The sequence below is a fragment of the Myotis lucifugus genome, unplaced genomic scaffold (assembly GCF_000147115.1).
Source record: "Myotis lucifugus unplaced genomic scaffold, Myoluc2.0 scaffold_101, whole genome shotgun sequence".
In the NCBI taxonomy this organism is placed as follows: domain Eukaryota; kingdom Metazoa; phylum Chordata; class Mammalia; order Chiroptera; family Vespertilionidae; genus Myotis; species Myotis lucifugus.
In genome coordinates, this window is record NW_005871149.1 from 2378216 (window position 1) to 2437383 (window position 59168).

Sequence of the window (59168 nt, forward strand, 5' to 3'; positions counted from 1 at the left end):
CCCCCGCCCCCGGCATCAGTTAGCGGCTGGTGCTACCACCCCACCCCATCCATGGGGTCCAGGAAACCCCGTGTCAAACACAGTGATCTGAGTCACTCGATGTCATGAGCCCCGTTGTAGCACGTGTTGGACGAACTGGCCAGCCAGGGCCCCCGGTGGTTCTAGGTCCTGCGTGCAGGGTGGAGCAGTGATGGGACACGGGAGGAAAGGAGTGGGCTGATTCCGACTGTGAATGAGGTAACGCAGGAGACAGAGTGGTGATGGCGAGTGCCTAGGCGTGAGTGTGTGCGTGAGTGCGTGTGTGTGTGTGTGTGAGAGAGAGAGCGGGGGGAGGGGGTTTGGGGGAGGAGGGGACCATTTGAGAACCACAGAGATGAGAGAATGACACGGCCCGCTGCATGTCAACATGCTGAAACCACGAACCGTACTGCCCATGTCAGACCTTCTCTCCCAGGGTCCCTTTGACTAGACCCCAGCCCGTCACACGCACTGGTTTGAGGTTGAAGTCAGATACAAAAAGCTATTTTTGTCGAGGAAGCGGTCTTTCCAGATCCCTCCTGGTTCCTGCTGGCACGGAGAGAGGCACGGTCAGCACTCTGACAAGGTGAGGCGACAGGCTCTCAAAGAATACGTCGTACCTTCCGTGGGGACGCACCGCAGGTCTCCTCTGGGCCAGCTCCTGTTCCAGGCTCCTGGTGCTCTGGGGAGAAGGGGAGAAGGGGAGTGGGAGGGAGATGTGGAGACAAATAAAGCATATTTTCATGTGGAATTTACAGAAGCTGCTTATGAGTTCGAGGGAGTCGGCTAGCCAGTGGGAGAAGCAGTTGTGTAAATAAATAGCTACCAGATAGCGTACCGAGCGCTCACGTAGAGAAATGCGTACGCGGAGGTGGGCACACAGAGTGGGGAGCCATTAACTTGGCTGGTAGTAACGTCAATCCTCTGTGGAAGGAGGTGGGGTGTCCCCAAGTAGATAAGCCCCACCGGGGGGAGCGCGCCCGCATGCCCGGCTCAGCACATTCCCAAGTGGCTATGACTGGATGTGAATGATTCAGTTACTGCATTGAAAACTGGCCTCCCAGGGCTCACCTAACCCCGCAGGGCAGCTTCAGTTTCATCACTGGTGTTTTTCTTTTGCCCAAATCCGGGCGACGATTCTGGAACAATCAACCCGGGGACACGCCTTAGAAACAAACACGAATGCTCCTTCCCACGTCAGCCCCGTGTGCGTATCATTTATGCCGCCGGCCTCCAAAAAGGGTGGGAAGCCGCTCAGAGTAAAAGAACGGGGGTGGGGGTGGGAATCACTGGCCCAGAGGAGCCAGGGGCCGGCGTGGGGCAGGCAGGTGCCCTGGGAAACGAAGCCACGCACCACCCCTGAGGTAGACGCCAGCTCCCGGCCTCTCGGCTGCCCCCGCAGAATTAACCAAGCTCCCCCCACCCCCACGGAGCAGTTAGACAAAGCGGGCTCGTTGCCGAAGAGGAGCAACCTCTGTTGTAGCACTAAACCCTCCAGAGAAATTTATCTTCGGAAACCAGCTGTTCTCAACCTGTGGGTCGCGACCCCTTTGGAGGGTCGAACTACCCTTTCACAGGGGTCGCCTAAGACCATCGGAAAACACATATATAATTACATATTGTTTTTGTGATTCATCACTATGCTTTAATTATGTTCAATGTGTAACAATGAAATTGGGGGTCACCACAACACGAGGAACTGTATTAAAGGGTCGCGGCATTGGGAAGGTTGAGAACCACTGCTCGGAAACTTTCTGCCAGCGATGTAGCAGCAGAGTGTCTGCAGTGGTGACGGAATGCCGGGACACATGGCTTTCCACGGTGTCCTTTAACAAGGAGCAGAGAGAAGGTCCCAGCAGGGAATGGAAGTGTGTGGTTTTACGATGTCGTCGTCTGATCATTGACTCGATGTAGGAGCAGCAAGTAGAGAGGGTCCAGGCCGAGGCGGCTGGCCGCTCTCCACCGGCCCCGAATAACAATCCTCTTTGCGGATATTCGACAACTGCTGGAGAGCAGACAACAGGCACAATGACACACTGCCCCCTGTAGCTGGCCTGGCCTATGGCACAAGTCTTACCCATCAGCACACTGGAGAATTCCCGCCCCAGATGACAGCTCGGGCTTTGGCACAGCTGATATGCGACTGTTCTCGTGGGGTTCGTTGGAAAGAGCCGGGCCTTTGAGCCAAGTCAGACTTGGGTCCGGGCCCCAGCTCTGCCGTTTGCTGGCCGCGTTGCCTGGAGCCCGTCGCTCGGTTGTCGAGAAGCCTTAGTTTCTTCACCCGTGAAATGGATCTAATAGCACTACCCGCAGGGGTGCTGTGGAACTGTGGGCGCCGTGGGTAGAGCGCCTGGCAGGGTGGAGCGCCTGGCACGTGCCCGCTGGCCTTCTCCCCGTGACGGCTCTCGTGAGGGTAGCTATGGAAGGCGGTGGAGCAGGAGGGAAAGACAGATGTATCATGAGGACAGGAGAGGCCTTGATCCCCTGCCCCCATTCATTAAGGAGTGTCATCACATTTGTTGGGAAGAAGGTAAAAAGGAGGGGGCCAGGACATGGCCCTGTGTGTACATTTAGGGTCAGCAGTTTCTCTGCCCAGAATTCCTCCCTCCACCTCCGGGTGTGCAGATAAAGGGCGTGGGGGTGGGCAGCAAGGTTCACAGCCGGCCCACGTGACATCTGGCCTAGGATGACCACTGTGGGCAGGGGAGGGGGGAGACGCGGGCATGGGTGGTTAGGGGCCTGGGGCTGGGCCCGGCCAGCATGGCTCAGTGGTTAAGCGTCGATCTGTGAACCAGGAGGTCATGGTTCGATTCCCGGTCAGGGCACATGCCCAGGTTGTGGGCTCAATCCCCACTGTGGGTCATGCAGGAGGCAGCCGATCAATGATTCTCTCTCATCATTGATGTTTATATCTCTCTCTCCCTCTCTCTTCCTCTCTGAAATCAATAAAAATATATTTTCAAAAAAAAGAGGAAGCTGGGTTGTGAAGAGACCCAAGGTGCTTTGAGAAATTACAGGTTCCAAATGAGGAAAGGCCAGCCAATTTCCAGCAAAGTCCAGGGAAACTGGCCAGTGGGCCCTGTGTGCAGAGAAGGGAGAGGGCAGGGCAGAGGTTGGCAGGGGTGAGGGAGGGGCCAGTGACGTAGGTATGGCAGGTAGGTTGCTGAACAGCCCAGTGGAACCTCACACCAGCAAGCCCTCACCTGAAGTGAGGAGGCCAGAGATGGCAGGCCTCCTTCCAGTTATCCGATCTCGAGCAGAGATCCTGCAGCCACCTGCACCATCCTGTCTTGGCTGCCAGCTGCCTCCGTTTCTCCTGCTCTAAGATGAGATGGACAATGCCTGCGTTGTTGGGTTAATTTAGTGAGGAAAACACAAACATTGTTTTTATTGGAACACTCACAGGTTTGAATGGAGAAGCTGCCTCTGCTCAGCCTTCTTGAGTCAAAAGGATGGAGTGTATCTTTGTCTCCTTTGCCCTTGATTCTCACTTTTTTTTTCTTTTCCATTTTCTGCACGTCCTGAGGTGGCGGCTAAGGCGGGCTGGAAGGGGATGCCACTAAATTCTCATCGTTTTCAGCCTGCGTCCTGCGTGGCCGTGGGAAAGTGCTGCCACCTGGTGGTCACTGCTGAGCATAGCAGCCCAGCAGGGATACAGGAACAAGCCTTTCTAGCACCTGAAGCTGCTGCCTGCAAGCTTCTACCCCCTGAGACTCGTGTAGTTCGAATACCTCCTCACTTTCCGAGGGCCCAGAACCTGGAATAAAGGTTTAGCTGAACCCTTGTGTGGGCTCCGCTAGGGCCGGGGACCTGGCACACCCTGGGTGGGTGTGGTGCCTGGAGCGGTTCCCCTTTGCTGGCAGGATTTCCTGTTACTCAGAGTGAAGGAACCTTCACACACACACACACACACACACACACACACACACACACACACACACACGCCCCACCCCACACTGGCTCTAAGGGCGTCTCCTGAACTCTGCAGGTCTCAGGAGTCCCTGCCTCTTGGGCCACAGCTGGATTGGCTCAAGTCACTGGGCCCCAGTAAGAAGTCCCCTGGGGACAGTGGCTCCAGGCCAGGCCCCTGGAGGAAGCCCTCTGAAGGGCCCAGCCTCCCCCCTCTGGCCTGATGGAACAGCAAGGAGAGTGGGGTGCTGGGAGTGGGGAGTAAGGGCTGGCCACCTCCCTGGGCTGACTGTGGGCCCTCGTCCTTTCTAAGCCCCTGCCGTTGGCTAGCAAGACTAAAGCTCTGTGAGGCTTTGGGGAAGTCGCACGGAGCCAAGAGGAAGTGAGCAAACTGATTTTGTGCAACTCTGCAGGCAGCAGCGAGTCCGGGAGAGCCAGCCCCGCAGAAGCGGCCACCTGCCGCCTACCCGACATCCTGTCTTGGCTGCCACCTGCACCAGCCCGGGGGCCCGGCCTCCCTGCCTGGGCCCCGCTAACATTGCCTCTTGCTGCCTTTGCAGGCTGGCTGCTGGGGTTCCCCAGGATGCTCTGAGAAGCTGCAAAGTATCTGATGAGTCTCTGGCCAGCCTCTTGGGATGTTAAGCAGAACTCCAAGGTCAAGGCTGCAGGCTCATGGGTGAGCCCTTCCTTGGTCAGGAGGCTCCGCCCCAGGCTGGGGATAGGCGAGGCCTTTCCCCAGGACTCCAGTGGCCTTTCCTCCCACAGCCTTGCCTCCTCCACCAAGTTCAGGTTCTTTAGTAGAACTGAAACCAACATGACCCTCCTTTTATGGGAAAATCCCTGAGCCACATTTCACTTGTAGTTTATTATTTAGAACTAGAGGCCCAATGAACGAAATTAGTGCACTGGGGTGGGGGTGTACCCTCAGCCCAGCTTGCCCCCTCTCACAGATCAGAGCCCTCAGGGGATGTCCTACTGATGGCTTGCCTCTGTGGGAGGCAACTGGGCTGATCAGGGGAAGGCGCCACCCCCATCACCCCACTCCTGCTGCCACTGCCAGCCGCCGCAGCCGCCAAGGTGTTTTCATCAACACAGACTCCAGTCCCTTCACCACGAAAAAATGACAACTTTCTTTAGGCATTTTCAAGATGTCTCTTTCAAAGGATATGACATGTCTTTCTTTCTTTCTTTTTTTTTTTTTTTATCCTCACATGAGGATATTTTCCCATTGATTTTTAGAGAGCGTGGAAGAGAGAGGGAAATACAGAGAGAAACATCAATGTGAGAGGGACACTTCAATTGGTTGCCTCCTGCATGAGCCTTGACCTGGGCCCCAGCCAGGGAGGATCCTGCCTGCAACCTAGGTACATGCCCTTGATCAGAATCGAACCTGGCCATAGGGCTGGGGCTGGGGGGCCGGCCCTCCCGCGTGTTGTTCTCTTCAGCTCCGAGGCCAGGCCCAGGCCACCCTGTCTGTTGTTCTCTCAGGCTCTGGGCCCCCGCCAGGCCCCTCCTCCTGAGCTGGTTGTGACCGTTAGGGTGACCCAGCCTAATTTGCATATTACATCTTTTTAATTTATATATAATTCTTTTTGGCATCTTGGTCCAATGGAAGCTTTTCTTTCTGGCCCAGGGCTCCCTCGGGGCCCCAGCCCCAGTGACCGGGGTGTGTGTGTGTGTGTGTGTGTGCATGTACGTGTGTGTGTGTGGTGTCTGTCTGGTTCCTCCCTCTCTTCCTCACTCAGAGCTGGGGCCCGACCTGCTTTACACTTGCGCTTCACTCCCATGGTCTTGGCCGCTTCTTTCTTCCCCAGACGTGAGGTTAGAACCTCCTCCTGACAACACGGCACCGTCAGACCGGGGGGGGGGGGCTCCTTGTGCCAGCAGTTCATTTCCCGTTAAACTGAGCGCCCACCACCCGCCAGGCCCTGAAAGGGGCAGGCAGCAGGCAGGAAAGTAAAGGCACCGCCCTCCAAAACTCCCAGGAAAAACTCGGCACCTCGGGGCTCCAGCAGGGGCGGCGTCTGGGGCTTTCCCCCAAGGCCTGGTTTCAGGGCAGCCTGGAGGGAACAGGGCTTGTTTTCTAGGCTGAGGGGTGGAGGCCTCCCTAGCGGGCCCAGAGCGTGTGCACAGGGGCGGGAAGTGAAAGCTGCCTTCGGCCTTGGGGATCCGCCCGCCCGGTGGCCCGTGGTTTCTGGGAAATCAGGCGACAGGAGGCTGCAGGGCCGGGAGACCCCATTGCAGAGGGTCCCCTGGCCATTCCAAGGAGTGTGGACTTGACCCTGAGGGCCGCTGGAGGCTGTGGGGGAACCCGGCCTCTGGGGTGGGTTAGGAGGGTGAGGAGGTCCCCGCACGAGGTGATGGGGCAGCTACTTAACCAGGACCGGCGGCGGCCTCCTGTCCTCTGTCCCCTGCACCTGTTGGCGGAAAGGACACTCAGGCCCCGTCCTGGGCCCGGAAGGGAAGCGACCCTGAAAGCTCTCTGCTCAGAACACGTAGAGCAGCGGTTCTCAACCTGTGGGTCGCGACCCCTTTGGGGGTCGAACGACCCTTTCACAGGGGTCACCTAAGACCATCAGAAAACACATATATAATTACATATTGCTTTTGTGATGAATCACTATGCTTTAATTATGTTCAATTTGTAACAATGAAAATACATCCTGCATATCAGATATTTACATTACGATTCATAACAGTAGCAACATTACAGTGATGAAGTAGCAACGAAAATAATTTTATGGTTGGGGGTCACCACAACATGGGGAACTGGTTTAAAGGGTCGGGGCGTTAGGAAGGTTGAGAACCACTGGTATAGAGGAAGGCGTCCCCGCCCAGGAGGGGAAGTCCCAGGTCGGCACAGGGAATTCTGGAGACGGAATCCCAGGGGTGAAGAGGTGGCTTGGTCGGTGGCCCCAAGCGTGTCCCCTCCTCTCCTGTATCCCATGGGTTAACGTCTCACAGGCCATCCTGTCCCCACCACGCTGCTCCTGTGACTGGTGCTGGGACAAAACCCCCGTCCGTGGCTTCTCTCACTCAGCTGAGATGGGCAGGTCTCCGCTGAGCAGGGCTCCCCTGGGCACAAAGGGGAAGGGAGGGGCAAGGATGAGAACACGCGCCGGTCAGGGGCTGGCTCCGAGGCTCGGACACTCTCCCCGGCCGGCACCACCTCTCCATAGGCACCTCAGGCTTCCTTCTAGGAGCTGTGTCACCCGCCAGCTCCCCAACACAGAGCCCCCGCCGCCCTCGGCAGCCAGGCTGGGTGCGAGCAGACCCTGGATGCCAAGGCCCCAGGAAAGCTGGGCTGTCCCAGCCCCACAACCAGGCAGCGTACCTCGCCTCACCCTCCTGCAGGCTCGTTGGTGCCCCTGGGGGGGAGGGGCTGGGGGGAGAGTGTGTTTTTTAGAGTGACTCAAAGGTCACCACAGCGTGAGAACAACCCCCCACCCCCTATCCGCACGGCTTCCTAGACATGGCTCCTGTGACTTTCTTCTCCGAGGAGAGATAAGAGAGCGGTTTCAGAGGAAACGTTGACAAGTGGCCACGTAGAAGCCGGTAAGGGATGCAGTCAGAGGCCCCTTCGTGTCTGGGGAGTTGGCTCAGGGAGACAGGGCAGGGGAGGCACTCAGATAGATGTGGACCCGCCAGCCTGGGGCGCAGTGGGCATCAGTGGGTGGCGAGGGGACCCTGGCAGGCCCCAGCGGAGGCATCTCGCCAGCACCCAAGGCCAGGGGCCAGTTAGCAAGCCCCAGAGCCGCAGTTGATCATGGAATGCATTTGGGGCTGTACATAGGTTTGTGCTTTAAGGTAAATATTCCAAACCCTTTAACCCACTGTGTGGGCTGAGGCTCAGCTGTTTTTGTAAATGACCCTTTTGGGCGGCACAGAGAAACACCTGAACTAGGTGGCCCTCAAATAGCAATCGCCCCGAGTGTCTGGTTCCCAGGAGCGGAGACCAGGTGAGCAACTTCAGGGATAGGGCCCGATTCCCAGACAGACACCTGTTCCTCGGGCTGGGGGTGGGCTTCGGGGCACGCGAGGGGCAGGGGATGCCCTGTGATCACATGAACACGTTGCTCTTTCCCTCCTTTCTGCGTGGCCGGCCATCCTGTCGTCCTGCTATCCCTCAAATAGGTTTGACACAGGTGGTTGTCCGGCGGGGTGCTGGCTGGGAAGGGGTGATGGAGCAGACATGATGCTATGGGACGTGCTGCATCTTCTGAGCAGGGAACCTTAGCTTGTCCCCGTGACAAAAGATCTTTGATATGAAGGCCGGGTTGCCCCTGTGCCCAGCAGAGTGGATGGTTTATAAACAAGAGGCTGGGAAGTTCAAGATGAAGGCTCAGGCAGACTCCGTGTCTGATGGGGACCCACTTCCTGGTTCATGGATGTGGGAGGAGCTCTGTGGGGTCTCTTATAAGGACCCTGATCCTATTCATGCGGGCTCCACCCTCATGACCTAATAATCTCCCAATGACCCTACCTCCATATACCATCGTCTTGAGAGGTGGATTTCAATGTGTGAATTTTGGAGGGACACACAGTCAGTCTCTATGCTCTATGTACAGTAGGAAGAGTAAATTCTGGTTAAGGTGAGGGGCCTGCCACCAAAGACCACTTCTTGTTCCTCTGTGTGTCCGTTTGCCTCATTGTCACGGGATGTTTTGCTAAACCAGCAGAAAGCCAGAATAGTTCACTGTCAGTGCTCCCACCCCCGCTCCCACCCTGCGCTACGCTAGCGATCCAGCATCCGGTCCTGAGTGAAGAATGCTGAGCCTTCTCCAAGCCACTCACACGCCCTCCTCCGTCCTCTCCATCTTCTTGCTGAGGGTCCCTGGCTCTGTGCTTCCTCTTGGCCCATCTCACTTCCTGAAACACACTGAAGAGGGCTGCTTATCTTGATGGAGCTTCGTGAGCCCTACGGGACAGGGGAAGGCGGAGTCCTTGAGCGCATCTGTCTGGGGAACTAAGAGCGATAGCTCTTTCAGATTCAGCCCACGAAGCTTTTGGGAGCCCAGGGATGTGTGGCCGGCAGAGGGGCTGGAAGTGAGCCCTGTGATGGGCTCTCTCTAAGGAGCGGAGGTCCTCCAGGGGCGCGCCCCACCAGAGACCAGCAGAAGGCATGGGTGAGTTGTAGGCTGTGGCTGCTGCACCTGGACCTCCAGCAAGAGCTGAGCTCCCTGGCCCGCCCGGAGCCTGTTTGTGCACCTGTCACCCGGGAGGCTCCTCTGGGAAACCAAGATGCCTGTCAACAGCACCACCCTGACGTGGGCCAGCATATTCTACATCATCATGGAGATTGTCATTGGGCTCTGCGCCATACTGGGCAACGTGCTGGTCATCTGGGTGGTCAAGCTGAACCGCAGCCTGCATACCACCACCTTCTATTTCATTGTCTCCCTAGCCCTGGCTGACATTGCTGTTGGGGTGCTGGTCATGCCCCTGGCTGTTGTCGTCAGCCTGGGCCTCACGGTCCACTTCTACAGCTGCCTTCTCATGACCTGCTTGCTGCTGGTCTTCACTCACGCCTCCATCATGTTCTTGCTAGCCATTGCTGTGGACCGATACCTGCGGGTCAAGCTCACGGTCAGGTAACGGGCTTGAAGAGGGGTGGGGTGGGGCGGTGATAGAGGTGTCTGGGAAACGGGACTGCAAGGTTCAGGTCCCAGACTTTTTGAAAAAAAGCAAATCCAAATTGGCCCGAGCCCGAAAGAGGCTCGTTTCACCACTTGGTGTGTGAGGGCTTCGGCAGTGACGAGCTGAGACTCAGGAGCGAGAAAGAGGAATCCCTGTCCAGGGACTCGGGGCGTGTGCGCTCGATCAGCCAGGGGAGCCAGCGACGATCAAAGCTTGATGCATATTTCATTAGTAAACAACGCCCTTGACTTTTAGAAGCGGTAGAAACCTGCTAGATAAGATAAGGAACAGACAGCTAAGATAAGCTCACGCTTCTCTTCCTTGCAAATAACTGTAGGTTATTTTAAAGTTGCTTCCACTTTGCTTCCTCCTCCTCCATGTCAAGAAGGGGACCAAAAAAGTTCCCCATTGCACGGAATAGTGACAATCTCTCATGTGACCAAGTGAATGGAACAGACCACCAAATGGAGGAATCCGGTTCCCCCGACTGCATGCGTCTCGTGTTCCTCCTCTCTCCTCTCGGGGAAGGAGCATGTGAGGGAGCTGTAGACAAGCTTTTGACACAAACAAGCCTGGGTTCAAATCCCAGACCCTGAAATCTGATCTTGGGCGTAGGATAGAACTTTCTCTCCTTTGGTTCCTCATCTTACCACATAATGGTTACGATGCTCTGCGCCTTACCTCTTTTCAGTGTGAGCTTCTCCACTTCTGATCTGTAGAAGTTACTTAATTTTTCTCACCTATAAAAGGGGGACAGCGATTGCACCTTCCTCATAAGATGAAGTGGATTGACACACGCAGAGCTCTTAGAACAGTGCCTGGCCCACAGTCTAGGCTCAATAAATGGTAACCCTACTATTTATTTTCACTGTTATTAATGAAATGGAGATTCTCATACAAATTGTGAGATTTCATTAAGAGAAAGTCTACTAAGTGCACAGTACTTACCAACGTCAGTGCCCTTCTTGCAGTCTGTGCAGAACGTTGTCAGGAAGGACGGGTTAAGGAGAAATGGCGACTCTCAATGGATGAGCATTTATGGTCCTGGAAGCATTTCAACATGACCTTCCCAACTCCACGGAGTCATTGAACTCAAACACCAAGTGTGGTGTCAGTGTAAGAAGAAAAGCAGGGTATTCAAAGAAAGAGGGGGTGTGGGGGAGGCAGAGTATAATTAAAGGACACCAGAACAAAAAAGTAACCCAACGAGCAAACAATGCAGGCAAACATGCTTGGAGATCATTTCTCACCAGGTAGGCGATCCCAGGAGACTTAGATGACTGACTCTTACCTCCCAGGAACTGAAGAATTCTTGGGCTGGAAATGGACTTGTGAGTGCAGCCTGTGAGCCCTGAGTCCAGGTAGCATAATCCTGATCCACTACAGATCATACTTCCTTTTAAGTATGTTGTTATTATTATTTATTTCAGAGAGAGGAAGGGAGAGAGAGAGAAACATCAATGATGAGAAAGAATCACTGATCGGCTGCCTCCTGCGCACCTCTTACTAGGGATTGAGCCCGAAAACCGGGCATGTGCCCTGACCGGGAATCAAACCGGTGACCTCTTGGTTCAGAGATCGGCACTCAACCACTGAGCCACACAGAGAGGACCAGATCATGCTTCTTTAGAAAGCTCCCCCAGAGAGGTTTTGGGATTTTTTTCTAATTGTTGTCTGTTCATCTTGTCTTCATATCCAGTAGCATTTAGCCAAAATCATCATAGAATACCAACACTCTCCATTCCTCTCTCCTGGACCAGCTCCACCTCCCCCCCGCCCCCGGCCGCCCACCCCGCCCTTTAGCAAATGCTGTGAACTCACCCACTCTCTCCCATCCAAACAGATACAGGAGTGTCACCACTCAGAGGAGAATATGGTGCGCCCTGGGCCTTTGCTGGCTGCTGTCAATCCTGGTGGGGTTGACCCCCATGTTCGGCTGGAACATGAAACTGTCCCCAGGGCCCCCCAGAAATGTGACCTTCTTTCCTTGCAAGTTCCGTTCGGTCATGAGGATGGACTACATGGTGTACTTCAGCTTCTTCACTTGGATTTTCATCCCCCTGGTTGCCATGTGCGCCATCTATATGGACATCTTCTGTATCATCCGGAACAAACTCAGTCTGAACTTTTCCAGCTCCAGGGAGACAGGTTCATTTTATGGACGGGAGTTCAAGACGGCCAAGTCCTTGTTCCTGGTTCTCTTTCTGTTTGCCTTGTCCTGGCTGCCTTTATCCATCATCAACTGCATCATCTACTTTAATGGTGAGGTGCCCCAGGTGGTGCTGAACTTGGGCATCCTGCTGTCTCACGCGAACTCCATGATGAACCCTATCGTCTATGCCTTTAAAATAAAAAAGTTCAAGGAGACCTATTTCTTTATCTTCAAAACCTGTATGAACTGCCAGCCCTCTGATTCCTTGGACCCACATATTGAACAGATTTCTTAGTAGTTATCCATGAAAGATGATTGTCTGACCTTCAGATTCAACATCAACACACAATTCAGGTCCTAGCCACCTGGGCCGAGGTCTTTCACGTCCGTGATTCCTCCCACTGATGTGAGAAGCATTTGGCCGGCTGTCTCCGATTGTACCTCTTCTACTACCCTCTGCCTCTAATTTGATTTTTTTCCCCCTTTGTCATTCCTCCCTAATTCAATTCTCTGGATGCCTGACTTGAGTACAATGTTCTATTGTTAATATTGCCCGTGTTCCTCCTTCCCCCCCAAAAGAAGTCACAGAATCTGAAGGATGCCTCATTGATTTACTGATAAAAGGTCCCATTCAGGCTGGACATGCCTGTGGTGGCGACTCCGTTCCACTCCATGGACCCTGCTCTCAGCAGATGCCCGGGAGACGGTGGGGACAGGAATGAGCTGAGTTTAAGGGGATACTTACACTGCCAAACCCATCTGTAAATGTATCTGAGTCAATAAAAGATGATGACCAGTGATTGTGGAGCTCTTTGCTGAGGGCCAGGGTCACTCGGGGCTTGAAGATCCAGCTCTTGGCATTCAGCCTACCTGCTACCTGGAGCCACGCGGCATGCTCACCTGTATGAATTCTGGGCCCCTCACTCCTTACCCCAAGACACTCTGCTCCCTTTTCCTGGGCTGATCAGAGCACTTGTCAACTTTATGATCCATTCTCGGATTGATAAGGAAGGAACGAATCTCCTTAGAGCTGAGTCCTAACATTTCCTCTGGTGTTTCATTGTAATGGGAGTAGTGGGGGCGGGGCAAAAAGAGACAAGGGCATAGTTAGTATCTGTTGGGTACTTTCGATGCACTGAGCACTGCGCATGCATTGTCTTTTTAGATCTTGAGCATCTTTGAGGTAGGTACCACCAGTATCATCATCTCCATTTTGCAGACGAAAGAACTGAGAGGTTAGGCAACCTGTCTATAGTCACGCAATTAACAAGCAGGAGAACCAGGATATAAACTGACTCCTGCCTTATGGGAGGACCCCGGCTTCTCACCACCTATTCTCAGACATGAAGAGGAACTTGGAACTACTCCAAAGCCCAAACTCTCAAGTTCACCTAATGGACAGTAGCAGATGCATGGACACAAGCTACAATTTGTGTACTCGAGGGCTGCTGGCTTTTGTTTGTTTGTTTGTTCCTTAGTTATATCTTTTTAAAGATATGTATATTTTATTGATTTTTTTTACAGAGAGGAAGGGAGAGGGATAGAGAGTTAGAAACACTGATGAGAGAAACATCAATCAGCTGCCTCCAGCACACCCACTTCTGGGGATGTGCCCGCAACCAAGGTACATGCCCTTGACCGGAATCAAACCTGGGACCCTTCAGTCCGCAGGCCGACACTCTATCCACTGAGCCAAACCGGTCAGGGCCTTAATTATCTCTTAAAAATCAGGACGCCACACAGGGACAGAGTTTAAGTCACATCCTTCAAGCACTGAGTGTGGCTTTGGAGAGTCAAGTTGACATCTCTGGTTTGTCCACCCAAATTCACATCTGTGGACGCTCACTCCCAAGACAGTAAGTACATTGGCTTGATGAGAGCCGCCAGATGGGGATTTTAATGGAACCATGTCCCAGAGGATAAGAGGCTGAAATGGTTTTTATTAATTCTTAGCCAGTCCTGAAAGTTTCTCCGAACCGCCGTCTTAGACTGGAGCCTGATGATCATGTTTATCTGGTTAACATTTCAGGGAAGGGTTCTTGTTTCTCCTCCGGTCACCCCAGGAAGAATCAACACTGGGAAGTTCAACTTGGTCACCCCACCCGCCCACTTCCTGGCGTCACTCACAATCATATCTTGCAGGCAGAAGACTGGAACATCCCCCCCGCCCCCCGCCCCGTCCCTGTCGGTCCCTGGGAGTGGCATATGGCTTTATTCCTGACAATCTCTCCCTTTCAACATTTTGGGGGATATTTTTCCTTAAGAATTGCACCCACTGCCCAGGCTTTTTTCTTAGTGGTATCCACTTATTCGAGTCAAGGCTTCCCCTGCTGAATTAAATGTCTGCGTGTAGTTAGAATGCCCCTCCGGGACAAGGCCCTGGGCTTCCTCTGGGGCTGCTGGTGACCCCCGCACACTGTTCTGCCCAGGAACCACCTTTCCCAGTTGGCAACTTGAGGGAGGTACTGGTTCCTTCTCAGTCCCCACTGGTCTTCACACGAGCTTCTTAATTTGCAGTCTCGAACTTCATTGCTGTAGCAACACTCAGCATCAGCCCTTTTTGGAAACTTGATATAAAGTGATCATTTCCTGCCAAACAAAACAGCCGTCTGTCCAGGGTCATCTGATGTCATCCTAGGGGCTGTAGCTCCTGAGAGTCAGGAAAACACTCTTTTCTTTTATCCCTTTCTCCTCCTCCTCCTCTCCCAATGGAGCTGACTTTTTATTTATTTTTTGGTTATGTGGATGTCTCCTGAGCTAAGGTGTTCCACCAGCCCAGAAGTAGCCCTTAAAGTGAAAATGTCCCTTGGAGTGAATTCAAAAAAGTTGAACCTAGAATCACAGGTGAGGAGCTTGGGTAGAAGTGGTGAGTTCCACGCTGGCTTCAGGTTTAGAGGTAACGTCACAGGGTCTCCCCGACTCTACCTCCCGGCTAGTTCCCTTCAGGCTGCACAGCAGAGGGGAGCTGTTGGGCTTTTATTCTAAAGCAATAAAGTGGGAAGACCACCCTGACAAAACGAAGTTGCTTCCTCCTCCTCTGTATGATTTCCCTGGAACAAAGACAGATATTGAGTAGCTGGGTCAGTTTGCCCAATGTTTTATCAAGTCAGCTATGGAAATAAGCTAAGACCAGATGAGAAAAGCAAAGGCCATTTCTTCTGAATCTACGGTAACAAGGGAGTCAGCCACCACCGAGCGTCTTGGCAGAGACTAGAGGGGGCGGAGCGGTGGGGAAGCTCTATTTTGGGAGAAAAGGAGGCTTCAGGGCCTGGCTGGAGGCTGTTGTCCTGGGGAGCTGCAGGCGGGCTGACTACAGGGCGCCTCCTGTGCGCTTGGTTAGGGGAGCATATTGGCCTTTCTCTGGCTGGCCCCAAGTTGGAAGCAGGAGAAAAATGTCGGGGAGCTGTCAGTTATTATCAAGTCCTGGCCCCTTGGGGCTGATGGTTGATGGGTTATTGTTGGGCGGTCTGGGCTAGTACTAGCTTCCTGCTCGTCTGACTGCTAGCAGGCTGGTCCCTGGGCCTCTTACTGTAGATAAGGGGCTGGTTTCCTGGGCTGGTTGTGGGCCTGCTCACATATTGCAGATGCCACCGGGCACATCTGCTACTGACAGCTTCATGTTCCACCCCTGACTCCACGCCCCAGTGAGGCTTCTGTGACCACGTGGGAGTCAGGGGAGCTAGGAATCTCCTTGCTAGTCTTCCTCTGCGCTAAAGAGGACTTGGGCCTCCATGAGTGGGGGATGGACCCGAGGAGAGGCCTCTGGGATACTCAGAGCCTTGCCAGGGCGAGGCACAGCTGCACACACGAGCACGTGCCAGCCACCGTGTGCCCATGTGCTCCTCTGATTGTGTCCGGGTGGGTTCATCCAGGATGGGGATCTCCATTCCTGCTTGGGGCTCTGCCTGGAAGCTCAGAATTTTCTCAGTTGCCCCACTTTATTCTTTACATTCACGTCCATGAATGGCATTCCTCCGATGAGGTACCCTCGTGCCATGCACAACCTGGACACCTGAACATGGCAGCAGTGCCTGGATTAGCCAGTCGTTCCCGCTCCCCTGGTTTCTCCAAACAGGATAAAACCACCTTGAGCAATAGATACCTGTTTCTCTTAAACAGATCCAGGATTGCTGAGATCCCTCATTTCCGTCCAGCCATGGGGCTCTTCGTCCTGCTCTCCCTGACTGTCCTTTCAGGTAAGACATGGGAAGAAATGTCACCAGCTTCCCCAACTTCCCAGGGACCTTCCAGTACCATCTCCTCTCCTACTTACTAGCGCCAACTGCCGAAGGAGTGGGGTGGGGAAATAGGAGGTGAAAATAGATCTTGTCCAAAATAGTTCTTGTTCTTAGCTCTGATTAGAGGGCTGTGGGGGGTTTGAAACACTCGGCTAAAATGAGGGCCCTGCATTCTCTCTCTCAGTTTAAGTTCCCCTTCCCTTCCCCCGTCTCCCCTTCAAAAATGTTTGTGCAGACAGATGATGGTAAGACTTTCCCCTTTCTGCCCATTCTTGACGCCAAAGACAAGACTCCGAGGACTGGGCTGGCCCTGGCTCTGTTGCTCCAGCCATGTGACCTTGGAGAGTTGCTGGGGTCTCTCTGGGTCAGCGCCCCTGCCTGTAAACTGAGCATCACATGATCTTCCTTGTGAGGTTGATATGAGAACAAAATACCAAATGATACCCATTGGTACCAAGGACATGAGCCTGCTTTGCAGGGTGGTCCCGCTCACCGTGAGCCACACTGGAGGTGGCATTTGAGGGGAGCCCAGCACATATCTGGAGGCTGACATGGACAGGTTGCTGCCCCCATTTCTTCTGCTTGGTTGGACACTTCCCCAGCCACGGTCAAGCTGGACGTGGTGTGCACAACTTCCTCATTATGCAATATCGAGGTCTTGTAGGGAGGAAATAAGTTGTTCTTGGTCTCTAAGAACAGCTCCATACAGTCAACTTAAACCCCCAAACCTTCTCTCTTTTTTTTTTTTGAGAGTCCGAGGTGGTCTGTGGGGGAGTGTGGCTGGGGGCAGAGGATCTATGAACAGTAAGCCTCAGGCTCTTCAAGCCTTCCGTCAAGCAATGTTGATCGGCCTCCTCAGTTCTTGCAGACGGGGGTCCATATTTTACCAGCCCAGAAGCGTGGGAGGAAGGCTTCTCCAGGGCTGCTGTGTTCATTTGCTAGGCATTTGCTAGGCCTGCTGTAACAGGCATCACAGACCGGGTGGCTTTGACAAGAGATTTATTCCCATGTAGTCATGGAGGCTAGAAGCGCAAGGTCAAGGTGTTGGCAGGCTTGGCTTCTCCTGAGGCCTCTCTCCTTGGTTTGCAGAGGGCCGCCTTCTCGCTGTGTCCTCACATGGTCATTCCCTCTGCCACCTGTCCTAATCTCCTTTTTTAAGGACAACAGTTATGTTGGACTAGGGCCCATTCTAACAACCCCATTTCAATGTAATTGCCTACTTAAAGGTCCTATCTCCAAATACAGTCACATTCTGAGGGACAGGGGTAGCACTTCAATGTATGAGTTTTAGGGATCACAACTCAGCCCATAACAGTTGCCAACCCAATCAGGCAAAAATCAGCCTCCAATGTTTTCATTAATTTTCCTCAATGAGGGCAGGAGCTGCAACCCGTTAAAAGAACACTGGTGTTTCCGTACATGTGTGTGTAGTGTTTTTTATTTTTATTGCACTTATTGGGGTGACATTAGTTAATAAAATTATGTAGGTTTCAGGGGTACAGCTCTATAATACATCATCACTGTAGTGTGTGTCCACCACTCTGAGCCAAGTCTCCCCATCACTGTTGGTCCCCCCTTTCCTCTCCTGCCTCCCTGTGTGTTTTTTTTTTTTTGACAGAAGCCATGGTCATGGACAAAAAGGTCAAGGAGAGCTTTGTGCTGGACACAGTGTCTGCTGTCTGCAGCTACGGCGCCCACTACAAGGACCATCTCAAGTACTGGTGCCGAGGCTACTACCGGGACTACTGCAACATCATCGCCTTCACACCCAACAGCACGGGCCGCGTGGCCCTGAGGGACACGGGGGAGCAGCTCATCGTCACTGTGTCCTGCCTGACCAAAGAGGACGCGGGCTGGTACTGGTGCGGCATCCAGCGGGACTTTGCCCGGGATGACATGGACTTCACCGAGCTGGTCGTGACTGACTACAGAGGAGCCCACACCAGTGACTTTTGGTCTGTGAAGGGTAAGGGGCATGCCAGGGGTCTATGTGGGGGTGCCCTACAGGGGTGGCTCAGCGAGCAGAGTGCAGTGTCTTGTTCCCTCGACCTCACTCCTTGCAGGGTACCTTTCATGCCGCTGCGCGTGGTGCCTCTGCGTGACCCAGCCATCATTCACGCTGTGGAGATTGAAGGGGTGCCAGAGAGAGATGTAGAGGCAAAGGGTGGGCTTGGGAATGGGCCTTGCTTGGCTCTTAGCAAATCCTTTCTGATGCAGATGCGTCAGGGAACATGAACAGAAGCTGCAGGGCTTCCAAACCTGTGTACAAGGCAGATCACTACAGGTGAGCAGACATGACCATTGACTCACACCTGCCACTTTCAGCTTCATATTGTTTCTCCACCTCAACGAGGTCTCTCCAATGGGACCATATGGTTCCTTCCAAAAGGATATAGTTTAGGGCTCTTGGTCACAGGATGCCCTGTTGCTGTTTTCATTTAAAAGGAGGAGAGAGCGGTGTCTGCTAAATGCAAGGGCAGGATGTGGCCGCCCTCAGTCAGCGGGACTTCATCTCCGTCTCCCATTGGCTGCTCTTGTGTGTGTTTGCCTCCCCCGTCCCGCCCTCTAGTCTTCATTTTGCCCTGGGAGAAGATAGATACCCATGTCTAGCTCCTGAGTTCTTGTCTCCCCTTCAGAGGCCTAGCTAGTCTTGGACTGGATTCTTCTTCTCCAAGGTCCCAGGTTAGTTTCTGAGGAAGGGACTCAGCCCAGCGCAGACACCTACCCATCCTGGGTGCAATCAAGTGGGGTCTGGAGGGTGGGGGCCACTCGGAAGGCATACGCTTGGCAGGAGCTGCTGGAACTGGCCAGGGCAGGAACAGGGCCGAGGGGACTGTTTTCAGACAAGGGGATCCTGAGCAGAGAGTCGAAAGGTGGTCTCTTCCGAGGGACATAAAACTGTCTGTGGTTCCTTCCAGGATGTCCATTCTCATCCCCTGCGTACTGATCACAGGGGTAGGGATCATTTCTCTAATGACTCACTTGTTCAAAAGGAGGAGGATTCAAAGAAACAGAAGAAGTAAGCAGTGGTTGGTGGCCGGGGGGGGGGGGGGGCAGTGTAGGGAAAATAAAAGGGATCAAGAAGCAGCTTTCAAATGGGTAAATGTGACCTCTTACTGCCTGGACCCCTGGAAGCCAATGCAGACAGCCAGGGGCTCAGGGAGGTTCTGCTTCCCGGTGACAAAGGCACCATGAGATGTGACAGAGACAGCACTGTCCCCCTCGTAAGCGGAGGTGTGTGGACCAGGGAGGAGGGAGGCCCTGAGACAACCACAGCACAGCTTCCAGGACTGGGGGCCACCCGCCTGCCCAGCACACAAGCTTTGGGAGGCAGCCTTACTCCTTGATTGAAACGTTTTGTTCCCCCTGGAGGGACTAGAAGCCATGCCTCCTGTCAAAGGGGGCCCCCAGGTGAGGGGGCATAGAAAGGTCACCTTGAGAAGGGTCAGGAGTGGAAGAGGATGGGCCCACCAGCCTCAACCCTAGACCGGGTCATGAGAGGCGTGGCCTTGAAGCCTTCTGCCTTCGGGCGATTACAGGTAAAGGCCTAACTCGAAGCCAGAAAACCAGGCAAGCGGCTTCTGCGTTCGCCACACCTCTGGTAGGTTCCCTCCTTGGCTCTTCTGCCTGAGCTCTGTGCCCCACAACTACCCAATCTTTAGGGCTCCCCGTTCCTAACCAGAGAGCAGGAGCTCCATGCAGGGCAGGCTATGTGGACCTGTCCACCTTTCCTTCCCAAGTAATAACCAGCTGATTTCAGCCCTGCAAACAAACTGCTGTTCAGTCCCCAGGAAGCCCTCATGAGAGAGTTGGTAACTTTGGCTGAAGAAACACTCGGCCTGGGTAGGCAGTAGATCTCAACTCCATTCTTCCTTTTGTTTCCAACAAAGTAAACTCTTTGAAGCCCCACCTCGTGTGTCCAGACTTCAAAGGAACTGGCTCAAACTGGACAGATGTGACTTAAGATTTATTTAGCTCCTAAGCAAAGTGATGCTCCAATAGAATCACCATGACAACCAGCCACATCTACAGCTAGGTAAGAACAGTGGCCACGCCTGCGCAAGGCTAGTCAGAGAACACCTCGAGATCTTGGTTCTCATGCATTGAGCCGGCTGGAAGCGAAGAGGAGGGGCAGAACCTCAGTCGGGGGCCCAGGAGATCACTTGTATTTTATCTGTGAGCCAATAAATTTCTAACCAGTGTTGAATGAACTCCAAAGTATGACTTCTCCTGGGGTGTCACGGGAAAAATATTTCTGGAAGTTTCTTTTCAAGTATAATATTCCAATTAATTCCTGAATTAATATTACGTGCTGTCCTACCCAAAGAAAGGGAGAGAGATAGGCTAAATCCTTGGTGTTCAGATTCTCTTAGTGAAAGACTGTACGGGAAACTGCTCTTTGAAGACTGAATGGATGCTGGTTTGGGTCAATGAGAAACCAAAATGCAAAAGCTTAAATGAGATATTCATTCAAATCAGGAACACAAGTCAAGGCAGAGGCATCAGCCACTGTAGGTGCAAGTGAGGTTATATTGTCATTAACACCCGAATTACCGAATTGGCTCCCACCAGCATGTCTGCACCCACCTCTCTTAGCTCCCACCTGCGTGTCTGCACCCTCTCTCCCCATGTAGTGTCTCTCCTGCTATTTCAGGGAGTTCCCAGGGTCTCCCCATACTGCTTCTTCTGTCCTCATAAAAACCCTGCTCTTCTGGTCTCTTCCAATAGGGTGCTGGCCAGTCTCAGTGCTCAGGATACTCAAGTGGCCCTTTGGCCTGAGCAGGGCTAGGACAGGGAGGTTGGCTCGATTCTGCACACACCCTGCACCTTCAGGTCCAGGCTCTCCCAAGTCCTCTATGAACACAGTTCCTTCATCATCATCCGAAAAAATCCCTCTCTCCATAGGGAAGGAACTCAAAGCCAGTCAACAGCCTGAAGAAAAGGGGAGGGCGTGTGGATGTCACCCCGTTCCTACATCTTCCCTGTTTCCATACAGCCAGTCCCCCTTCCTTCCAGATTCTCAGATCCAACATCAAAGTACTGTCTTATCCCTCAGCCACAAACCAGCCCGATCCCTCCCCTGTGGCCATGCACCGAACTCACTAGAGGAGCCACTACAAACAGCAATCCAGTCTGGGCTCAGTGAGGACTGCCTACGACAGCAGGCAAGAGAGCAGACAACCACCTTCCACGAAAGATGAAGCCACTCTAGATGTCTTGGGAGAGTTACACGTACCTCCCTGAGGGCCCTACAGGCTTATCTGCTTCCATGATCCAGGGCCTCGTTTCTTCCTTCACCTGCAAAGATTCCCAATCAACAGTCAGTTATTCACTCACTCATCTCACTCTCCAGCAAGGCTAGTTGTACATCACTCTTCGTGACAGTGAGACAAAAAAACACACAAGACTTTGAAAACAGAGCTCTGCTGTTAAAAATGGGAAGCTTCATGAAAACAATGAATCTGATATTTCACATACACGTGGCTAAGGAACTGGCTCTGAACCGAGAAGCTGATGTGGCTTCTAGCTTTGGGGTGGGTAGAATTGTTTGATGTCCTCCTAGAGTTTGGGAACCTTTGAAAATGAATGAGGCCCAGCCGCCGTGGCTCAGTGGTGGTGTGGCTCAGTGGCTGAGCGTCAACCCATGAGCCAGGAGGTCATGGTTTGATCCCGGTCAGGGCACATGCCCCGATTGTGGGCTTGATCCCAGCGTGCAGGAGGAAGCCATTCAATGATTCTCTCATTATTGGTGTCTTCCTCCCTCCCTTCCTCCCTCCTTCTCTGAAATTAATAAAAAAAAAATTTTTAAAAAGAGAAGTAAGTTTTTTTAAGAAGAGGAGGAAGAAGAAAAAGGTAAAGATACAAATTATGAACAACAAATATGCATCTATCAACAAATGAATCTAAGAATCAAGTGAATAAATAACCTGATGTACAGAAAAAAATAAAATAAAATAAAAAAATAAAAAGAGAAGTAAAAAGTTAATCTTTAAAAAAAAGTAAAGGAAGTGAATGAGGCCTCCTTGTTGGGGGGAGGAGAACTGGTGGCGCTCTGCTGCCCTCGTGGGGCTGCCTGCTCTGATGTGCCCAGGCCTCTTCGCAAGCCTGCATCCCTAACGTGTCACTTTCTCCTGGACCTATCAGCTCCCTCGATCAAACCCCAATTCCATTGTCTCCTCAAAAGCCCACTCCTCGATCAAACCCCAATTCCACTGTCTCCTCAAAAGCCAGCTGTCAGGAGCAGCTGCTCTGTCTCAGAAAAATCACGCTCTCCTGCCCATGTGGCCTGCCCCCTTACCTGTCTGGTTTCTCTGCCCCTCTTCGTGCTGGGGCAGCGGGCAGTGCAGGCCAGATGCAGGAATCAGAAGTCAGAGGATCTGGTTTCCATTTTGCTCTGCCACACGTTGGGTAGATTATGTCAGCTCTATGAACTTTAATTTTCTTACATTGATTTTTAAAAACATTATTTGACATATTTTTAAAAGAGGTTTGTGGAGGAGGCTCCCCACTCCCCACTCCTGCTTCCTTCCCTGTACACTGAGCCCCATTGGGGTGACACCCCACAGCGACGCCCCTTTGGAGGCACAGTGTGGGAAACTGGAGGCAGAACTGGGCGTACCTACTCTGTGCTTCCTCTTTCTTTTTTAATCTTTGGGTGCAGCTTACAAAGAGCACGTGACCTGAAGCTCATGGGGTTAGCCGGCACCGGTTTGGGTGGGAGGGACCTGCCTCGGTGCAGCTCTATCCCCACAGGGCTCATTGGTCTGAAGCCCACTGTCTGCAGCTCCAGGACACGCTGTCCTTTCCAGTGTGGACTCTGTCATAAAGATAGTACTTTGTTCTCTGTCTGCCCGAGTCCTCTTCTCTCTCAGTTGTTCAGAGTTCAGGTGGGGAAATGAGCGCTAGGTATCAGGCCCCTGAAGATGCTCAACAGGTAAAGGAAGAATGTTAAAAGTTACAAAAGGCCCTAGCGGGTTTGGCTCAGTGGATAGAGCGTCAGCCTGTGGATGGAAGGCTCCCGGGTTCAATACCAGGTAAGGACACATGCCCAGGTTGTGACTCGACCCCCAGTGGGGGGGCAGGCAGGAGGCAGCCAATCAATGATCTCTCTCATCATTGATGTTTCTATCTCTCTCTCCCTCTCCCTTCCTCTCTGAAATCAATACAAATATATTTTTTGAAAAGTTACAAAAGGCATTTAAGGGAAAGCCTATGTCCTTCCATGCCACCCCTCAGTCCCTCAGTTATCAGGGGTGATCACTAAGACCAGTTAACAGTGTTTCCTTCTGGGGACAAACTAAATATCGGATGTCCCAAAAAATGCATATACACACTTTGAATAATTATAAAGGCAGTGTTCATTAAAATATTTCATTTTCAAAAGTGAGCTATCAGCTACTGAAGTGAGTATACGTTTTTTTGGGATACCCTGAATATAGTATACAAACACAGGTGTGCGCGCGCACGCACACACACACACACACACACACACACACACAGGTATTTTCCACATGAATCAAGAATATGCAGAATTGTGTTCAACTGCGTGCCTTTTCCTTTAACATCACTTGGAGATCTTTTGGCCCTGATATCTGGAGGTAACAGGGACACATGATGAAGAAGGAGCCAACATCACAGAGGGTTTGCTTTTATTTGTAATTCTTGTTAGATTGTTGGGTTGGTTGACTCTTCCCAAGTTGATCAGTGACACTGAGTGAACACTCTTGGTGCACTGAGCTTGTAGCTCACACTTTGGAAGAGGACGAAGGGGGGCAGTCGCGGTTCTCCGGGGAATTCCATTTTATTAGTCCAAGTGGGAGATACAGGAATAAGACTGACCCTGGTCACAAAACTGATAGCCAAGGTTGCCAGATCACACCCAAACAACTCCATCTGCAGTTTCACCCAGATTGTGGTCCAAATTTTCTACAAAGGAAAAGCGATGTATGAAGATGCAGCTGGCGTGAGAGGAACTGGATTCAAGCCTTATTGGAAACTCAGGATGAGTCTGCCAATTTAATCTGAGCATAGATAACGGAGTTCGAGTCTGCAGAATGGTTTGCAATCAAGTCGTCTCTCTTTTCTTTTGAGGTTTTGAGAGCCATGCTGGCAGAGGTAAGTGCCTCCTCCGGGTTGGATGACAACTACAGAGGAAGGAGGAGGAGGAATGAGCGAGTTCAATTTGGAGGAATGTGTCTCTTCAGAAGCAACTTGAAAGCTTCAGTCAGAGAAGACCCAAAAAGACCAGAAGAACCCTTCAAAGAATCACTGCCCAGCATCCAGAAAGCAATACTACTGTTTAGTGGATAAGCCATAGAGCATAGAGGGACATTCCAATGGCAGCAGGTCTCCAGTGTCATGGAAACAGCGTGGTCATCTTACCTTGGCAAGAGAATCTGAGTGAGGATCCAGAGCGTGGGGACTTGAGTGATCTGCCATAAGTGCCAGGAAAAAAGGGGACAAATCTCACCAATGGGGTCTGGAGGAATTAGAAGCCTCTCCCTTTGGTCTTGGGTGAAGGGGTGGGCTGGGAGGGAGGTGGTGCGGGTGGGAAAGGTGGAGGGTCTGGAGGGCAGCTGAGAAGTGGAGGAATTCAAATCTGTGGTCTGCCGAGAAGGTGGGCTGAGCAGGTTTTATCCCCTTCTTTCCATTAGCCATTCAAGGCTAACTCTATTCTCAACAGCAGAGAAAGAACTGCTGCCCCATCTCTCGGAGGCCACTCACATTTTCTGTAGCTCTTTATGATGAAGAAGACAAGGGCCACCAGCAGCAATGTCAGTAGACTTCCAGCAAGAAAGGCTAAGGCCAAATGAAGTTCTTTGCTGTTGTGGCAAAAAGAGGGAGCAGATGACCTTCTGGGCTTTTTGAAGGTCCTTTAAAGATCAGTGTGTAACCTTTTCCTTCTATGGTAAGCCTCTAAAATAGCTTTCACGCTTCCCACTGCTTTTCAACTTTTTGGTTTTGGGTTTCAGATCCATTTGAAAGCCTCAATGAAAGCTGTGAACTCTCTTTCCCTCAAAAAATAATCATAGTTCTAAAACTATTCCAAAAAATTGAAGAGGAGAAAAAGCTCCCAAACTCATTTTATAAGGCCACCATTACCCTGGTACCAAAACCAGACAAAGACACTACCTCCCCCGCCCCCCCCCCAAAAAAAAGAAAAGAAAACTATACTATAGGCCATGAACAAAGATGTAAAAATCCTCAACAAAATATTAGTAAACCGAATTCAGCAATACATTAAAAAGATCATATATTATGGTCAAGTGGGATTTATTCCTGGGATGCAAGGCTGGTTCAATATACACAAATTAATTAATGTAACACACCACAGAAACAAAATGAAAAAAAAATCATATGATTATATCAGATAGATGCAGAAAAAGCATTGGACAAAATCCAACATTCATTTATGATAAATACTCTTAGCAAAGTGAGGATAGAGGGAACATACTTCAACATCATAAAGGCCATATATGACAAACCCACAACTAACATCATACTCCATGGAGAAAGCTAAAAGCTTTTTCTCTAAGATCAGAAACAAGACAAGAACATCCACTTTCATCAGTTTCATTTAACATAGCATTGGAAGTCCTAGCCACAACAATCAGACAAGAAAAAGAAATAAAAGGCATCTGAATTGGAAAGGAAGAAGTAAAAGTGTCTTTATTTGCAGATGACATGATACTATACATATAGAGAACCCTAAAAAGTCCACCCAAAAGCTATTAGAATAAATGAACTCAGTAAATAGCAGGATACAAAATTAATAACCAGAAATTGGCTGCATTTTTAATACATCAATAACAAACTATCAGAAAGAGAAATTAAGAAAACAATCCCATTTACAATTGCATCAGCAAGAATGAAATACCTAGGAATAACTTCAACTAAGGAGGCAAAAGACCTATACTCAAAAACTATAAGACATTGAAGCAAGCAACTGAAGAAGACACAAATAATGAAAGGCTATATATACTGTACTCGTGTACAGGAAGCATTAGCATTGTTAAAATGCCCATGCTACCTAAAGCAATCTACGGATTTTAATGCAATCTCTATAAAACTATCAGCAGCATTTTTCACATAACTAGAACAAATAATCCTAAAATTTATATGGAACCATAAAAGACCCTGAATAGCCAAAGCCATCTTGAGAAAGAAGAACACAGTTAGAGGTATCACGCTAATATCAAACTATACCACAAGGCTATAGTAATTAAAACAGCATGATACTAGCATCAAAAGAGACACACAGATCAATGGAGCAGAATAGAGTACCCAGAAATAAGCCCATGCCAATTAGGATGAACTACCCTTAATCTCTCCTACTTGGACATGTTTTCTGAAATATGTATTATTATAAGCCTTTCCCCATAGCTTGGGGCAGAGGGCTGGTGCCTGCAGAAGCAAGATAAGAAGTCCTCTCCCTCCTACTGACCTGTGCACTCTCCTCCCTTGACCAACTCCTGCCCTCCCCACTGCTTGACCAACTTGTGCACCCATATCCTGACCCTATTTTTGCATACTTCTACCATATATAAGAGAACATAACCACCCCCTCGGGGCTGACGCTGACACACTGGTCTCAGCCAGCGGTGAGAGAATGTAATAAAATTTCTTAAACCCTCACAACAGTTTTGGTCCGCCTCCTTTCGGTGCGGACCAAACAATGCCTACGTGGTCAATTAATCTCTGACAAAGGAGGAAAGAATATACAGTTGGGTAAAGACAATCTCTTCAATAAACAGTGTTAGGAAAACTGGACAGACACATGCAAAAGAATGAAACTGGACCACCATATACAATAATAAACAAAAAATGGATTAAATACTTAAAGACCTGAAATCATAAAACTCCTAAAAGAAAACATAGGCAATAAACTCTCTGACATTGCTCTTGGTAATAATACCTTTTTGGATGTCTCTTCTTGGGCAAGGGAAACAGCAACAACAGCAAAACCAGACTACATCAAACTAAAAAGTTTTTGCACAGTGAAGGAAACCATCAAAAATAAAAGCAAAAAGACAACCTTCTGAATGGAAGAAGATATTTGCCAATGATGCATTCAATAATATCCAAAATATATAAGCAACTCATATAACAACACCAAGAAAATAAACCGATAAAAAATGGGCAGAGGACCTGAGTAGACATTTCTCCAAAGAGGACATACAGATGGCCAATAGACATGAAAGTATACTCAACACCAGGGAAATGCAAATTAAAACCACACTGAGATATCACCTCACACCTGTCAGAATGGCTATCATCAATAAATCAATAAATTAAGTGTTGGCGAGGATGTGGAGAAAAGGGAACTCTTGTGCACTGTTGGTGGGGTTGTAAATTGGTGCAGCCATATGCAAAACAGTATGGAGGTTCCTAAAGAAATAAGAAATGGAATTGCCTTATGACCCAGTGATTCTACTTTTAGGTAGAATTTGAAGGAATCCAAAACACTAATTATAAAGACATATGTACCCCTATGTTCACTGCAGCATTATTTACAATAGCCAAGATATGGAAACAACCTAAGTGTCCATCAATAGACAAATGAATAAAGAAGATGTGATATATATCTTGGAATATTAGCCATAAAAAAGAATGAAATCTTGCCATTTGTGACCACATGGATGAATCTAGAAGGTATTATGCTAAGTGAAATAAATCAGAGAGAAAAAAATAGCATGATTTCACTTATATGTGGAATCTAAAAAGCAAAATAAAACAAAACAAAAACAAACTCATAGATACAGAGAAAAAATCGACAGTTACCAGACGGGAGGGGGGATTGACAGGGTATGTTGTAAGTTATACACATGTCGAATCATGTTGTACACCTAAAACTAACAGAATATGCTATGTCAACTGTAATTTTAAAAAATGTTCATAGGTGGCCCCACATAACAAATTTTATTTATAAACTTAAAGGATTCACGGATCTCTCGAGGCTTGGGGGGGTCCCTAGGTAAGAGGATAAAAAATGGATTTAGTTTTTCTATTGTCTCTGGCCCCTTCTCCTCAGATGTCCCGTCCCAAGCCCATAACGCAAAGCTGTCAACACAAAATCAAGCGCCATGTAGTAGAAGAGGAAGTGGGTGGGAGAATGCTCACTTACTCGGAAGGGCAGGGTGCAGGGGTAATTCTTGGAGCTGTTGTGGTGTGGACTCCTTTGTCAATGAGAGAACATAAAGGGGGTTAATGTATCTGCCACTGATCCTCACCTAGGCTTACATGCCCCCAGGTGCCCCGCCCTACCCAAGTAACCAGTGGAGATTAATGACAGGGACTACAACTCCGCAAATGGAGAGAACATCCTGCCTTAGGTCCTGAGTACTTTAACATGGAAATTAGAACTGGAACTTAAAAAACCATCAGCTACACAAATGAATGAAAAGCCTAGCGTATGTCCCTTAGATAAACCCATAGCTCCCTTTGATAAACAAAAACACCGCCTGTGCTTCCCAGATTTAAGCAGAGATCCTAGAACTAGTGTTTCCCAAGGTCCTTGGGAATCTGACCTTGGCACCCACTGCCTTTTTTTTTTTGTTTTTTCATTTGTTTGCAGTGAAGCCAAAGGCAGCCACGGTGAGTGTTCCCAATCCCTACACCACAAATGGGGTGGGTAGTGAGGGAAGTCAACTAGATTCCCACAAACTACCCAGCTGGTCTAATCCCAAGCAGAGAGACACCCTGTACTCCAATCTAGAGGACCAGACAGTTCCCTCAGATTCCCCGTCTCACTCTCCCTGGTATGACTGCATCATGGTGAATTCTGATCCTTCCAACCTCAGAAACGTTGTCCCATTACAGCCCTCAAGCGCACCTCCCAATTATTCCAGTTCACTTAACCAGGCAGTAAGGCAGGTAACGGTTTCTGTCCTGAACTTACCAGTGTTGGGATCGTTTTTGGATGAACCTCCTCCCATTCTGTCTTCCCCTGAAATAAAGAAGGAACCTCTGAGAGAGCCTGGAAAGAAGAGGCAGTGGACGGGTCAACCGGGACCTCGACATAGGAGCAGTAACAAGGAGAGGCAGGTCGTGACGAGTGTTCTAGTGAGATCAGTGGTCACAGACTTTATGTGGTGTGGTTGCCACAGCTCCGCAGTCCGTCCTCAGCTTTGCAGGTCCAGGAATTTGATCTTATCAGGGCACCTAGAACTGACTGGTTACACAAGAACTTCCACCAACCAACTCAGAGGAGAGTGACGTATAAACTGAAATAAGGAGCATGTTGGTATAACGAGCAGCACTTATCAGAACATGTAAGAAAGCCAATAAAAACCATAATTTTGCTTGGTAAGCATTGAATTGAAGTAGGATGGGAGATGAAAGGATATTTTGAACTGAGTATCCTCTAGGTCTGATGCATCTGCCTCCCTCTCCCATGCAGTATTGATTGAACTTTTACAAATTTTTGTTGCTGGAGGTCCTTCCTCTAGGTTCTATCAGACACTTATATTCTGTTCACATATTGTCTTTTTGAGTGAAAACATTCTCACCTAGGCTATGGTTCTATTTGTTATATATCAAGCTTTCTATATTTTCCCTCTATTTTTTATGTATTTGTACCAAAAAGTATAAAGCACCAAAAAGCAGAAGTCATCTAAACTCTTACTACCCATAGTTTAATATTTTAGGGTATTTCCTTTTTTTTGTATTCCATAAATTCTAAATGTAGTTTTTCACTTTTTTCCAGTTTTATTGAGATATAATTGAAATATCATTGTATTAGTTTCAGGTATACCAATTAATGATTTGATATATATATATATTGCAAAATGATTACAATGAGTTTAGTTAACATCTATCATCTCACAGTTACATTTTTATGATAAAAATGTTTAAGATCTACTCTCTTAGCAATTTTAAAATGTGCAATACAGTATTATTAACTACTAGAGGTCTGGTGCACAAGATTTGTGCACTCGGGGCGGAGGAGGAGGGTTGGTCCCTCAGCCTGGTCTATGCCCCCTCACAGTCTGGGAGCCCTCGGGGGATATCCGACTGAGGGCTTTGGCCGGCTCCCCCGGACATCCTTAGCACTGCTGTGGAGGCAGGAGAGGCTCCTGCCACCACTATTGCGCTCACCAGCCGTAAGCCTGGCTCCTGCATTGTGTCTGCCCACTAGTGGTCAGTGCGCATCATAGCAACCAGTCGTTCCACCATTTGGTCGATTTGCATATTAGCCTTTTATTATTTAAGATAATCACCATGCTGTTCCCAGATCTTATTTATCTTATAACTGGAAGTCTGTACCTTTGACCATCTTCACCAATTTTCCCCACACCCCCTTCTGTCTCTGGCATCTGTTCTCTGTGTCTATGAGTTTGATTTTTAAAGATCCCACTATAAGTGAGATCAGAGTATTTGCCATGCATGTTTTAAAAGGCTAGTTGAGATATTTCTTCATATATCCTTTAAAAAAACACCCACAAACTAAGCTTTTTATCATAGACATTCTCCCATGCCATTACAAACTTTCTCCTAGTATTTTTCATGGTGATAGATCTGTTACAGCTGTGTATTATAGCTTGTTTAACCAGTTCCCTGTTTATTATTTACATGTTATTATTTTATAATAAAAGAGTTCTAGGAGGCCACAATTTTATTTCATATTTAAGTAAACCCATGCTAAGTATTTTTGGCTTTGGTATATCTATTGTGTTTTAAGGTAATTTAGACAACAAATGCCACTAGTTATTTGTTCAGCTCCCAAAAGTGAATCCATTTCCAAGGTCTGGGGCATGGGGGAGGGCTGGAAGCAGGACCTCACTGCCAGGGACGAGTAGCAACAGTAACATTCTATCAAGTACCTCACAATCCGACCAGATGTTTTTAGATCGTGCATGTAGAACAGTGAGAAAGGCCACAGGGAAACTGGGTGAGAGAACTCTGAGCTGGGAGAACCGGATGCTTTCCACAAACAGCAGAATCAGCAGTGGAAACTACCTTCCTAGCACTTTTTTTGTTCCTGTTTTCATTAAAAGTCAATGATGTTCTTTGTCAAGCACGATAAAATATTTAGATAGCATTTTAAATATATTGAAATACATGTTTATGCTCAGTAAACAGAGTATGAACTAATCCTATGAACTTATACTAGACCTTACCCCTGGGAAAGGAAGAGAAGAGCATGGCAAGTTTCTGTACAATCGTAACCTTTTACATCAGTGGCTCTGAATCTGCAACTGCCCCAAAGAAATGTTACCACAGCCACCTGGACAAAAAGATGGGCCATCCGACCCTGAAAGACCAAACATCACACAAAACCACAGGGCCACAGTCACTTACAGATCCAGGTTGAGAAAAAAAACAAACACATGTCCCTTTAAAAACACTCACATATTCACAGAAGCATGAATGAAAATAGAAACGATGCCATACATACCTTTTCACATCTTGTCAGGCACCAGAATCTTCCAGATTGCCATTACATTAACCAACTCAATGCAGACATTCAAATATAACCCTTCCCCCACCAAATAAAGTTGGAAAGAAAAAGAAATGATAGAAACCATTAACAATGAGAGGACATTTTTCTTGGGTGAGCAATTATTCTGTGTAGAATAAAAACTTGGGATAAACGCATTTACCTTGAAAGGAAAAGTCCAGTCACGAAATGCCCCGTCTAAAACTGAACTTTTGCTTCCGTGGCTACTCCTATTTTTTCAGAAATGACGAAATGACGCCACTGTCAAGCTTGGTCTTGCAAATCAACTAAACCTGAGGACAGACTTCCTCTTTGAGGCCAACACTGTATTTTGTATTTTTTATCCCATAAGCAGAAAACGTCTTTTGTATCTTTGGACACTTGAATGTCAGAGCACAAGGGATAAGACAAGTTTATTTCTAATTAAGGACACGTGGAGCAACCACATGGCGGATACTATGGGGGTCACAGCAGTATGACATGACCACTGTCAGCAAGCATCTCACTGTGTCATTTATTCTAACCAATAAAAGAAACTGAGCTATCATGTTAGAGTTAAGTGCCCCCTGTGCAGACTGTGTGTTAAGAGCACGGAGAGCCCTTCAAAGAGAAGGCAAATCATTTATAAACATCCATTCATAAAACAGCATCAATAAATATACTCAGTAAGTAATTATGATGGGTCGTACAGTGGGCTGGGTGTGGTGGGTAATTCTGAGAGCAAGGCAGAGAAGTTCCTCATGGAGCTACCATCTGATTGGAACATGTGCTAAATGGGTGAAGGGATCATCCTAGGGTGAGTTAAGGGCCATGAAGAAAAGCAGCAGAATGCCATGCTCGCGAGTAAATGAGAGGATGTCTTCAGAGAGCATGGGTGATCGGAAGGCCTGTGCAAGGAGTAGGCAAGTAGGGTGAGAACCAGAGGACAGGACAGATGTGGCCAGGCAGCGAGGTCTGGGAGGCCAAAGGGTAGGGGAACTCAATGAGGAAAGAGCTAACAGAGCTGGGAGTCAGGCTAGGGCCAGTGGTCGGCAAACTCATTAGTCAACAGAGCCAAATATCAACAGTACTTCTTCAAAATAGACTTTCCCAGGCCGAAAACCGACTTCTGCGCATGGGCCACAAAGTTTCAATCGCACTGTACGCGCGCCCGCATGTGGTATTTTGTGGAAGAGCCACACTCAAAGGGCCAAAGAGCTGCATGTGGCTGTGAACCACAGTCCACAGGCGCTAGGCTATATGCCCACACTTGGGGCTGGGCCTGGGGCACAGGTGGGGTTTGAATGGAGGGAGGAGGGAGAAACAGTGTGAGGAGTGCCTCAGGCCCAGTGATGGATTTCTAAGATATCAGTCTGGGTTAAGGGTGGGAAGTAAAAAACAGTTCCAAAGATGGACTTCAGCCAGATTGTGGAGGTCTTTCCATCCAAGCAAGAAATATTAAGTGTTAATAAGGAACCATGAATGGTTTTTGAATTGGGATATAATAAACATGGCCTTTAAGGAAGGTTCTACCACATCACACAGGATAAAGTGTGGGAAGAGGAAGAGAGGAGGAAATAAACCAGGAGAGTTGAGCAGTATTTTAGGTATTTAATAAAGGCACGAGCAGAACCCACTGGAAACCTGCTATAAGATGGGAAGTTATAAGACTTGGGACATGGATCCGGGAATGAAACAGCAGGATGAGTCAATGACTACGCCAAGTTTTTGAATCTCAGTGGCTGAGAGAATTCATTTTTTCATCACTCCGCAGTGAACAATTATTTTGTGCCATGTATGAGCCTAAGTTCTGAGGATACCGTGGTGAGAAAACGGCCTTTCCTGCCTTCATGGAACTCTCAGACTAGGAGGCTGTGAGGACAGAGGAATGGTAGCAATCCCATGGGCTGTGAAGGCCCCTCTGGCTGTATATGCCTGTGACACAAGGAACCAGGGCGGGCTTCCTGGAGAAACACAAGCCAAATCTGAGGTGTGAGTTGGAGTTTCACTAGACCAAGAGCTGGGTGGGGTGGGGGGAGAAGATCACAGGGAACTGAATGTTAAAATTCAAAAGCCCTGTGTCAAAAAGGTGGATAGGAAGTCCAAGCAAACAACAAACAAACGTATGTGAGGGCAGTTTTTCAAGCATAATGCAGGCTGTGTGAGATGTGGAGCCGGAGGGGATGAAGCTGAAGAGGGAGGCCGAGCCAGTTCCCTCAGAGCTTCTGTCTTCATTTTAAGAGAAGCGGGTTTATCTATACTAAAGGCATTTAAACAAGGGTGACACAATCAAACCTGCAGTCTGAAAGAACCCCTGAAAATAAAGGAGAGCAGCTTGGAAAGCAGTCAGAACAGATAGGAAAGCCCGGCTGTGGGGTTACTCCATGACCCAGTTGAGGGATAATAGCTTGGACCAGCAGTAGAGCGATGAAGCGATATAAATTCATCTGAGAGGCATTTAGGAGAGGAAGATAACATCAATGACTGTGATCAAAGATGTCACCAAAGGGCAGGAGGAGGAAGAGGAGCCAGAGGAGGAGACAGCAGCAACTCAGTACTTAGAGGATTTATGAATTAATCAGACATTTACCGAGCACCTACTACGACCCAAACACAGTGCTATGTTCTGGAGTACGTAAGCGTAATGAGTGCTTTAGATGCAATGTTGGGCATCTCTACAGTGTGAAGTGGAATCCAAAAGAGAAAGGGCTCAGGTTACCCAGTGAGGAGGGAGAGCAGGTGTTAAGAAAAGCATTGTGGAGATGATGTTTGAATTGCATCTTGAAAGAGGAGTCACATTTTCTAGGAGGAAGCGCATTCTAGACAGGGACAGCCTGAGCAAAGGCATGCTTTGTCACGTTCAGGGAAATGCAAATATTCCCCCCTCATGGATGCTGTGGGGTATGAGGGTGGGGTGGGGATGGGGAATGGGAGAGGAAAGAAAGGCTGGAGGGCAAGACTACGTGAGGGGGGAGCCTAAACAAACTTGACCTTAAAGGCAATGGAGAGACTGCTGAAGAGGAGTAACAATATCACATTTGGGCTCAGGCAAGAGGTAGGACTGGTGAGGGCCAGTTAGTGGATCCTTTAGTGCTGCAGATTCCACATGAGAAACGGGGATGATCACTCAGGCGGCCTTTCACGATCTCCTACACGACAGTAAGTTCACTTATGGAGCTCCTTTCACACCTCCCCCACCCCCGCCCCAGCTTTAACATTAGGAACACATATTGTTCAATGTCTACGCTGTAAGGTCAGTGGACAAAAACTATACTTGTCCTACTAACCCTAGTTCTGAGCAGTGCCTGACACTGTGGGCTTTTCCTAAATGACTGCTGAATGAGTTTCCTGTTTCCTCACTGAAAAGCTTCATTCTTTCAAGGTCCACCCTTACCTTGCTAGTTTCAGTGGAAGAAGTCCACCTTCTGTTGAAGGCCAATTCCTCCACTTGTCATCTGAGTATCGCTTCCCACTCAGGGACTTGACTTCTATCATCCCTCTGCAATCTTTTCAGTCTTTCCTTCTATGGCCTTTTCTTCACAGCTATTATTTGTTCCAGCCTGTCTCAGCTTCCAACATTCCTCTGAGCCCACCTGTGGCTCCCAATAGTTACCGTCTACTGGGGTGAGTAGTGCTCTGGAAATTATGCTACATAGATCTATTTCCCCACTGCCTTCTAATCCTCCAACACCACTATCACCTATTTTCTGTCCCTGCCATTCAACCAAAGCTACTCTAAGGAGGGCCACCAAAGACTCCAAGCTATTACCTCTATGGGCAATGATTTCAGAGAGGAAGGGAGAGGGAGAGAGACTGAAACATCAATGATGAGAATCATTGATCAGCTGCATCCTGCACGTCCCACACTGGGAATCTAGCCTGCAACCCAGGCACGTGCCCTGACCAGAATCAAACTGCAATCTCCAGGTTCATTGGTTGATGCTTAACCACTGAGCAACGCCGGCGGCTGGGCTCTGGGCGCTTTCAATCCTCTTCACCTCCTGGAGAAATTGGCTCTTCCTATATGAAACTCTCCAGTCTATTGACTTCATGGCCCTACCCTCTCCTGGTTTTCCTCCAATGACTCCCTCTTTTGCAGAATCCTCTTTCTCTGCATTTCCTCTAACACATGTTCTTTCGTGGCTCTATACTTAGCCCTATTTTCTTTTCTGAAACAGACATCCTCTTATATTCCAAATCACAGTAAACAGTGCCTTTTCTTCTCTGAAGCAAGTAAACCGTGACTCAACTTAATTCATTCCTTCTCCCATAGTCTCCCTGCTCAAGTCCTACTAATGTTGCCTCTAGTATTTCTCACTAATTCCTTTCTTTCCATCCACACTGCTAAGGCCTATAGTTACGGTCTTCAATGTCCTTTAGTTAGAATGAGCCAACATCCTCTTTCCAAACCGCCCTCTAGTTGGTACTGATTGTTCTGAAACAAGAATCTAGTCATCATTTCTCTGCTGGAGACTTTCATTGGCTTCCCTGTCCTCAGAACAAAATCTAACTTCTAAGCATAGAACTTAGGGACTCAAATATAATTCCTATTTATGTTTCACTCTTAACTTATTGAGTTGAAAAAATGTTACTCTCCTCCAGTGGCTTCTCTACAATCAGCTGCTGCGCCACCTTGCTGGATTCCAATCCTAACTTCCTTTCAATGCCAGCCTAGACATTTCTTTTCCAACCTGTTGCTTTTCTGTTCTCCATGTTTTACTAAATGCTTTCATTGACTTCTTAGGACTAGAATTTTTGCTTTAAGTTTTACTCATTCAGGTTAACATTTGACAGGATAGTTGTGGTGGTTCATAACATGTCGATTTGGTTAGACTGAACTATACTTTCCAAAATTCTCTTTCTTGAATATTCTAGTAAGAGTGAGCCGCAAGAGATTCTTGAGCAAGTTTAGAGGGCGGATGTGAGGTGTCTATTTTGTAGCCCATATATGTTGTCATCTGTTGGTTCACCAGTTCATTGCAGCCGGGCCTGCAACTTCCCAATCTTTCCCTGGATCATCCTTCAGCTTCTCCAACTTTTGGACTACGTCTGTGTGATGAAGGGCCTGGGGTTTTGTAGGACAATCTTACCATCAAGGTCAGAGGTAATAAAACTGATGGTTTCATTGTATACTTGTGATTTCCACACTTTCCTACCCTCTCCGAATTTATATCTATCTTCCCTTCTTAACTGTCTGTTCTGTGAACTTCAAGATCCTGCATTAGAAACAAAGATAAGAGACTGCTTTAACCAGCTCACCGACAGCATCGAGTCTAATCCCTTATATCAATCTGATTTCTAGAGTAAATGAATATATTAGCCATCGATAAATATTGATCCAAACACTTTTACATAAGTTAAAATCATAGGAAGTCAAGAAAATAGCAATTACTCATGATACATATTTTTAAATATTTCCTATTATGTAAGTTGCCCATTGTGTACAAGTAAAACTTTATGTAAACATGAAAGAATTAAATGCAGACAAACCTATAGAAGGGCAGAACTTTCTGATTTATCTGCTGGATTCTTTTTTTGTTTGTTTGTTAATCCTCACCCGAGGGTATTTTTCCATCGATTTTCAGGAAGAGTGAAAGAGGGAAAGACAGAGAGAAACATCAATGTAAGAGAAACACATCGATTGGTTGTCTCCTGCATGAGCCCTGACCAGGGCCCGGCCCGGGAGAAGTCTGCAACCAACGGGTATGTGCCCTTGACCGGAATTAAACCCGGGATCCTTTGGTCCACAGGCCAACGCTTTATCCACTGAGCCAAACCGGCTAGGGCTATCTGCTGGATTCTTAAGAGCAATTTTAATATTTTCCATTGATATATTACTAAAATTATAACAAAGTAAATGGAATGACTTGATGTACAATATTCCCTTTCATTATTTTAAGAAGCTTTAAATTGTCCATAACCTGTCAGTTAGCCAGAAGCAGCTTACCAATAGTAATGGTCTTATAAACAAGATTATCATTTCAATGACATCTTTAATTTTTACCCATATGGCAAATGTTGAAATAGTATTTCAGAAGATTACACAATTTGAAAAAACCTTGTTTCAACTGTCACTTTATTGTAAGATGATAGCATTAATTACAAATTTAAATTATAACTTGGTAGTCTTTAGTCAGGTACCAAATTGTATTAAGAGGAAACTGCTCATTCAAAAGTGATCATAGAACAACTCAAAATGCAGAGCAAGAAGGACAATAAACATCTCACTGGCCAATAGATTGTTTTAATTCTCTCACTAGATGAAACTCACGCTTTTCATTTTTAAGTGGGGTAAACTGTAACTCCAGCAGATGGCGATACAGAAAGCTTTTGTCACAGCCTAGTTTCCAGTCCGTCACTCAAGTGTTTCTAGCTGTCTCAGTCGGGATAGATGCATTTACATAATTGGCTGTGCTTGAGCCTTCTTTGCAAGCAGTTTTAGATCTGAAATGCACTTGGCAATTGTCTCCTTTTCCTGTGATGAGGAAAGAGAAATCTGGTTAGATCTTTCCAAATCACGGAAGGATATAAACACGTAATTCTTATCTCCTACAAAACCTTGAGATTCTTACACAATCTTTAGTTGTATTACTGACTTTAAATATAATAAACTATTAGGAATTATTTACTTATTTACACAGGGAAGAAGCAATTTATTTTAAGAAAATCCAGGGATTAGTTAAAACTCCCTGGCTCAGCTTTTATAAGTAAAATCTATGTAGAGTTTGAAGCCAGTTACGCCTGTAACCACATGCCATCGGTGTGAGCTGTACAGCTACTAGCTGCTTAAAAGAGAGCAAACTAACATTAGCAATACAAAATTATTAAGAATGAAAATAACTGTTCTTTTATTTTCTGCACTTTTTTACATTTTCCAACTTTTTAAAATAAGTACATGTTTTTTACATAAAAGATAGTTTATTAAAAAAACAATTCATTAATATAACACTATATATCTGGGAAAGAAGAAATCACGTCATAAGTAAATAAAGAACATAATTTTTAAAAAGGAGATCAAGTTTAGGTAAATAGAAAAAATTTCTGTTCAAGACCAATAAATCAGGTGCTGGGAAAGAGGAAATGGAATGAAAATCATTAAATTAGGAAATGGAAGGGGCTCAGAGATAACCTTGTCCAGTCTCTATGTTTTAGGGAGAAATTAAATGTGTTGGTTAATGTTTCCCAAATGATGAACTTGATCACAGTCTGCAACAACCAGTGTTCTGAACAATCTTTCTATTGTTCTGACCTGAGATAAGAGGCCTTTAACCAAACTCTGGAGAAGGAAGCCACCCAGGTAGCTGTGCAGCATTTTCTAGGTTCCACCATTCAGAAAAACCAACCAGAGATTGTCTCTAAAAACTCCTGGCTGGGCCACCAGAGGACACCTGTCAGAGATACCACTCCAAGTCCAGAAGCTTCAAACACCACGTACCTGCTGTGCAGAGATGCTCTGTACCACATGCTTCTCCACCCACTGCACCATGTGCTCTTGTTCCTTCCGACGCATCATATTCTGCACAGAGATATGATAGTCCAGGCGATTCTTGACCTCCTTGTATACTCTATGCAACCGTTCCCGGTAAGTAACCTCCAAGGCCATAGCAATGTTATTCTGAAGCAAAATGAAGGAATGATGAAAACTGCACTTCAACTTTTAGTTTCCAAATTGTCTTTTTTGAGTGTAATTGACCTCTATGTTAATTTCACGCGTACAATGATTCTATATTTGTATATACTATGACAAGATTACTACAATGAATCTAGTTAACATTGTACCACACGTAAGTTTCTGGATTTTGTTATCTTTATTAGAAAGGCCCTGTCAACTCCAAGGGTACTGTATTTCTTTTCATACTCTTTTCTACTTTTATATTTTCATTTAATAAGATCTTTAATTCACTTGAAATTTATTTTAGTATGAGGCAGAAGGTAGGAAACCAACTTTATACTACTGACAAAGGTACCCACTTGTCCTTCCTCCACTAAGATGAAAATGCCATTGATGTAAACTGCCGTATGTGTTTAGGTCTATCTCTAAACCCTATCACCTCAGTTTCTACTCATATACCAGACCATACTATTTCAAGTTCATCCTAATTTTATAATTTTAATATTTGGCAGGATTGTTCCTCATAACTTCAATTTTTCAGAATATCCCTGTTAAAATTTTTAATTTTCTATTTATCAATTTGTCCAAGTCCCAACATCCCACCTCTATCTCTTAGTATTTTCTTTCTAAGAAGGAATGTGTTAAAATTCAGAGATTAAAGTAGAATTGATGTCTTTATAATATTGAGCCTTCCAATCTCAGAGCCTCATACCTCACAAGCACTTCACAAAGGAAAAAGATTATACAATTCTAGTTAAGTTTACTCCTGGGCATCTTCTCCTAAATGGTTTATCTTCGTCCAGTATATTTTCTGATGGATTGCTATTTGTATATAGAAGGCTACTGATTTTGTTTGATATTAATTTTGTATCCAGATACCTTGCTGAATTTACTTATTGTTTTAAGAGTTATGTTGCTTCTCTTAGGTCTTCTAGGAATATAATCAGGTAATCTATAAGATTAACTTTGCCTTTTTGAATTTTTATACCTCTCGCTTCTTTCTCTTCTATAATAATATCAACTCACGCCTCCAGAACATTATCAAATTAATAATGGTGACAGGGACACTGTCATCTTCTCGTGTGTGATGAGATTCCTTACAGTCAGCCTGTCAAATGTGAAGGCTTGGCATGTTAATCTCACGTAGGCCCTTAATACTCCTGAGTACAGTTCATTAGTCCATTCCCTCTCGCGATCCTCTTTCCCCTCAAATCTCTCCTATCTTCTTCTCTACTTGCAACTCGCAGCAAATGAACTTCCTTCTTATTTCACTGAGAAAGAGGAATAAAAGAATTTCCACAAGCTTCTACCACCACATAAACAACCTACTTGAACCTATACTCACATGCGTTGCCTTCCTTTCTGTAGCTATGGCTCAACTATCTATGCTCTTGAAGCCAACCCCTCCACGTGTGCATTCTATCCCAAGCCCCCTGGCTACTGACGGACATCACTCCAGCAAACTCTCCCCTCCCCTTTCTTGCATTAATTTTTTCCTAACTTCTATCAGATGCTCATATGTAATGATACTTTTTTTTAACCTCTCGATTCCTACATCCTCCCCTCCTAGCTATTAATTTCTTTGCCCACCATTACAGTAAAACTCTGACAATTTTCAGTTGTCTATAGTGACTCCATTTTCTTTTCTTCCATTGTTTTCTTCAACCCACTCCAATCGATTCACTAAAGTAGCCCTTACCAAGGTCACCAAGAACCTCCATGTTGCTAAATCCTATGGTAAATTCTTAGGCCCTTTATTACTTGACCATAAGTAGAGGGACTACAAATTGAAGCAGTACTTTTTTTTTACCTGTTTTTTCCCCTTGTGTTCCAAAATTATGGATTTAATTGCCACCTGTAAGCTCATGACTCCAAAATCTGCAGCCTGGAATTATCCCCATCGATTCCAGACTCACATATCCAATGACCCTAACAACTCTACTTCACCAACTCATTGGCATTTCAAATTAATGCATACAAGACCAAAGGCTATCTGCAACAGGATAATCAGAGTGATCTTTCAAAACGTAAGTGAGATCATATCACTCCTTTGCTTAAAAGCTTCAGTGACTTTCTCTCTCCTTCAGAGTACAGGTCAAAGTTCTTCCAAAAGCCTATAAGACTTTATATGATCTAGCCCCTGGCCACACTCCACCTTGCCTTTTTAAAATTCTCCTCCTCACCCAATCTACTTCAGTTACATTGGCCTCCTTACTTTCCTTGACTATACTGAGCAAGCTTCCAGGTTTAGGGATGACATTACAAATGTTCTTCCCTCTGCCTGGAATACTATTTCTCCAGAAATCCACATAGCTGCACCATCACTTGTTCTGGTTTCTGCTCAAAAATCACATTAGAGGCCTTTCTAGACTGCCTATTAAAATAGTAACTTTCTCCTTCTAAAATCTCTTTCCCTTTAACATTAGTTTATTGCTCTACATAGCACTTATTACCAATCGACACTCACGTCTGATCAATTTTTTTCTGTCCTTTTCTCAACCCTTGGATAGAAAGTAGATTCCACGAAGGCAGACTTTGTTTTGTTCTCTGCTGTAATCCCAGAACCTGTCTTGACTGGTGTCTCCATAGAGGAAGAACTCAATTATGCATGAGGCAGAAAGTATTCTCTGGTTGTAACCTAATTATGCATGGAAAGAGGTTTTAAAACATTCATGTGCTTAAGAATCTTCAGGCATCCTGTTTTTAAATCATAGATATCTGGATAGCTCCTAGCAGAGGTTTTGATGCCATAGGTCTTAGAATAGGTCCAAAAACCTGCACCAAATGATTGATGCTTGTGTGGTGCTGAGACCACACTAAGAAATATTGGACTTGACACTCTGGCCTGTTTGGCTCAGTGGATGGAGCGTCGGCCTACGGACTGAAGGGTCCCAGGTTCGATTCCGGCCAAGGGCACATACCTGGGTTGTGGGCTCGATCCCCAGTGGGGGCGTGCAGGAGGCAGCCGATCAATGATTCTCTCTCATCATTGATGTTTCTATCTCTCTCTCCCTCTTCCTTCCTCTCTGAAATCAATAAAGAAATATATTAAAAAAAAAAAAAGAAACTAGAGTGCTTTAAAAAAAAAAGAACTATTGGACTAGAGCCTACTATTCAGATACTTACTTTACCTTAGCATGTCATTTTTCATTTCATAGGTATTTCTATAATATAAAACCTCAACATAAGGACATCTCACTTTAAATATTAGGCATAAAGTACTGTACTCAAAGTAACAACAAAATATTTGGACATGTTCCTAAAGTGGTTTTAAAAACTAAATATTTTAGAATCTAATTCTGCTCTGACCATGGTAAAAAGTTTTACTACTACCTGAATCTGCTTGTAAATTTGGAATGTAAGTATCAGATTTTTCTTATAGCAAACATGTTTCCTCGTGAAGTGCCTTAGACAGTGAATTCCATTCTTTAATCAGCTGTAACTTAATGATTGTTTTCCTTTTGTGTGGATTTATAATTTTAGCTTTCTAATTTTAGAGTAATAACTAAACATTTATACATGTGATAGGTCTTCAATGTCTAAACAGCCTTAACTGCCAACCCCTACCTAAATCTTCTCTTTTCTAAATAAAATATGCTCAATTTCCAGCCATTCCTCATGTAAGAGAGTGTAAATTTTTTTTTAAATGCATACAAATGAGTACCTTCATTCTTCTGAGAAAGTTCTGAAACCTACCCTCTGGACATCAAAAAGGTAATGGCGCTTTTGAACCAGTGCCTGCTGGGACTTCTCCAGCTCAATTGCATCCTGGATGCCTTTCATGGTAGCCTGTTTCGCTTCTTCTAGTTGGGCAATTTGTTGCTGCAATTACGATATTTAGAACAAAGATCAGTGAAAGCACCAAGAGTAATTAAACAAATTCATTTTATTTTTTCTCAAAGTTATATCCCCCATTTATAAAAACACAGAAACATACACACATATAGGGAGAAATGCACAAATCCTTTAAAAGAATTGCCCATGACAGGTACACAGTATCTGTTGAGTGAACAAAACCATGGAAAAACTGGAGAAAGTTTGGTAGATTTTCAAAAATTTATCTTGATTTCTGATCTCAAATTAGTAACCTATCAACACCTGTAGTTGTACTTATAATTAGATTAATTTCTAATTATATTGAATATGTATGTATATATAGACATATATATATATTCATATCAAAAACATCACTTGATGGCTTCTACTATGGTCTCAAATGGGAAATAAGGTTTATGGTTCTTACCTCATTGAGTTTATCAGCAAATTCCCCAATAGAGGCACCATATTTTTTAATGATATAGACAAGCAACCCTATTGTTGATACAGCAGAGATGGTGTCTGGAGTAACCACATATATTTCTTTGGATAGAAAATATAAGATAAGCCCAGTTCCGAGCACATAGGGTCCTAAAAAAAGAAAAGGTTATTTTATGATGGATATGCTAGGTCTAACAGGGTAAGATAGAAAGATAATTCTGCATTTAATTAGTTGAAGGCCAAATAATGATTAAAATAATTGGATTCAAAGACAGAATACTGGATTGAGAAGCATTACGGTAGAGTTGAGAGAACAAGGATCTGAACTCAAGGAAATCTGACTTTACAACTTATAAGAAACTGGGGAACATAAGTAGTTTCTAAGCTTAGATTCCTCATCTGTAAAATGGGAACAGTACCTTCTTCACAGGGTTGATGAAATTAAAAATAATGTATGTAAAGTGCCTAGCACAGCCCAGCTGGTGTGGCTCAATGGTTGAGTGTTGACCCATGCACCAAGAGGTCGCTGGTTTGATTCCCAGTCAGGGCACATGCCCACGTTGTGGGCTCGATTCCCAGTGGGGGGTGTGCAGGAGGCAGCCAATCGATGTTTCTCTCACTGATGTTTCTATCTCTTTCTCCTTCTCCTCTCTCTCTATAAAATCAATAAAAACATATATTTTTAAAAAATAATGTGCCTAGCATAGCTGCTCAACAAACAGGAACTATTCCACAAAGAAGTCAGGAAACTTTCAGAAGTAATTTGTTCAGCAAAATGTACAACTTATTGAATGGGAACATTAGTCAGGATAAAATGTATCTACCACTGCTTATTTTTATTGACTAGGAACCTGACACTGAAGATAAAAAACAACTACAGCTATAAAGTAGTATATACATAAAAAAGGAATAATTAGATATCGGGGTTCTCAATTCCTGTAGCATCTTCAAATGCTTCAAATATAGCTATCTTTTCTTGCCTCCCAGGACGCTAAACAGAGACAAAGCAGACCTTTATGGCAGCATTTTAGTGTTTTTGAGAAACACTAGCACCAAAGGACGTTAGGCTATAGTATGAGAATAAAGGAGTTATACTGCTGACCTCTGAACAACGTGGTGGGGAGCAGTGAAGTTAGGGGTGTTGACCACCCCCCCAGTCCAAAACTCACACATAACTTTTGACCCCCCCCCCAAATTTAACTACCAAGTCTTCTGTTAATGGAAGCCTTATCCAATATCATAAACAGTCAATTAACACATATCTTATATGTTGTATGTATTATATGCTGTTCTTACAATAAAGTTAGAGACATAAGAAAATAAGAAAAATACATTTACAGTATTTATTTATTTAAAATTGGCCTTTTAAAAAGAGATTTTTTGTTTTTTAAAAAATATATATCTTACTGATTTTTTACAGAGAGGAAGGGAGAGGAATAGAAAGTTAGAAACATCGATGAGAGAGAAACATCTATCAGCTGCCTCCTGCACACCCCCCACTGGGGATGTGCCCACAACCAAGGTACATGCCCTTGACTGGAATCGAACCTGGGACCTTTCAGTCCGAAGGCCGACACTCTATCCACTGAGCCAAACTGGCTGTTTACAGTATTTATTGAAAAATATCCACATATAAATGGACCCCTACAGTTCAAACCCATGTCAATGGTCAACTAGAGTTTCAAAAATATTTTACCCAGTTTCCCATACAATGTTTCAAGATTTGTTTTGTTTTTTAATTTGCCTTCTATATATAGATTTTAAATGTGAATTTGCAAAAAAGGTCTATCACATGTAACATTTTCATCATCTATGGAGATCTGGGGACACTAATGTTTCTTGCAATTTCAGGTAGGACAGTGGTTGGCAAACTGCGGCTCGCGAGCCACATGCGGCTCTTTGGCCCCTTGAGTGTGGCTCTTCCACAAAATACCGACTTCTGCGCATGGGCCATGAAGTTTCAATCGCACTGTACATGCACGCCTGCATGTGGTATTTTGTGGAAGAGCCACACTCAAGGGGCCAAAGAGCTGCAGTTTGCCGACCAGTGAGTTAGGAAAATGCTAATCTAGGCACTCCCTGGAGGGTTCAAAAAAAACCACCTTGGTTTCCAATGTTCCACAATCCTAGCAGTACATGAGTACAGCAAGCAAGACAGTGCATGTAGCAGAAAGGACACTAAACCTAATTGGAGAATCTGGATTTAAGTACAACTCAGTTACTAAAGAGAGAAAAAATTTGGTAAATCCTTGGTTTCCTAGTTCTTCTGGGTAATGAAAATGTCTTCATGGCACTGTTGTAAGAATTAAATAGTGTTAAGTGAAACCATATCTTCTCTTCCTATATATAGAAGCCTAAGCAACTGTTACGACCAGTCGCTATGACGCACACTGGCCACCAGGGGGCAGACGCTCAATGCAGGAGCTGTCCCCTGGTGGTCAGTGCGCTCCCACAGCGGGAGTGCTGCTCAGCCAGAAGCTGGGCTCATGGCTGGTGACCAGGAGCCTCTTCGCCTCCATGTCAGTGCTACTTAGCGGCTGCACAGCGGGGCCGGGATGAGCGGGAGCGGCACAGCACCAGCCTGGGCTCCTCCCTGGCCGCCTGCCACTTTGTGCAGTCCAACATCCCCGAGGGGTCCCGGGATACGAGAGAGTGCAGGACAGGCTGAAGGACGCTGCCAGCACATGAATCCATGCACCGGGCCTCTAGTTGCATTATAAAAATGCAATGTTTCACAACATTTTATGCTTTTTTGACCTCGAGGGGGAAAAGCTGATAAATACAGCCCATTTTCTGTTTTCATGCTTACATATACAATTTAATACACTCTACTGCCTTACCTGGCTTTATTCTAATCCACAGCTATTTCTATTAGATAGTATATTATACAGTTACTTGTTTCTTTATTGTGTATCCTACAATAGCATGTATGTTCTGTGATGGCACACCACTGCACGCCTAGACTAGTACCTGGCATAGAGCAGGCATTCAATAAACTTAGTATATCAACAAATGGAGACAATGCTAAAAATCAAGTTAAAATTCCAAACAAATTTATTCCAAAGACAAGTTAGAGCAACTAAATTGTTATATTGAATCACTTCCACAATTACTTTTAAAACAGCTGGCTTGATTTTTGTGGTGTATGTGAAGAAGTAAGAGGCTGCCCAAATCCTAGGTTAACATAAATCACACAATCCAAACATACTATCAAAATGGGCAAATGCTCACCTGTTACACCGGTTTTAGGATAAAGAAACTGGAAGAATTCCTCAGGGATCAGTCCAAGACGAACTTTTCCTCCATATTCAGGAAGAGGTGGTACAGGGGCAAGACTTGGCTGCCCAGTGTGAAAGATCCTTGTTGCTTGCACAACCCTAAGGTAGCAATGACACAAATTTAAAGTCTATTCTTTAAAGAGAACACAGTGTATGAAGTTAGTAGAAACAATGAATGGGGATAAGGACTGAGGCAACAAGAAAGAGATGGAGACCAAGAACAGAAAGGTCATAACAGAAAGAGAATAGACCAAGAACAGGAAAGTTAGGGTCTAATAATTAGCTGTGTGACAGGGCAAATGACTTACATAAAGTCGTATGTAATCTTCTACCCAAAACTAGAATCCCTTCTGTAAGTCTCATCAGTTATCTGTCTATTATCAGCACGGAAATATGTAAGAACATAGACCAAAGGCAGACTACTATCTGGGTTCAAATCCTAAACCTGTTTAGAATGGTACTTGGCGTATGTTAAAGTTCTATGTCAGTGGTTAACTATTACATGTCCACTGTGTTATGAGCTCCCTGATGGCAAGAACTTTGACCTTTTTGAATATTCTCTGGGATGGGGTGCTGACCAACACTATGTGAAACAGGTTTGTTTCAGTGTTAGGTAGCTCTAATTATGTTCACCTTTGAATTGAACTGCTATGTATGTCTTGAAACCTGCTTTTATTGGTTCTAATTTTATTTTTCCCTGTATGAAAGATACGCTCATACTAGTATATGTGGGTTAAACATCTCCCCACACAATCCTGACTGTCCATCACAAGGAGCTCTCTGATTTTGTTTACAAAAACTAGGTACACAGAACTGAACATAATACTCTTAACACAGCATGACCAAATCATTCTTTCTACAAATATATATTCTGAACTTGCTATTGCCATTATTGTATTGTACTACTATTGTATTGTACTACAGTGGATTTGAAAATTATTCTTGTACTGTAATAGCCTAAGATTCCATTTTTAGCAGTTATAGCAAATTGGTGTCTCATTGTTTCAGATTAAATAAAATCCACTAGTCGTTCTCCTATTTGCTGTCAAGCGTAGTCTCCTTCAAATACTCGGTATGTTTTTGTCCCAATTCTCTGTACCTCTATCCCCTTGCAATGTAAGAGTTTATATTATTTCTTTGATTTTGGTTCACTGCTTGTCTTTTTAACATTATTGTTTTTTATCTTTTTGAATTACAGTTTACACTCTATAGTATTTTCTTTTAGTTTCAATACCCCATCAACTTTTGAAATCTGAGAATCATGCTCAAGATTCTTTCATTTAAATCAGGGTTTTTCAACCTTAGCACTACTGACAGTTTGGACTACTGACAATACTTTGTTGTAGAAGACTGTTCTGTGCACTGTAAAGGGATTAGCAGTATCCCTGTGGTCTGTACACACTAGAACCCTGGTCGAGCCGCATGTGGCTCGCGAGCCGCAGTTTCCCAACCACTGCTCTAGAAGCATCTAGTGTAGCATCCCCCCTCCAAATGTCCCATGGAGGGCACACTGGCCCAGGCTGAGAACCGCTGATTTTAATCACAGCACTGGAGAATGGCTTTAGGCTGATACAGAGCCGCATGTGGCTCGCGAGCCGCAGTTTCCCAACCACTGCTCTAGAAGCATCTAGTGTAGCATCCCCCCTCCAAATGTCCCATGGAGGGCACACTGGCCCAGGCTGAGAACCGCTGATTTTAATCACAGCACTGGAGAATGGCTTTAGGCTGATACAAATCCTCTCAACTGGCTGTCGTAGTTCAAGCCCTCATCTCTTGCCTGAACTTAATAATCCAAAACCTGGTCTCTCTTCTTCTGGTCAAATACCCCTTAATCCTAGCCCCTGACACACTGCTGCCAATATTTTTAAAATGCAAATTTTACTTAAAGCCTACAGAAAAACAAACCACTTAATATAGCGCACATGATTCAGCACCTGTCAAATTTTAGACCCTCACCTTCCTTCATTCTCCTACCCTCTAGCCATGAAGAAGTACTCACAGCTCTCATAAACCAACAAAAAAAAAAAACACACACACGCTTCATGCTGCTCCTTCTGCCTGCTATGCCTTTCGCTTAGTAGCTGCCAAATCCAACCAGCCTTCAGGACATCTCTAGTACATCCTTTATCAGGGCCTCTCCAATCTTGGGGTAACACTTATTCATTTCACAAACATTCATCACTGATTTTCCACTTATGTCAGGCCCTGAAAGCACAGCAACAAGCACACCAAGTCCCAGCCTTTTTAACACTGCTGTAAGGCTGTGGGGAGTGTGTACATAGGTCTGTACGCTTTCAGGTAGCTATTTCGGGTTCTATGAGGAAAAACGGAGCAAGATAAGGGGACAGGGAGCAACAGAGTGGGAGCAAGGCGTTTTGTAGGAGGCCAGAGGACACCTGAGCCACTGACCTTGGGGAAAGAGAGAAGAGCAAGTACAAAGATCTGCGGCAAAAAATAAGCTCCACAGTTGTAAAAGGAACAGCAAGAAGGCCTATGGCCGCAGAATGAGCTAAAAGGACAGTGACTGAAGAGGCAGGATAGGACCCGCTCATTTGGGCCCTTCTGGTGATGCAAGTTTGGATTTTATTTCAAGTGGGATGGGGAGCTCTGGAGGGTTCAGGGGTGTGGGGTGAGGAGACGGACATAATTCCTACTGGGAGAGCGGGCCGTAATGGGAAAGAAAAGATGCAAGGAGACTAGTTGAGAGGCTACCAGAATAGCCCCTGTGAAAGTTGATGGAGGTTTGCACCCTAGGGTGGTAGCGGGAGAAGTGGTCAGAGTCCAGGTATAATCTGGTGGAAGGACCTTGCTGATGCATTAGATATGGAAAGTGAAAGAAAGAGAAATCGAGGATGTTCCTTGTATCTTATATATGAATCTTGTGTATTTTATTTATTACCTGTATGATAATTATTTACTTGTCTGTATGGAATCTTTCTTCTCTGATAAGTTGGAAGCAATTAGAGCTTTGCTTTATTACATACTCAAAAATTACAGATAGATTAAAGCCACCTTTTCAGGCCACAGAATAGTTATCACATTTTGCAAGATTTACAGCTAAAAACAGAAATCACCCTCCCAAATGGACAGGTTTTATGAAATAATATTAACCTAACAGCTGCTAATATTTACTAAGTATATACTACGTATCCGGCACTGGTTTTACAGTTTCACCGGAATTAACTCTTTTAATTTTCATAACCCATAATGCACAATTATCTCCATTTTGCAGATGAGGAAACAGCGGTCACACAGCTGGTAAGTGGAGAGGCCAGGTGTACCTCTTTCTTCTAGCTGTGGAGTTCTTACGCTAAACCAGTGATTTTCAAACTTAAGTTCTCATGGCACACATAACTAATTAAAATTCTGCGGCACACCAAAAAATGTATTATAATTTTGGCCGACCTGACCAAAAAAAAAAAAAAGGGTATAATTTTGATACATTCACTTGATGGCCATTGTTGTGTGGGCTGTCTTCATTTTTTTATTTGACAGTCGAAGGGAAAAGAGGTCAGTGCCCTTGACTAAATAGTCACGCGTTGCATGTTTTAAAATCCCTGTGGCACACAGGCTGAAAATCGCTGCTCTAAACCACTGCTCTACAGCTACCTCCTCTCTGGACTGTCAGCTCCATAAAGGCAGGCCCTCAGCCTTGCTCATTTTCTATCTCTGGCTGTCTGGGTGGCAACTAAATACCTATTGAATCAATAGATTTCCCTAGCTCTTATCTCCTGGCAGTAAAAGTCGGAATCTGGGAGACAGACCGCAAACAACTCGCTTCATTTTTGTTTTACTTTAAAAAACCTGTTCACTCATATGTGGGATATGAAACAGAAAGCAACAAACTAACAAACAAAAACAAATAAACTCATAGACACGGACAACAGTCTGACCAGAAAGGGGCTGAGGGAAGGCTGAAGAGGGAAAAGGTGGTGAATTACCCGGCGAGGGAAGGAGACTCAACGAGCACACAATGCAATCTACAGGTGACGCCTTACAGAACGGTGCACTTGAAACTTAATGTCACCCCAATAAATTTAACTAAAAACAAGGCAAAAACTTGTCCTTGGGTACGCAAAAATTCTGATCACAGGAACTCTGATTCGCAAGGTGGCAGCTCTGTCTACCTGAAGGTCACAAGGGAGAGGGGCGGGGCTTAGAAGACATCAAACCAGTTTATAGTTTAGTTAGAACACATCGCCTAAACTCTGCATCTTTGCCATAATGTGATACGACGACGATATTTTAGGTAGTTCAGAAGCCCCAGTGTTTGAATGAGGCTTTATGCGTTCCAAAATTACCCCCCAAAAAGGTAATTTCTGGCCCAAAGCTGAGAGGTCACAGAGAAGCGCAAGGCGAGGACAAAAAACAAGGGCGAAGGGGAGGATGACGCCCCTCACTTACCCGGGACCGAGGAGGGCGGCGTTCTTCAGGGAGGGGGCTGCAAACACACAAGCGCAGGTCAGCAAGGTCAAGGTGACATTTGGTTCGCCCCTCCCTTGGTCCCCGCGGGGCCCGACCACTAAGGCCACTCACCTCTCTTTCCTGTCCCCCGAGACCTCGCGCCCACCTTCCGAGCGGCGCTAAGAACCCCCCACTCAGGCCCCAGGCTCGCTAGCGTTTCTTCGGCCACTGTCCTCCCACCCGCTCCGCGTAACCCTAGACGCGCTTCTCTACAGTCATGATAGTCCCACCCAGGCCTACACCTCTCACCCGCTGCGGCGGCTGCAGAAAACACCACCCGAGACAGCATGGTCAGCGAGGGCAGGCTCGGCGGTCCTGGGGTCCCGGTGACCTGGACGAAGTATTCTACCCGAGTCCGAGCAAGATGGTCGCCCGCAAGTCTCGCGAGAAGAGAACGCGCACCCTCGTTCCCTCAACTTCCTCTCCAATTCTTTTTTCTCGCGATAAGAGTCCCGTAGGGCGGAGAACCAGTCGCGGAGGGCGGCAGCCGGAAAGCGGAATGGAACCGTAGAAGCAATTCTCGCGAGATGTAGCGTGCCAGTCGCCTGTCCAGAGGGGCGGAGGCCCAGGGGGTACCACGTGGGGACTGTCGGAGCTGAGCCTCCCGCGGGCGTCCAGTTTGGGTCTAGGTTGGCATTGAAACCGTGGAGATGAGGAAGGAAACCCCGCCCCCTCTAGTGCCCCCGGAGGATCGCGAGTGGAACCTTCCCCCTAATGCACCCGCCTGTATGGAGCGGCAGTTGGAGGCTGCGCGGTACCGGTCGGGTGAGCCGAGATCCCGGGCCTGGGGCTCCCTCACCCCGCCTCGGGGCGACCCTTCCCGAGACTCTTCCTTCTGGCCCGCCCCCGCCCCTCCTGCCACCCTGATCCATCCCTCGCTGAACTCGGTCCCCAACCGTGCCCCGCGATCCGGAGCTCACATCCAGCCTCAGTCCGCGTGGTTTTCTGGGCTGTCGCCATGGAGACGAACCCTTACATTCCTCGCGCGCTGACAGCTTGTACCTCCCTTAGATGGGGCGCTCCTGCTCGGGGCTTCCAGCCTGAGTGGCCGCTGCTGGGCTGGCTCCCTCTGGCTTTTCAAGGACCCTTGTGCCGCCCCCAACGAAGGCTTCTGCTCCGCTGGAGTCCAGACGGAGGCCGGAGTAGCGGACCTCACTTGGGTGGGGGACAGAGGTATCTTAGTGGCTTCCGATTCAGGTGAGTCACTGTCTCCTCAACCTCACGGGTGCAATGAAGGCCGAGGGGGTACAGGTCGGGCTAGGTTCAGTCTTTCATGCCCCACACTCAGTGCAGGGGGTAGCTTGAGGGTGTTGGTCCCTCAGGAGAACTCCCGAGTAGGTGGGAATACCTTTTCCAAAATTCTAAATTGCCTGGTGGGAATTTCTAGCAAAACTCATAACAAAATTAAGAAATGGGTTGGAACCGTTTTTTCTTCCATGTAACCTGTCCCCTAACCCCCCAGTCCAGACCAAGGATAATCTTAATCTTAGAGATAGTGTTGAAGCCAATCTCTGGTGCCTCTTTCCAGATTTTCCCATTTTCTTCTGAAATGTCTCTATTCTGCTTTCTTTGTTTTGAATGTCAGACTCAGTAGTGGAGATTTTGTTATTAAAAAAAAAAAAAGATCAGAATTGGTGTGTTAGCAGGCATTACATGAAATTTAAAATTGAGCCAATTTTTGGGGTGTTTTCAGTACTTAACCAGTCACCGTGCAAGCCATTGAGTTATTCAATGTATTTTTAAAGACTCTGCAAGACATTTATTGAAACTGTTCAACAAATACTTATTATAATTGGAAAGCTTTAACCACACTGGACTGTGTGTACATAGACCATTGTGGAGATGTCATCCTTTTTCCCCCGGGAACATATTTTCCAGTATTTTCTCACTGGAAGTGGGGTAATGGATTTTACCAGCTGGTTCATCTTTTCCTAGAAGCCTTTGCCACCTAACTGTTTGGACTGTTGTTAGGAAAAGAGTAATACCAGCATTAAGGCAAATGGCTTGGAAGTTAGCTAAACCCTCTAATAATATGGACTTTGCTTCTATAGAAATAACTTAATTTGTTAGCTCAGTGACAATGGACTACTTGAATCCTAGAAGTGAATTACTGTGTTGGTATAATTCAGGCTTGTTCCCTTCACCCTCCATCCTATCCCTAACAGGTGCTGTTGAATTGTGGGAGCTGGATGAGAACGAGACGCTCATTGTCAGCAAGTTCTGCAAGTATGAGCACGATGACATAGTGTGTACAGTCAGTGTCCTGCGCTCAGGCACACAAGCTGTCAGCGGTAGCAAAGACTTCTGGTGGGTCCTTGTTCTCAGCACCCCTGTCTCTAAGCCTCTTTTGGATGTCTTCACTGTATGATTAGCCTTATTATATAACATTTTAGACTCATTATAAGATCCCAGGGACTAATTATGGCATATCTCTAAGGTGTCCCTGGAGATTTTGCAACCCACTGAGTATCTGTTTTCTTTTTCTTCTTAGCATCAAGGTCTGGGACCTCACTCAGCAGATGGTACTGAATTCATACCGGGGTGAGTGCCCGCTCTTTTTTTCCAGTCCTGGCCTTAGCCATTTTATTTATTTATTTATATTTTTATTGACTTCAGAGAGGAACGGGGAGAGAGAAACATTAATGATGAGAGAGAATCATTGCTCGGCTGCCTCCTGCACGCCCCCTACTGGGGATGAGCATGCAACCTGGGCATGTGCCCTTGACCGGAATGGAACCCGGGACCCTTCAGTCCGCAGGCCGATGCTCTACCCACTGAGCCAAACCAGCTAGGGCAGCCGTTTTATTTTTATTTTCTTTTTGGACTCTTTGTTTGAACTTTGCTTGGATGTTAGGGGCAGCAGGTCCTCGCTCTCCTGCCTGACTACTACAGGCAGCTACTCATTCAATCAGAGGAAAGAGAACATTCAGGAAATCTATTCCCTTAAAACTTAGTGTCCAGAACTCCCGTGAGGCATGCATCCTGCAGTATGAAGATTACTCTTCTAGGATGTTAACTATGAAATCTTTCACTGTCCCTGCTCAGCCCTAATTTCTCTCTCATTGTCTTTGCTAATTAATTTTCCCCAAGCCCTTTTTAGGTTTTATAACTCCATCAACATCTCCTCTTAGGTTTTGTTTCATTCAGGATCTCTCGTGAAATTTATTAAATTGCATCATGAGCCTAGGCCTCCTCCCCCGCCCTCCTGCCCCTTGATAGGGTCTGGCTGCTGGCTAGTAGTGGCTCCAGCTTCTCTCTCATTTCTCTCCCCTTCCCGTACAGCTCACTCCGGGCAGGTCACCTGTGTTGCTGCCTCTCCCCACCAGGATTCCGTGTTTCTTTCGTGCGGTGAGGTGAGATACAGCCTCTTCTTCCCTTCCCACTCCCCAGCCGCACTCCAACCCTCGAGGCCAAAGTCTAGTGTGGAGGCCTCCTGGCCCGCGGCTGCTCCTTTGGATTCTGAAGCCCCTTTTCTCTTCCTCGGCTTCTAGGACAGTCGAATTTTACTCTGGGATACCCGCTGTCCCAAGCCAGCATCACAGATGGGTGAGTCTGAGAGCGCGGTGGGAGTGGGACTGGGCCCCACCCAGGAGAGGCTTTCCTTGGCCAGAGTCAAAGGGAAAGTCATGAGATGCCAGTTCCTGTGACATAAGTTACACAACCGCTCTCTTTCCCACTGAGGCTCTGCTGACCTCAGCGGAAGGGCTGGTTCCTGGGTGGTGATTTACTTTCCATTTCCTGGATGGGTCAACAAGGCAGCCAGAGTTGAAATCTTCATGCTTTATGCTTGAAACTTGCCTGCGGCTTGTGTCCAGAAAGGGCAGGAGGCTGGTGGGTCAAGGATGAGGACCTGGCTGCCTTCGTGGGGTTTGAGAATCGGAATAAAGAGTTCCTGGGACTTAGACTGCATCACCTGAGAAGCATCTTCTCGGAGCTGGGCTCTGGGTCTCATACGAACCCTCTTCTCTCCTTTGCAGGCTGCAGTGCCTCTGGCTACCTTCCTACCTCACTAGCTTGGCACCCACAGCAGAGCAAAGTCTTTGTCTTGGGTAAGGGAGCACCTCAAACTGCGTGTTGACTCTAGGAAGAGGGAGGATGAGAGAGGGAGTGCCAACTCCATATTGCACAAGGCTCTGGCTGCTCTGCCTCAGCACACCTGGCACCACATGCATGATGCTGACGGGGGCTGGAGAGGGGGACCATCCTAACGGGGTTTTAGTTCAGCTTTGGACAACAGGATTTCCTCCCCCAGTGGCTCTGAGTCCTGATTGTTCTGGCTCTTGCATCCTGGGTGTGACTAGAAGTCGTGGGCCACAAAGCACGGGGATCATGATACAGCAGGTCCTTGAATAATGTCACTTCATTCAGCATCGTTTCATAACATTGATGAGATGCCACAGGAACTTAAATCTGGTTTATATCAACGAGCCTATGCAAATTGCTTTCATTATATGTTGTTTCACTTAGAATTACAACCCATCGGTGATGTTAAGTGAAGACTTACTATATAGGGAATTTCTTTCTACTGTGCATAGTTGTGCTGTCATGGTGACAGGGTTGTGGTTAAACTGATCACTACATCATCCATTAATTTAATTTTCACAACCACCCGATGGCTACTTATTCCTATTTAATGAAAGAGAAAACTGATCCTCAGAGGTTAACTTGTCCAGCATCGTGGGACTAGCATTCAAGTCCAGGTCTGGCTGAATCCCAAGCCCGCACTCCTAACCACTGTGCTGCGCTCTCGCTTTTCTGCAGGTGATGAGAACGGCACTGTCTCCCTGGTGGACACCAAGAGCGCAAGCTGTGTCCTCAGCTCAGCTGTGCACTCCCAGTGTGTCACTGGGCTGGCGTTCTCCCCACACAGGTACTGTTCTTTGTCATCAGGGCCTGCCGGGGACATCTGGGCACAGCGAGGGGACTTGCTTATGTCAGCCAAGCATTAGGAAGATCCTTAAAGCAGACACGGCTCTGCAGAGGTTTCGGAATGTCAGTGGTCTCTTAAAACGGGTCCTTTTTTGGGTTGTGCAGTCCCTGTCTGCAAATGGCTAACATTCAGCTCGGCACCCAGCACAGTGAACAGTGCAGGCCTCTGGGACAGTGTGGTTGAGAAGCCCGTGTTTCTGGGTTATTGCTGGAGCTGCAGGGAGGGACCAGATGGAGTGGTTAGTCGCCAGGACGATTGTCCACCCTGGATTTTTTCCATTTCCCTCATCTTTCCTTGGAACTTACAATGTCGACTTGAATGGTAGCCAGACCTTAACCCAGCGTGGGGATCAGGCCCCCTTCTCCGGTCACTTTGGGGGGGGTTGGGAGCTGGCCCATCGGGGTTTGTCTTGGGTTTGTTTGTCTTGGGACCCATGGGCTTCCCTTCCCTCCCTCCTCTAGTGCTCCCCTGCTGGCGTCTGTCAGTGAGGACTGCTCCCTTGCTGTGCTGGACTCGGGCCTGTCCGACGTGTAAGTGCCAGGGGAGCCCTGTGGGCGGGAAGCGGGGAGGGGAGCAGCGGGCCAGGTCCTTTTCCTTGTCAGGAAAGTGCATTGTCTCTGTCAAGGGGACCAGGTGGGGGAAGCGGGCGGAGTGTTGACCCTCTCCCTCCTGGGGCTGCTTCACAGCCAGCTCTGCCCCTGGTAGAGGAATGTGGTGGTGGGCGGCGTTTCTGAGACTGGCATGCCAGCCTCCCAGAGGGCAGCCTGCCCTCTTCCCATAAAGAATCGCTTAGTGAATTGGAGCCTGTTACCAGGTGAAGAGCACCAGATAGAAGGTCTGAAGAGCACCAGATAGAAGGTCTGTTTGTCTTCCTTCTTGGCCCATGTCCCTGCTCTTGCTCTAGCCTGTTTCTTCGTCTATGAAAATAAGGTTCAGTGAGGTCCTCTGGGGGGCGATACCTGACGAAGTGTGTGTAATACATCCCAACAGTGTGCCTGCATATGGTGGGTTCTCTCCTCCTGTCCCTGCCACGCTCAAACTTTCCGTTCCACTTCTAGGTTCAGAAGCCGAGCCCACAGAGACTTTGTGAGGGATGCTACATGGTCTCCGCTCAATCCCTCCCTCCTCACCACCGTGGGCTGGGACCACCAGGTCATCCACCACGTGCTGCCCACAGAACCTCTCCCAGCCCCTGGACCTAACAGTGTTGCCAAGTAGACTGGGTTTAAGGCAAAAGCAAATCCCCCAGGAGTAGCCTCACCCTTTGCCCTCTCAGTCTGAGAGACCACACAGGAGCCTTTTCAAATCCAGGTCAGCTGATACCCCAGACCTGGGCAGTCACTAGGCATGTCTCCCAGCCTGGGGTGGCTGATTCTCGGATCCTGTAGTCATAGGGAAGAAAAACTATCTGGGAAATGGATAGATATGTATATCTGAGTGTGTGTGTGTAGTTTTTTGGTCGGGAGAGGGAAGCCCACCCTCTCCACCCCCTAAAAACGAGTTCATGAGGCTTTTATGCTTCCCATGTAGCTGTGCGTGTGGAATCAGCTGTGTCTAGATGAGATGTGGGCATCCTGGATTCTAGAAGCAGCTTATATACTACTCAGATGGGAGCAGCTTAACTTTTTTTATAGAACTTAATTCACCTTTCACATGGGCAGTGCTTCCATTCACAGAAATCCAGGCCAGCTCAGCTGGAGGAAGAGCCGGGCCACTCACCACAGTTTTGCACAACTTGCCATTAAACTGACTTCGGAGTCCATTTTCTGGCCGAATAAAGTTTGGTGCCTGTCTAGTGCCTCCCCAACTCCCATAGAGTTGTGTATGTGAAAGACGAGGGTTTTTCTATCATAGAGGCCATAGATGGGGATGGGGGAGAGCGTAAGGGCATTTCAGTTAAAAACTGACATATAGACTTGCAGAGAAATGGCTGCCACCTTTCTTACCTGAAAATAACCTGGGGCCTGACCTCTCCTGCCTCTGGGACTTTTCTGTGGACACTGGCTGATGAAATAAAACGTTTAGGCTTTATGGGCCTGTCTTTTCCAACGCGTCTTATGTGCAGTTACACATATTTCACTTCTCAGGGTATCAGTCCTACAGCCCCCAGAGCAGCTGGTTGGAACTTAAGTTTAACGTTTGGTTACTGGGGTTGGTGGACTGGCTGCAGCTGCAAATTAGAAATCATGGCTCAGTTCCTGAGCGTATTGAACTGAAATATAATCCATCATGTGCTTTTGTACTTGCAAGTTCAGCTTAAAATCGCACGGAACTGGGGCAGTGTGAAGGAACATGGACACATTTTTATAAGTAAAGATTCCGATCAAACATGTCCTTTGGGATAAGCATTAGAATTTTAGTTTCAAAGTGAACGTTCCCATTTCTGTAGAAAGAAACCTTTACCTGGGGTTTGGACATAGTACTGACCTCTACTACTTTATTAAAATAGTTTTTTTTAACTGCCTCAATTTTTAAGTAATATATAGGAACTGATGTTTCGGGGGTAATATACATTTTCTAATACACATTAAAATAAACATATTAAAATTTTTAAAACCTCATGTACAACCAAAATCATCTTTTACATTAAATGTTGGAAAATACTGCTCTAGTCCAGTTCATTCATTTAAAGGACGTGGTAAGGCTCTTTGATGTTTACACTGGTCTGTAGCCAGCACTCTGAGTTACACCAACCAACCAGCTGATTTTGTTCAAGTCATACTTCTCCAATTCTTTCGTGATAACTCATGAAAGGTTTGGTCAAATGCTTTGTTAAAACCAAACCACTTCATGTCTGTGATCTTGTCTTCATCTAGCAGAGTGTTATAGGGAAGGGGTTGCACTGGTGTAGGGATTTCTTCAGTAAGCCCCCTGTAAGACATTTGTAAATGTCTTCTCATTTCGTGAGAACAGGCGAAGCCCCAGCGAGGAATATTTTTAAGTATCTGGGTGGGTGTGTAAAGATGAAAAACAATCGTATTCTCTGACAAGAGCTCATGGAGAAAGATTGAGAACAAATGGCAACATGCCCCACTGATTTTCAACATAACCCATTCAGCTTCTTACTATTCATCTGCTGTGCACCTAGAGGCATAGTTGCCAACTTTGGCACGGTCATCCCTGAATGAAGCAGAGGTCATTTCTGCTCATCCATTGTTGTATCTTGGCATTTTCTTCAGCACTGTCAGTCCCTTCTGGAGGTATGAAATGGTTAGGTCTGACTTCCAGCCTTGCCCACTGCAACAGAATAGGAGT

General features: G+C 46.8%; 5 protein-coding genes across 7 annotated transcripts; 3 read left to right on the forward strand and 2 right to left on the reverse strand.

Moving 5' to 3' along the window:
* The first annotated feature begins 9168 nt into the window (after positions 1-9168).
* On the forward strand, positions 9169-12512 carry ADORA3 (adenosine A3 receptor). The gene is made up of 2 exons (XM_023757068.1): positions 9169-9518; positions 11408-12512. Exons 1-2 carry the CDS (start codon positions 9169-9171, stop codon positions 12009-12011), a joined length of 954 nt encoding a protein of 317 aa, XP_023612836.1. The 3' UTR covers positions 12012-12512.
* A 4738-nt stretch (positions 12513-17250) lies between these two features.
* TMIGD3 (transmembrane and immunoglobulin domain containing 3) lies at positions 17251-20733 on the forward strand. Its single transcript, XM_023757015.1, has 5 exons — positions 17251-17920; positions 18172-18238; positions 18873-18973; positions 19494-19555; positions 20683-20733. Exons 1-5 carry the CDS (start codon positions 17578-17580, stop codon positions 20731-20733), a joined length of 624 nt encoding a protein of 207 aa, XP_023612783.1. The 5' UTR covers positions 17251-17577.
* A 2853-nt stretch (positions 20734-23586) lies between these two features.
* CUNH1orf162 (chromosome unknown C1orf162 homolog) lies at positions 23587-37178 on the reverse strand. Of its 3 annotated transcripts, XM_023757069.1 has the most exons (7): positions 36863-37178; positions 36555-36588; positions 28853-28900; positions 28079-28130; positions 24679-24776; positions 24337-24386; positions 23587-24098 (listed from the first exon to the last, which is right to left on the reverse strand). In XM_023757069.1, exons 3-7 carry the CDS (start codon positions 28887-28889, stop codon positions 23952-23954), a joined length of 384 nt encoding a protein of 127 aa, XP_023612837.1. In that variant the 5' UTR covers positions 28890-28900; positions 36555-36588; positions 36863-37178; the 3' UTR covers positions 23587-23951. The 3 variants fall into 3 exon arrangements, with proteins under 3 accessions (XP_023612837.1, XP_006092600.1, XP_006092601.1); XM_006092538.3 differs by lacking the exon at positions 36555-36588 and having other exon boundaries at positions 36863-37177; XM_006092539.3 differs by lacking the exons at positions 36555-36588; positions 36863-37178 and adding an exon at positions 31557-32441.
* Positions 37179-37431: 253 nt separating this feature from the next.
* On the reverse strand, positions 37432-51409 carry ATP5PB (ATP synthase peripheral stalk-membrane subunit b). Its single transcript, XM_006092540.3, has 7 exons — positions 51233-51409; positions 50924-50960; positions 46473-46618; positions 43228-43391; positions 42681-42806; positions 38808-38987; positions 37432-37847 (listed from the first exon to the last, which is right to left on the reverse strand). Exons 1-7 carry the CDS (start codon positions 51270-51272, stop codon positions 37770-37772), a joined length of 771 nt encoding a protein of 256 aa, XP_006092602.1. The 5' UTR covers positions 51273-51409; the 3' UTR covers positions 37432-37769.
* A 90-nt stretch (positions 51410-51499) lies between these two features.
* Positions 51500-57948, forward strand: WDR77 (WD repeat domain 77). The gene is made up of 10 exons (XM_006092541.3): positions 51500-51748; positions 51995-52180; positions 53149-53290; positions 53475-53524; positions 54266-54336; positions 54475-54529; positions 54961-55032; positions 55745-55853; positions 56375-56443; positions 56972-57948. Exons 1-10 carry the CDS (start codon positions 51634-51636, stop codon positions 57129-57131), a joined length of 1029 nt encoding a protein of 342 aa, XP_006092603.1. The 5' UTR covers positions 51500-51633; the 3' UTR covers positions 57132-57948.
* Positions 57949-59168: the final 1220 nt, after the last annotated feature.

Coding starts and splice junctions, on each gene's coding strand:
- WDR77 (XM_006092541.3), top strand. CDS start 51,634: ATGAGGAAGGAAACCCCGCCCCCTCTAGTGCCCCCGGAGGATCGCGAG. Junction 53,291..53,474: donor AGCGGTAGCAAAGACTTCTG/GTGGGTCCTTGT, acceptor TTTTCTTCTTAG/CATCAAGGTCTGGGACCTCA. Junction 55,033..55,744: donor GAGCAAAGTCTTTGTCTTGG/GTAAGGGAGCAC, acceptor GCTTTTCTGCAG/GTGATGAGAACGGCACTGTC.
- ATP5PB (XM_006092540.3), bottom strand. CDS start 51,272: ATGCTGTCTCGGGTGGTGTTTTCTGCAGCCGCCGCAGCGG. Junction 50,961..51,232: donor TTCTGCAGCCGCCGCAGCGG/GTGAGAGGTGTA, acceptor GTGTGTTTGCAG/CCCCCTCCCTGAAGAACGCC. Junction 42,807..43,227: donor TTGCTGATAAACTCAATGAG/GTAAGAACCATA, acceptor TCGTAATTGCAG/CAACAAATTGCCCAACTAGA.
- TMIGD3 (XM_023757015.1), top strand. CDS start 17,578: ATGGTCATGGACAAAAAGGTCAAGGAGAGCTTTGTGCTGGACACAGTG. Junction 17,921..18,171: donor TGACTTTTGGTCTGTGAAGG/GTAAGGGGCATG, acceptor TTTCTGATGCAG/ATGCGTCAGGGAACATGAAC. Junction 19,556..20,682: donor CTGCGTTCGCCACACCTCTG/GTAGGTTCCCTC, acceptor CTCTTCCAATAG/GGTGCTGGCCAGTCTCAGTG.
- CUNH1orf162 (XM_023757069.1), bottom strand. CDS start 28,889: ATGGGAGGAGGTTCATCCAAAAACGATCCCAACACTG. Junction 24,387..24,678: donor CATAAAGAGCTACAGAAAAT/GTGAGTGGCCTC, acceptor CACTTATGGCAG/ATCACTCAAGTCCCCACGCT. Junction 24,099..24,336: donor ACTCAGATTCTCTTGCCAAG/GTAAGATGACCA, acceptor CTTCCTCTGTAG/TTGTCATCCAACCCGGAGGA.
- ADORA3 (XM_023757068.1), top strand. CDS start 9,169: ATGCCTGTCAACAGCACCACCCTGACGTGGGCCAGCATATTCTACATC. Junction 9,519..11,407: donor CGGGTCAAGCTCACGGTCAG/GTAACGGGCTTG, acceptor CCATCCAAACAG/ATACAGGAGTGTCACCACTC.